Source organism: Myotis nattereri (genome assembly GCF_964212035.1).
Source record: "Myotis nattereri genome assembly, chromosome: 1".
Lineage (NCBI taxonomy): Eukaryota > Metazoa > Chordata > Mammalia > Chiroptera > Vespertilionidae > Myotis > Myotis nattereri.
The window spans coordinates 4,223,766-4,294,040 of NC_138075.1; the positions used below are offsets into that span (position 1 = coordinate 4,223,766).

The 70,275-nt window shown below is 55.7% G+C and overlaps 1 protein-coding gene across 2 annotated transcripts; it reads left to right on the top strand.

Moving 5' to 3' along the window:
* Positions 1 to 8,206: 8,206 nt before the first annotated feature.
* On the top strand, positions 8,207 to 43,148 carry TUNAR (transmembrane neural differentiation associated intracellular calcium regulator). Of its 2 annotated transcripts, none has more exons than XM_081102179.1 (2): positions 8,207 to 8,804; positions 40,840 to 43,148. In XM_081102179.1, the coding sequence occupies exons 1-2, from the start codon at positions 8,793 to 8,795 to the stop codon at positions 41,023 to 41,025; spliced, it is 198 nt and encodes a 65-aa protein (XP_080958305.1). In that variant the 5' UTR covers positions 8,207 to 8,792; the 3' UTR covers positions 41,026 to 43,148. The 2 variants fall into 2 exon arrangements, with proteins under 2 accessions (XP_080958305.1, XP_080958304.1); XM_081102178.1 differs by lacking the exon at positions 8,207 to 8,804 and adding an exon at positions 11,973 to 12,111.
* Positions 43,149 to 70,275: the final 27,127 nt, after the last annotated feature.

Below are 70,275 nucleotides of genomic sequence, written 5' to 3' on the forward strand. Positions count from 1 at the left end.
TGTTTGCCATTTAGTGGAAGAAACTATATGGCCCCATGAACTGCTCCCAGAAATTTATCTCCAGAAAAAGAAAAAAACAACACACACACACACACACACACACACACACACACACACACATCTCTAGTTGCCTTAAACTCCTCGGGTTGGTCCTGACTGTGTGTGCTTCTCAGTAACGCTGCACTGAAGCGAGTCCTGGGCTCAGACTGTGATTGGATCTGTGACACACAGGAATTCATTTCTCTTATGTCGGGGGGAGAAGGGCAAAACTGTGGCAGCTTCTCAAGGCAGCGTTTTTCCAAGTTGCTACAAAAAAGTTTGCATTTTCTCGATCGGTCATTCCATCATACTTAACCCCAGTGCGGAGTGTAACATTTGCCTATTAGTCACTGTCCTATGGTCATACCTAAAATAACAGGGTAAACATACATTCCTTCCTGCTTCGTAGGAAAAGCTTGGCTGATCCAGATTTTAACTCTGTGGGGCGGATTCTGCTGCCTTTGTGTTTCCTTCTTTTTGCCCCGTCTTCCCTGGAGGAGTCTGAACCCAAAGTCATCCTGAGAGCCCGTCGCTGCCTGCTGCTTTCCGTGCTCTCACGGGCGTCGCTCCCCCTTTCATAGCGTCTCCGGCCATTCCATCCACTCCCGCACTCTCTCTCACACGCAGGCAGGGTGCCATCCTCGTCTGCAGCGGCAACAACTGGCCCGGGAGGTGGAGAAAGCACAATCACATTTTCATTGTGACTGATGACACTTTGGTTTCCCTTTCCCGTTCTGCTCGAGCCAGCAGCAGGCTTGCCCTTTTGACATACTAACTGCTCCGAAGCGGACCGCGAAGACGGGCGGGGCTGGAGGCTAACGGAGAGGTACGCTCTGGACTCGTGTACTCAACGATCGCAGGAAATGTACTGGATGACAGTGATGCTTTAACAAGCTTGCTGATACTTAAACCTTCATGGTTTAGAAAAAACCTGATGAGAGATCGAAGGACATTTTTTTCTTTGTTCAAGAGTAGGTGCAGAGACTAGGTGTTTTGAGGGGGTAAACTCTGAAAATAACAGGAGTTTAACATACTTGCGGTGAGGAAGGCAGAGAGGTAAGTCTTTCGGGCATGGATTATTTTGTTATTCTGGAAAGAGAGAAATTATTTCTTGAAAGTTCTGCTTTTGTGCTCCTTGGTGTGACCGGATGCATTGCATTTGTTAGCCATCGCCGGGGCTGCTCAGCTGTAAATATTTCACTGTCACAATTAAATTAATGGCTTCTAACAATTTGAAATATTCATCAACTATGTTTGGATTTTTAAATATCAAAAATAGGCTTGGGCTTTTGGGACCGTTGCTCCTTTACCTGTAAAATGGGGGGAGGAGATGATATGGACTTGTAGCCTTTCTGTGAGTTTTACATTGAAATGTGGCAGTGCCCGGTACAGATTAGAGTTTGTTAGATGCTGGCAATGCTGACAATGATGGCAATGATGATGGTGACAATGATGACGATGGTGACGATGATGGTGATGATGATGGTGACAATGATGGTGATGATGACGGTGATGATGATGGTGACGATGATGCTGATGATGACGGTGATGGTGATGATGATGGTGACAATGATGGGGATGATGATGGTGATGATGATGGTGACGATGATGCTGATGATGACGGTGATGATCATCGTGACGATGATGGTGACAATGATGCTGATGATGGTGATGATGGTGATGATGGTGACGATGGTGATGATGATGGTGATGATGATGGTGACGATGGTGACGATGGTGATGATGATGGTGGCGATGATGGTGATGATGATGGTGACGATGGTGATGATGATGGTGATGATGGTGATGATGATGGTGATGATGATGGTGACGATGGTGATGATGATGCTGATGATGATGGTGACGATGATGGTGACAATGATGGTGACGATGATGATGATGATGACGGTGATGATGATGGTGATGACTGTGATGAAGAAACCACAGCTGAGATTTGTATATCCTGATTATTCCTATTGAAAGTTCTCTTAACGCAATGAAATGCCACCGGACGTTTTCCCAGCTGGGTTTCTGATGCAATCACCTCGCAATGCCCATCCATATGCTTTATGAGATGCTACCTTCTCATCATTGACCCCAGGCCCCTTCCTCTGTGTTCATTAATTCATTTAGAGGAATCCAGTGTGAGGAGGCCTGCGTCCTCGAACTGAACTTGACGTTAGCGGAGTCTCACACAGGCCAAATCTGCCTCTCGCCCATGTGCTGGACAAATCAAGTCTTAGTGAGGACCTTGACCGGAAAGACAAGGTGGGACTCTGTGCCTTTCTGTAGTCAAGAGCCTCATTCCCTCCGAGTGGCTGAGGTGACAGAGGGGCGGAGTGCCCCCCGCTGGCAGAGGACATGCATGTTACCGGCATGTGTGTGGGGGAGGCCCAGGTTATAGACACGGTCTCTGGCCATAGACTGCTTCCTTCCCATCGCTTCCTGTCACTGGAGAATACTCGTCAGCTTATAGAGCAATTAATGTTAGGAATAACTGCGACTAAGGAAGAGTGAAGGACTTCAACCAAATTTCATATATTGAGTAATGTTATTAAAGTGTCTATTTTATGAGAGCTCCCTAGCAGAGGTAAATAATATTAATATTATTTAATATTAATCCTTGGAAAAAGGTAATGTGTGCTCATATGTTCAGGGAGAGATTAATTTAGCAACACTTTCCAATTTTATCTTGGAGCTGAAACCAAACATGCTTGTACCAAGTCATTACCGATAAAATACCTAGGGCTCATTTTATTTGTAATTAGCCAGGCTATCACTGCATCACTGCCTGCATTGTTAATTGTTGTAAACACACACGCACACGGGTTAACTCTCGTTTAAGAATACAACACTGTGCATGCTATCACTAAGGGAGACCGTGAAAATGAAGCCAAGTTAGGGGTCATGTGTTTTGTGGCTGGGAAGACAGGCGAGGCCGGACACGAGGCTGCAGCTGAGACCAGACATCCAGGTCGCAGACACAGGTGGGAAGAGAAGCCGGAGGAGCACCTGTCTTGGGCGACCCCGAGAAGCTTGGAGCATTGCAGCCTTTGAAAGGGTGCTCCTCCTTTTGTTCCTGGCCAGGGGGGCGTCCCCCGCGTTCATGGCGGCCTTTCAAAATTCTTCTCCGTAAACACAGAGAGACACCAAGGCCTCCCCTGGTGGGCAGCGAGCATGGCTTGGGCTCAGCATGATGAAGTGTCTGCGAACGGATGAGGCAGGGCCCGGATCAGATCTGAACGCTTCTCAGGAAAAGAGCCTTTGGGCGTCCGTCTCTCCACGGGCGAGTCCTGCCCTGAACCTGGCAACCTGCCGCCAACTACCTTGATTATCTAACTGTCACCTGAGAGCGAAGGCCCCGCCAGAAACCCAGGAGATGTAAGAATGTGAACTGAGGCTGCTGCTGCTGTCTTTTTACTTTGATTGGGGAAGGGAGTAAACACTCAAAGCCAAGGTGGCTCAGGAAACTCCGCTGGGATTCTCGCCAGCGGGAATGGGGGTGGGTGGGAGCTGGAGGCCGCCGGGCCGGAACCAGCCCTGCTTCGCGCAGCCCCTGAGAACCGGTTGATAGACGCGGCCCGGCCCTTCCCGTGCTGTTCATCGGGACCGTCTCCTTCTGGGGCCGGAGACTGCTTCTGCGCACAGGCTGTGGAGACCCGGGAGCCTTTCCTTGTGCTCCCGTCCTGGTGTTTGCGACGAGGAAACGGAAGCTGTTTGTGAGCAGGCCAGCCGAGAAAAAGACCGTGACATGCCCACAGACTCTTGTTTCCTTTCAACAGATCGTCGGCTTTGCTGTGCGATCCCACTCGGTGAAAGCCAGTCTGTCAGCAGCGCAGCCACGTCACTTCTCTGGGGAGGTGCGCCTGGCTGAGTGTCTCCCTGCCGGGGACCCACCGGGCCCGTCACATTCTGGCCCGGTTCGCTGGGGCCCAGGTGACCACTCTCCCAGGGCTGTGCTCTGTCCAGCTCAAGGCCTCAGTGACATCCCCAGAAACCCCAATGGAAGCTTCATGAAGCGGAACAGCTCAGACCAGCGCTGTTGACATACAGGAACTTGTGAGCCTCTGGGCATATTGGTCACCCCAGAGGGGCCTCACAGCTACTCACCAATGAGCTTAACCCTTTGAGGGCCAACCAATATCCTAGGAACTATGCTAAAATTGCCAAGGCATTTTTGCTGATTTTACAGCAGTTTAGGGAAAAAATTATGAATCGCAAGTAAATGAAGTTACATATTCAAAAACTTAAGGAAACCTTTACTACATTTGTTTTCACCTTTGACATATATTGTTTGCTGATTGTATTATAAAATACTAGTAGAAAAAATGTGATCAAAACACATAATGTTAAAATAAAGTGCTCCCGGCACTTGTGGCGAAAGACAGCAGGAGTGCAATCGCGCTCCCCGGCACACTAGGGGTTAAATGCAAGTGGGTCTTTGGCGGGGGAGGGGGGAGGAGAGGCTTGGGGGTGAAAAGATTTCCAGCAGATGTTCACCCTTGAGATTGCCTGCATTTGTCTAGCTCTGTACATGGGAAGTCTCCCCAGCTTTTCCTCCCCAAATAGGAGGGTTGGTCACAGCTCTGTGCATTCCCCGACCCTCCTGCTCCTCCTCCTGCTCCCTCCACCTACCCAGCGCCCACTCAGGAGACCCGGCTCCAGCGGAGCCTCCTCTGTGGAGCCAGCTGCAGCCCTGCAGACAGAAGTCCTCACTTTTGCTTGTGCCTCCAAGAGCAGCGCTGGGTCCTCCCCGGGGCTGTGCCTTTCCACCGTGTGCTGCAATAAGCCCAAACCAAGCACTGCCTGACCATTTATTTGTCAGGCCACTGACCCCTGTTCCCCTAGACCAGTGGTTCTCAACCTTCTGGCCCTTTAAATACAGTTCCTCATGTGGTGACCCAACCATAAAATTATTTTTGTTGCTACTTCCTAACTGTAATGTTGCTACTGTTATGAATCGTAATGTAAATGTCTGATACGCAGGATGGTCTTAGGCGATCCCTGTGAAAGGGTCGTTCGACCGCCAAAGGGGTCTCGACCCACAGGTTGAGAACCACTGCCCTAGACTGTCAGATTAAACAGTGCCAACAGCCAACACAAAAATAGCCGTCCAGCGTGAATGGCCTGTCTTGAACCATAAATATATAGGTCCTACAATAGAGTTGCATCTTATTGGTTAATTCTTGGTACCAGAAATCCTTATATATAAGTATAAACACCTGATTTTTTAAAAAGTCATGTTGGAGCAAAAAGAGTAGGTAATTACTACTCTTGTTTTTTAGTAAAACAATAAAAATTATACCTATTTTTTGTCAGATTGGCAAAAATATATATATTTTCTGGTGTGCTGCAGAATTTTAGTAATTAGTTTGTGGGCCATGAGATAAAAAAGGTTGAAAGTCGCTGCCCTATAAGATAGAGCTCATCCATTCAAAATGAAACCGTGGTCTAGGATGACAATCACAGCCACCTGCTGTGGAGGGCTCCCTTTGCTCTGGAACTAGCCCGGGGACTGCACACACGCCTCACCATCATCCTAAGTGCCAGGGAGGCACCTGGGATTATTATGGTCTCCCTTTCCCTTTGTCCTGGCGGACAGGGGAGAGTGTTGGTGAAGAACGTGGGCTTTGGCACCAGGGAGACAGACCCGTCTGCAGCTCCCACATCTGTCGTTTGCCAGCTGTGTGACTGGGGGAAGGTGGGCACCACCGTGAGCTTGCCTCGAGGAGCGGGTAATGGCCCTGCCTCACAGGCTTGGGGAGGCCATGGTGAGCTCTTGAATAAAACCCTTAGTCCGGGCATAGTCAGCCAGGGTCACGCCTGCATTCCTGCCCCAGGAGCTTATCCAATTCCTCTCTGCGCCCAGGGAGCCCCCGCACTGCGCCTGACTTCTGTGGATGCTCCTTACAAATTTGGGGTGGTGTTCCTCCCTGCTCTGCAGGTGGACATCCTGGAAATGCGCGGCCCTGGCCATTCACGGGTTTCCTTAATCCTAAGCGGCTCGTGCACCCCCGCTCTGCTGACAATAGCGAGAGGAATGATGTGCGATGTACCCGCCGCCTTCTTGCCCCCCAGGCACACCCAGTAAAGGGTGAACACGCTGCCTCTGGATGTGGCACCAGCCAGCACGTTTCAGATCTTTGTGGGCTGTGAGTGAGGTGCTTATGCCGTCGAATCACATGGCCCCACGGGCCGTCCTGCTTCCTGGAATCGGGCCCAGATCCCGGTTGGGCATGGAATGCAGGAGTGGAGGTTCCGCCTGGCACCGGGACGCGAGCCTCCCGGAGGTCTCGGACCAGCTGCCTGGCCGCCAGGACCCACAGACACGGGGCGGGAAACTCAGAGGTTTCGCTCCCAATTTCGCGAGGAGATGTGGGGCCTCGAATCCCGCACCTGGGCTGGGGCGCAACATATCTTCCCCAGGACAGTGCTGTCTTTGGGCCTCGGCTGCTTAGGGACAGGCTTCTGTTTGAATGCGTTCGCAGGATTTTTCAGTAGGAGCTACTGGCATCTCAAAAATGTGATCAGAGTTGGAGAATGTGTCCTCTCACTAGGACACCAACCGCCACAGGCCCTGATGTCTCCCAAAGCCCCCGGGGAGGGCCCTGCCCTGTGGAGACCCACCAAGCACGCGTGTATCTGGGGAAGGCATGGGGCCCTTCTCCTGCGGGTCTGTCTCCCGCCTCCTTCTCCCCACAGTCCCACCAGAGGGGGAGCGAGAGGAGCGGGTGGGGAGGGTGCGGGCTTAGTCCCGAGGAAGAGGAGACAGGTGGTTCTGATTGCACAGCAGGAGTGGGGGGCCTCAGAGGAGCGGGGAAGGGAGACCCTCAGCCCCGCTGCCACAAAGCGCAGCAGTGGGGTGTGGGAGCCTGAGAACCAGGAGGCCTGGCTCTGGACCTGGTTCTTCTTGAGGCCCCGGTGGACCTGGGCAGGTACCTTGCTCATGGGTAAGAGCTGTACATGGGAAGTCTCCCCTGGCCTGCGAGGTTTGTGCTTGGGGAGGTCCCAGCCCATGAGGAGACCGCTTCCCGCCCTGCAGCAGGTACCTGCACACATCCTTGGAGCGTCTGGTGTGCCGGTACTTAGCTATGAGCTTTGGGGACAAAGAGTCCATTTTACCGAGGCTATTAGGTAACTTGGGAACATTCTATGCACTGCAGGCAACTGGAAGGGAGCGGATTGGAATTCTGGTCTAGGAGGCCCCAAATCCAGAAGCAGGATGGCTCCCGGAAGCAGGTTATAGGCCCCCTGGGTGGGCACCTGGACGCGGGGGTGGGTAGGAGCCGCCACGGGGCTGTGGCGGGGGGAGGTGATCACCACACCGCTGCCCTAGTCGCCAGGGAGGTAGGGAAGCTGGGAGCCGGAGCCCGGGCTGAGCGACCTGTGCTCCCTGATGAAGAGACACCCAGCGCGGGAGCAACGTGCCCGGAAGGAGGGAGGGAGAACCAGAGGCGGCGACCCTCCCTCACCTGCGTCCTCTGGTCCCCCTGTGCGCCACGTGGGTGGGAGCATCTCTCTCTCTCTCTCTCTCTCTCTCTCTCTCTCTCTCTCTCTCTCTCTCACACACACACACACACACACACACACACACACACACACACACAGCCACCTTCCCTGCGCCCCCGCCGAGGCCGGGCCCATCCCCTGCTCCCCTGCCTGTGGGCGCAGGCCCTCCGCGGGCCACGCCGCCGCCACCTGCTGCTGCACCCCCGTCAGGGGCAGAAGCATCTTCGTGCCTCCCACACCCGCCCCCGCCCAGCGCGGGACCCCATCCTCCCGGGCCAGGCTGAGGCCATGTCTTTGGGGGGGCGGGGGTGCTCCCCAGCGCGGCGGAGGGAGGAGCTCAGCGCAGTCGCCGCCCCTCCGCCCGCGAGCTCCCCTCCCCGCCCTCGGCTGCCGCAGCCCCATTCCTCGCGCATCAGCGTGGCTCCCGGCGCGGGTCGCTAGGTAACGGCTGGCTCCGCAGACCCGGCGCTGGGGAAGCCCGCGCAGCGTCAGCAGCTGCGGCGCCGCGGGGCGGGCGCGGGGGACGCGGACCCCTCCCCCCCGGACTGCAGACCTCGCGGCGCGCAGCCCCTGCCCGGGTGCCCCCCCCCCGCCCCCCGCCCCGGTGACCGCCGCCGCGCCGCCGGGAGCCCCTCCCTCGCAGGGACCGGACGCCGCCACCCCGCCCTCCTCCCCGCCGGTGCGCACGGCTCTGGCGGCCGGTGAGCTGCGCTCTGAGGCCAGGGCTGCGGCCGCGGGACCGGACACGCGCTAAAGTTTCTGGGCTCAGCGCCTCCTGGGCGCGCCCGGCGCGGTGGGTGGGGCGGCGCGGTCCCGCCGGGTGCCCGGCCTCCCCGGCCCCGCGGGTCGCTGCGCGGCGCGCTCTCACGGTCTCTCTCTCTCTCTCTCTCTCTCTCTCTCTCTCTCTCTCTCTCTCCCTCCGCGCTGCCTCCACGAGGTCCTCCCGCCGAGCCCCCGCGCGGGGCATGAGGAGCCCGGGGGCGCCGCCCGGAGACCACCCGGCTTCGCGCCCAGCTCGCCGTCCGCGCGCAGCGACATGAGCCGCGCGTTCCGGGTCCCGCGCCCCGCGGCCAGCCCCAGCCGGCGGCAGCCAGCGGGCCGGCGCTGCCCGGGAGAATGAGGCGGGAGCCGGCAGCCTCCTCGCGCGCCTCCTCGTCGCCCTCGCCTTCCCCCGGCTCCCGCGCCCCGGGCCAGCGCCGGGCTGTGGCTCCTGCGTGCCCCGCGCACCCCCCGCCCGCCTCCGGATGCGCTGCTCGGTAAGCCAGGCCCCGCGCCTCGGGAACAAAGCCCCTTCCCCCGCCAGAGGCCGCCCCGGAGCCCCCTGCCCGGCTCCCACCGGAGCCTGAAACCCCGGCGGGGCTTCCGATGGCCCCCCTCGGTTTCCTTCTCCAAACCCCGCCCGGCGCTGAGCGGCTGGGCTCCTAGACCCAGCGCTTCCTCCGCCATCGGAGCAGAGGCAGGCTGGCCGCGCAGGCGGAGACCTGTTTGGTCTGGATGAGGCTGCGTGCATGCCTCCCGGGTTCAGACTCCTGTGTGTGTGTGTGTGCACTGGGGTGGGTGCGAGACGCCTGGGATCTAGTGACCCCGTCATGGGGGTCCGGGCTGTGCTGGGCCCTGCGCCTCAAAACCACCCCAGGAAGTAGGCTCCCTTCTTCCATGGCTCAGGTTTGGAAACTGAGGCCCAGAGAGATTGGTTGAATGGCTTAATCAAGGTCACAAGGCCATGAAGTGGAGACCAGGCTCGGATCCGGGGTTCCCTTTCTACTGCTCCCCAACCTGGCCCCTCTGTCACAAACACGCCGCCCCACTTCTCCCCACCGCTTCCTCCCGGAGGCACCGCATGTGTGGAAACACTTGTGTGAGGAGCGTCTGCTGAGAGGAAGGGAATGGCTGGGAGCCCCGGTCTCCGTCCACCCCTCCCTCACATCTGCCGACCCCCCCTTCTGTGGACCGAGTGTGAGGCCGCGTCCCTTGCGATGGAGGATAGCATGCTCCCTGTGTCCTGTCTCCTGGGACCCTGCTTCTCCCCGGCCACCTATAGGGTGGGAGGGCAGTGTTCGCTTCCTCCCGTGGGCCCCTGGCCTGGTGCGTGCCCAGCACATGCTGCCTTAGACCTGTGTCCTGAACCCTCAGCGGGTGAGGGCTGACCGAGGCCCTCTGCCCCGGCCGTGTGAGCCGTGGAGATGGTGACTTGATGGCCACCGGCAGGAGTCCACCCTGTCGGGAATTTCATCTGTGTCCACATTTGACAACACTCCTGGTCAGCAGGACCTCCCATCGCCCAGAGGGAAAGGGCAGGGCTGTTCATGGAGATGGGAGGCCTCCTGCGTGCCCCCCTGCCGTCCCCCCCGCCCCCCCCCCCCCGCGTTCTGCAGCTTTGGAGGGGTTGCTGAGTGCCTTCAGGTGGATCCTGCTGGGGGAAGCCGCGCAGAACCCTTTGGTCCCGGGCTGAGCGGCCGGCCTCATCGGTTGAGTCACCACGTATCGGGCTGGGCTGTCTGCACACGTGTGCGGTGTCGGTGTTGCAGGGAAAGCCGCTTAGCCGCGCGGGGCCTCGATGTCTGGTTAGGACAAGGAGCAGAGTCGGACCCGATGACCCCTCAGATGCCTCCAACTGGGCGACTCTCAGGGTGGGCCACGCTGGGCTGCCGGCCCGCGCTGGGGTGGGCGCTGGGCGGACACGTCCGTGGACTAACGGCTCCGCACCGAGTGGGCTGCTGATTTCCCGGAGGAGGCTGCGGTGGGGAGGGAGCTGCGAGGTTCGGGTCCCACCCAGAGGAGGTGCCGCCGGGACGGTGCTCGGTGGGTGTTTATCGGGCTGAAGCGCGGGGGCTGTGGAAGGTCCCCGGGTGCCTCGCTGGGTTGTGGAGTAGGTTCGGCGTTTCATTTGGAAAGAGGACGCTGGTCTCTAAGGACTGAGGCCGTACAAAGCATCAGCAAGTTGTCCAGCCGGCCTGCCCCTCCCAGAAAGAACCCGTCACAGCCGAACAGGCCTTCTGGGCTTCAGCAGTTCGGGCAGGTGGAGAACGTGGGTCTCAGACTCTCTCCTCTGTCGTTCGCTGGTGATACGAGTGAGAGGTGAAGCCGGCCTCGGCAGGGGCCGAGGGACTGGGGCCAGGAGGGTGGGCACAGCGTGTTCAGTCTGTGCCTGTTGGTGACAATTAAATACATCAACCTGACCTATGGGCCCTTCGTGGGGCTGTGGTAGGTCTTTTAAAAACGTGGATTAAGGAAGCTTTTAACTGTTACCGAATCCCACATGAAAGGAACACGTCTCACCTTTTCCCCCAGAAACTAAGCTCTCAGTGGGTTTTGTGACTGGAATTCACAAAAGCAGAGGAAAGCTTTCCTTTTGGACAAGCGCGGAGGGTGTGGGCATGGCAGGGGAGGCATCCTGTGTGGCCGTGTTCCCCTCTCAGCCCCTCCTGACCCGCGGGTGAGGTTGTGAATAGAAATGATGGCAGAGACACAGTCTCCCTGTAGTTACTTTTGAAGGAGAATGTACTTATGAAAGGATGGTTTCTATGTCATGTACACTACGACTCACACCCCAAACCGGATTGCGCAGGAGAGCATCCCCCCTGCCCTGTAATTTCATTTATAATTAATCTGCGCTCTCCCATGTATTCTCCACTCGGCTCCGGCGTAAAGATGTGCAGGCGAGAACCCATCCTCCTTTTCAATACGGCTTTGCCTGCAGGGCTCACGCGCCGCGCTCTCCCGCCACACGGAGGCCTTGTGTGGAAGCCAGTTGTAGGCGCCTTCGATGGCTCGGGGGAGGACAGGCGGGGTCTGTATCGCAAACGAAGAGAAACAGCAAAGTGCCGCCAGTTAGCAGCTCCGTTCTAACTCGGAGTCCAGGTCGCACACTCCTTTGCCAGAGCTGGTGAGCCGGCCCGTGAGCGTCCAGGCTGGTGCTGCGCCCTGTGTCCTGTGTTAGCCATCTGCCTGGGACCGGTGGGGGGTGTCGGGGAAGATAGCAGCCTCCGGGGCCAGAAAGCCCGCATGTGTTTCTGACTGCTGTTCACGGGCTTTGCGACCGAGGACACGATTTTCCCCTTCCGTGGGTCTCAGTGTACACATATGCACTGTGCGTGTAGGTTTGTGTGCGTCTCTGTGTCTCCGTGCATGTGTGTAAGTTAGCCCCAGGCGATCCCCTCCAACCGAGAGCTGGACGAGGCCTCGGAGTGTGGGTGCAGCTGGTTATTAATAGCGCCAGGATGCTCCGTACTGTAAGGTTACGTAACCATTTCAATTAGACAGGCACACAAACAGGGAGGAGCAGGTCACGATTAGAGAGGCTACGCCTCGCCCTAAGTGGGGACTCTGGGGTGTGACAGTGAAACTTCTACCTTAGAGGCGGTCATCCCAGAGTCCCCATCAGGAAGTCCTCGCACGGGGAGTCGCAGCCCACGTCTGAGAGGGCCGGGATGAGCCGGGACCCGCGAGGGTCGGTGAGGCAGGAGCCGCCAGAGCTGTTATGTAATGTGGGTCAGTGGGCTGGCGGGCTCGCGGTCCAGGGGACCCGGAGTTTCCGCCTCTGTTTCAGGCTGTTCCTGGAAGGTAAGGAGGGGAAGCCTGTAATGACTGGTTGCGGTTTTTTGGGAAATGGAAAGCCCTTTCGTTAGAGCCTGTGCTAACTCCCGTTTGGCGCTGGTGTTTTGCTGGGTTCTCTGTGCAGCTGCTGGAGCCCGGAGGTCTGTGGTCTGGGGTGCAGCTTCATAGCAAAGCTGCGGCCGCTGTCAGGTGAGGCGGCAGAGAGGAAGAGTGGGAGAACGGAGCCTCGGCCCTTAAAATCTGCCCTCACCACCAGCCAAGCAGAGAGCACCAGCCCCTGCTCTCGGGGAGGAGCCCAGCTCCGAGGGCGGGAGTGGGCTGCCCAGACTCCTGTGATCTCCGAGTGGCAGGACCACGCACGATCTCGGATGCATTCTGCTGGGGTTCCAGGCACCCCGGCACCTTGTTTCCACTGCCGCTGGCAACCAGGGAGGGCCCTTCATCCCGAGTTTCCGGGTAATACCTTGGCACCCAGAGGAAACGGGCGATGCTTTTGGGTGACATATTGGGGGTGGTTTGGCTACCGAGAGACTTCCGAATCCCCCGGGATTTCCGTTAGGACATTGGATTGTGTGCGTGTGTATGTGTGTTTTTTGCTAATCCTCACCCCAGGATATTTTTTCCATTGATTTTTTTAGAGAGAGTGGGAGGGAGGGAGGGAGGGAGGAAGGGAGGGAGGGGGAGGCCGAGGGAGAGAGAAACATCGATGTGAGAGAGACACATCCATTGGTTGCCTCCCACATGCGCCCCAACCGGGGTCAGGGACCAAACCTGCAACCTTTCAGCCCCGAGGCCAGCCTTGCTCACGACCTGCGAGTGATGCCTTAAGCAGCATGACCCTCCCTCCACCTGGCTCGGGTTACTAAGCCCTCATGTGCCAGGAGCTTCGCGCTCTGTGATGGGTGATTATGAGGAAAAGCAGACAGAATGAGTTGGAAAACCCAATGCGAGTGAGCTGTCATCTCTGAAAATACCCCAGTGTCCCAGCAGCCAGCTCAGTGTTCTGATGTGGTGACTCGGAAATAACTCCGCGGGTCCCAGTGAAACCTAGAGCGTCTGCACCTCTGGCCCCCGATCTAGAGAGAACAGATGCGCAGTCGCTTCAGCCCTGGGCCCGATTTCTAGTACGTGTGCAACTGGATGGCAGACAACGTACAGGGGGCCACCAGAGGCCCGGGGTGGGGCTGGGCGGCAGGAAGGCAGTGAGACCCCCGCCTCTGACTTGCAAGGGCGACGAGCAGTTACCTGGACACGGTGAGGAGAAGTGACGGATGTCCGTTTCCCGCGTCGGGAATTGCGGGGTTTTTGATGCCTCCGTGCTGCCCTCCTGTGTGGCTTCTGACATGTGTAATGGCGGTGGACCCGGCGTTGGATGCTCACACCTTGCGAGCCCTCAGCAAGCGGGTCTCGGACTTGACGAAGCGAAGTGCTGCCGCGGGGGCGCACTGACGCCTCGGGTGGCGGGTGGGGGTCAGGTGGGTGGAGTGCTCCCAGGCCGCTCGGTTTCGAGATCATCGGCTGCAACTGTGAAGTGCGCCTCGTGTGCCATCCGATGCGGCAGGCAGAGCGTCCCGATGCCTCGCTTTCCGTGACCCGGGTTTTCAGTCTAAATGCTCGTCTGGTCTGCGGTCCTGACCACGCGCCTCCCATTCGGCCACAGATAAACCATTCGCGTCCATATTGGCCTTGAACGTGACCCCCCCCCCCAGAGATTTTTAATGCCTTTTGATACAGAAAATGGGTGATATTGACAAGCACCTCTTTTTTTATCCTCACCAGAGGACATTTTTCCATTGCTTTTAGATAGAGTGGAAGGGAGGTGGTGGGAGAGAGAAACGTCAGTGTGAGAGAGACACTGATTGGTTGCCTCCCGCCTGCGCCAGGCCAGGGGTCAAGCCTGCAATGGAGGTGTGTGCCCTGGACTAGGAACTGAACCCCAAACCTTTTGGTTTGTGGGCCGACGCTCTAACCACCGAGCAAACCGGCCAGGCTGACGATCACCTTTTAATGAGCAACGGCAAGTCTTTTTAGAGAAAGTGAAAGCGCCTTAGGAGCCCAGTGCTCTGTGACGAACGGATGCACCAGTGCCCGCCGGCCGCTGAGAGAGCGGTGTGTGGACTTCTGGAAAAGCAAGCCCAGCTGTGTGAGGTTCGGGCCCAAGGTGGGCATGGGAGCCCGCACCGTGTTCTCCGTGCAGAACGTAGGAGCAGAAAGATGCACCTGGTTTCTAAGGGGGAACGTGGAGACTTTCCTCAGTCGGTTCAACCGACAAGATCGCCGTTGCCTCGGGGAAACCTGTGGTTGCCGATGCCGCGTCCACGCGAGGGCTGGCTGCCTCCGACCTCCGGGACACCCCAGCAGCCGGGGAGCGGCTGTCTCCCTGTGCAGGCGCTGCCTCCACCCTCGGCTGTGCCTCCCCCGGTCCCGCCTCATCGCTGGGATCCACTCCCACCGGCCTCCCATCACAGGGGTTGGTTGTCAACAGATTGACAAGGATGTGCGGGCTGCCAGCTCTGCTCTAGGCGCCGGGCACTGGGCCCCGTGTGGACAGAAGGCGGCTGCGGCTCCTGGTCCCGCAGACTTGGCTGCTGCGGTGGAGCAGGGAGAGCCAGGCGCCCAGCTCATCACCGGGCCTTCTCCCTCCTCTCACCTGGGTGCCAGGGGACAAGCTGCGCCCCCTCCTCCCCCCCACCCGCCCTGACGGGCTCCCTGGCTGTCAGGTGCAGGAATGGGGTCCCTGCAGCATTTGACAAGGGTGACCTAGTGTGAGTCCGTGAGAGTGCGGCGAGCTTACTGACACAGGCTCCCGGCTCCTGGTGCAGACCCGTAGACTTGGAACCTCGGGCGGGGACAAGCACCTGTGCTTCTCTCACCCTCCGGGTCATTCTCATCCCTGAAACCCGAGAACCACGGTCCCCACAGGAGGCTGCGGATGCCCTTCCTTCCCCAAAACACTGAGAAGGCGGCCCCTCCAGGCGGGCACTGCACCCCCACTCCCAGCCAGGCCACCCGCATCTCCCCACCCACTCTCGCTCCCCTCTGCCCCCTCTGCCGTGTGCTTTCCGGTGGGAGTGAGAAGGGGCCCTTCCAAAAGGCCACCCTCTGCTCAGAGCTCCCCGAGTTCCCTGAACCCCAAGAGCAGGGGCAGGGCCCCTCGGAAGCCCCGGGGCCTGCACCATCCGGCCTGGCTCTGACCACCTTTTCGCTACCTGCCCCTTGCGTCCCCCTGCGAGCCACACTGGCCTCGTGCTGGTCCTAATCCCACACGGCTGCCAGGCGTCCATCCGTGAGCTCCGTGGGACCCAGGAACTGACCAGGCAGGTGCTGGGGGCGGGGGGGTGGGGCGGCGAGGAGCTGCGTTCTGTCCCACGCCGCCTGGACCACCCTCGCAGACAGGCGGCCGATGCTCTCTAGCTGAACCTCCCCCCACCCCTCCCCCACTCCTTTCGCTGCGCAGTTCCTTCGGCCAGTGATCCAGGGGCCCTGTCCTCCCTCCCTCCCTCCTCTCTCTTCCTCCACAGACGTCTGCAGAGCGCCAGCCACGCCCAGGCACCGTCCCGAGCCCCTCAGGACACGGGAGACGTGCCCCTCTGGGGAGTCGGTGGCCTCGTCTCTGGCTCCAGCTCTTGCTCCCATGCAGGTGGAGCCGTGGCGCCTGGACAGTGTCCTCTGGCCTCTCCCGGCCCCATGAGGGAGAGGGGCTCTGGCCAGTTCCTCCTGCGGCCTGGGCCAGGCAGAGGGCACTTAAGACTCTCGGCCTCCTGGTGAGTAGGAGGGAGAGAGGGACCATCTGGTAGGCTTCACCGCTGAGGCCAGCCGAGGGCATATCGGTGCAGCTCTATGACAAGGAGGTGGTAGATGGGATACGAGGTCAGGACATGGCGCAGTTCACAGCCAGCCCGCCCCGCAGTGCATCGGCCTGAGAGAGGCCGTGAGGACTTCTCACCCTCTGGGTCCCGCCCGTGGGGGATGCCCCTCCCCGAACCTTAGGGAGGACGGTCTTCTCTCTGAGCATCAGCCTTGCTGCAGGTGCTGCAGTGGACGGCGACCCAGCCTCTACCCAGAGGCCAGGCCGGGTGGTGTGGGTGACGGCGGTAAACAAGATGTTCCCGGTGGCGGGGGCAGCGTGTTATGTAACTACCTGTCGCTAATTAGGGTGGAAGCTAAGAAGGCAGAGGAGGGAAAGATGGGCGTGGAAGGGGGAGGTTGGAGGCCTCTGACCTGAGCCTTGAGAGATGAGGAAGGAGTTTGTCAAGCAGAGATGCAGTGTCTGGACCGCTGGGGCCGGGGGAGCAGGTGGTGCCTGGCTGCGGCATCCAGCTGGGGAAGCGCAGGTGCGTCCGTCCTGCCCCCACGGGAGGGGTCGTGAGTGCCAGGTAAGGGGTCTTACAGGGGATGGGGAGCCATGGGAGGTGTTGGAGTGAGTGTGGGTTCTAGAAAGACGGTCCTGTCCGTGGTCCCCTGCAGCCTCTGTACGGCAGGGGAGATGTGTAAAAGGTCGAAGACGGTGCGCTGTGAGGGATGAGCTTGCCTGTCTGGGTGTGACTCCCGTCCTGTTTCGCCGGTCGCGCTGGCTCCGCTGGTCTGTGCCCACTGAGTGTTCCTCCGGGCGCTGCTGCCCAGACCCCCGCTTCACCGACCCGCCGGCCCGGGCGGGGAGCGAGGCAGCGCGGCTCTGGCACCTGTTGCCGGGCCGCCGTGGACTCCGGCCAGTAGGAAATGGAGCGGGCAGTGCCCCAGCTTGATGCGCCGAGCGGGGCTCCGGCACCTCTTCAAGCGCATGCGGGCTGCTCCTGGCCTCAGAGCGGTGCTCCCAGACCTACATCCACAGCGGAGAATCCGGGGCACGCGCCCGCCGGCTGGCTTCCCTGCGCGGCCCCCAGCGCCGGCTTAATGGGCGGGAAAGGGGGTCAGTGTCTGTCGGGAACCAGAGCGTGTGGCCATTTGCTTGGAAATCAACAAGCTGGGGGCGGGGGGTGACTCCTGCAGAGCTGGGGGGCACGTGGGACATGGGGAAGAGTGCTCCCGGGGTCACTAGTGGTTAGGCCACCTCCGTCCTTGACCTCCACCCTCCCATTGCTCAGGAAGAGAGAGAGAGAGAGAGAGAGAGAGAGAGAGAGAGAGAGAGACCGACCTGTTCCACAGGCCAGTGGGCAAATGGAGCCACTTCTGGGGCATTTGTCCTGGCGATGAGCCTTCCCAGGCCAGGCTGACGGCCAAGTCGTGCCCAGAGCAAGGCAGCCGGGGCGGTGTGAAGAGCGGTGCCTGCAGGAGAGTTCCCGCCCCAGAATGTGGGCCAGAGGAAGGCATGCAGCTCCCCTCTCTCGCCTGCCCCTTTTCTAGGTCAACACACGGAGGAGGCCCAGAGAGGTGAAGCCACTGGCCAAGGTCACCCGGGGGCTGGGAACTGGGCATCACATCCTCCGGAGGCGTTCTGGTCCCTGAAGCTGGCCGCGGCCGTGCTGGCAGGCATCCCCGTGGAGATGGACAGGGCGTACGCACCGCCTTGCCACCAGCCACCCACGGGGCTGTGGCTTTCTCTTTGCCCCGCTGCCTTTCCTCTCGGAAACCAGCCCAGAGCCAGGGTCCTGGGACACGGGAGCTGAGGGGGCTGGGCTTGACCCCCTGGGATGCGCTCTCTGGCCCTTTGCCGTTGGTTTGGTTGCTGAAGCTCTCGTGGCTGCTTAATGCCAGGAGGGAGCAGTGTAGGCGCAAACGTGTTCTCAGGACCTAGACATGGAGAGGGGTGAGGCTGAGGGCCCTGCTTGGAGGCCTGGGTAGCATAAAGCCCCATAAATTGTCCCCGGAAAGCCTGCCACCCTGGCTTCCAGAGCTCCCTGTAGTGCCCGGAGCTCCGTGTAGTGCCTGGAATTTAGCCCAAACTGCCCTTCGGCGTCCCCATCGGTGCCTCTCCTGTGAACTGCCGGGTCCCTGGATCTCAGCACCATGGACAGAGCTCGCTTAGCCCAAGGGCGCCCAGGCTCTCAGGCCCATGAAGGTGCAGGGTGCAAGGTAACCTGGCCCAGCCTCTGGAGCAGTGGTTCTCAACTTGTGGGTCGCGACCCCTCTGGGGTTCGAACGACCCTTTCACAGGGATCGCCTAAGACCATCGGAAAGCACATATATAATTACCTATTGTTTTTGTGATTAATCACTGTGCTTGAATTATGTTCAATTTGTAACAATGAAAATACATCCTGCATATCAGGTATTTACATTATGATTCATAACAGTAGCAAAATTACAGTTATGAAGTAGCAACGAAAATGATTTTATGGTTGGGGGTCACAACATGAGGAACTGTATTAAAGGGTCGCGGCATTAGGAAGGGTGAGAACCGCTGCTCTGGAGGGACCTGGCTCTCCTGGCTGTATGTTTGCCTCTGTAAGTGGGTTCTCTTTAATGCGTGAGAAGCTGCCAGCAGCCCTGCTGGCTCACTTCAAAGCAGTAAAACAGTCAAGGCTCTATCAGGCAGGTATACACCTACCGGTCCCGTTCATAAAATGCACCGTTACAGCCCTGCGCCGCGTGTGGGGATTGGACGAACATCCCCAGGTTATGACATCCCAACCTGGGGGGCCTGTGTGTTTGATAAGCCATCCAGAGAGGCTCCTGCGTTATTGCAGGTCGGAGCAGACGTGATCTCCCTGCCGGCAAATGTCACAGCTCCCCCCACCCCCCCCCGTCCCACCCCCTGTTTACTCGTGTCTGCGGGGAAGAGGAGAGCAGACGATGAAAACGACCCTTGGTAGGTGGGATGCTAACGGCTTGGAAAACGTGTGGGTGCCGGTGGGGATTGCTGGGAAGACATGGTGAGCGCCTGACCCCGGTCCCTCTGGCTTCCCTGGGAGGGACCCAGCGCCCCCCAGGTGGAGAGGCCGTTTACTCCATGGGATTTTGGTGGCTGTCACAGCCGCGTCCGGGGGGCTGCGTGTTTTATTCGAAGCTGTTCTCGGGGTCAAACCGTGGCGCATCTGATTCACTGTGTGATTCTTGGACAGTTTGCTCTCGTGTTTCCAAGCCCTGCTTTGGCCATAAGAACAGTTGATGGCAACCACAGCTTTTATCGCCTTGGTGCTTACTCTGGGCGGAAGTCCTTGCCATCGACTTTTTCATTTAATCTGAGCAACAGCTTGATAAAAAAGTCACTGTTATTCCCATTTTACAGATGAGGAAACTAAGGCACAGAGACTATTGATTGTGCATATGAAACACCTCCACATGGTGGCTTTCTACCTAGTCATCCTTCATTTTGCTCTCGATTCCGGGGGCCGCTGGGCTCAGCGAGGTGGTTCTAGGTGAGGCCTCCCACGAGGTCGCAGTCAGAAGTGGCCGGGGCTGGAAGCATCTGGAAGGCTTCCTCACTCACACCCCTGGCACCCGGCTGGGAACGTGCACACAGCCCGGGAGCACGGGGAGGCGGGCCCAGCGGGGGCTCCCGGGATCTCCGTGCGGTCCCTCCGGCAGGGGGCCAGGCCTGCCGGCCTTCCCACGCTGTGGCTCCGTGTCTGTGTCCTAAGGAAAGGGGAGCAGGGAGCAGGGAGCAGGTGTCGGTGTCTCCTTTTGTGGCCGAGCCTCAGAAAACAGGAAGGCCCGCTCCCGGCATGTCTGTTCCGCGGAAGCAAGTCACTGAGGCCGCCGCCTGGGAGCCCGCGTTGGCGAGAGGAGCGTGAACAACGTGCGGCATGTTTTCCGCCACCGCAGAGCGTAGGGCATCGCACGACGGGGACGAGGGGGGCGTTAGCAGGAGCAGAGGGGGTGTGACTCAGACGGTCAGGTCCTGAGCACCTTGGCTGCAGGAACCCGAGCTCTGTCAACTCCTGCACCCCTCCCCCTCACCGTGCACCCCTCCCCCTCACCGTGCAGGGCTCCCCCTCACCTGGCAGAGGTCCCCCCAAGAAGCAAGCACAGCTGTGTGAGCCCAGGGTCTGTGTGTTTCGTTCAAGGGGACTTTGATGCAGCCGCAGGATAGCTGCCCCTCTGCACCCCGCTTCCTCCCCTGGCCTCCCTTCCCTTCACTGGGGCCGGGGCCTCACTTTCTGGGGCCTTGGGCACTTGGCCTCCAGGGACCACTTCCTCCATGAAAACGCATCAAAAGTCTCTTCTAAGTAAAAGTTCATATTTTTTCTTTCTGATTTTAAAAGAAATGGAAACATTTTCATGGGCCCTGGGCACTGTGCCTGCTGCCAGCTAATGGAGACATGGGGCCTGCCTTCCTCTCCCCTCCCCTCCCCTTCCCTCCCTCCCTCCCCCCTCCTCCCCGTCTTCCCTCCCTCTCCCCTCTCCCTGCCCACACTGCTTCACTCTGCATCCTTCGCAGGCCACCCTCCTCTCCTGCACAGAACCCGGTCTTGTCTCTGTCCCCTGGGCCAGTCCAGGAACTGGAACAGCCTGTCCCCGTGTCCTGGGCCTCCTCTCTCCCCTGGGCCTGCAGGGAAGGGCCGAGCTTGGCTGAGGGACCTGAGCCCAGACTGGCCCATCTGGTTTCCACTCACACAGAGCCCTGGAAGGTCCTCTGCTCATTTCCCGGAGCCTTCAGAGGCGGCGGCTCAGGGGCCGGCTTCTCTCTCCTCCCGGCTGCTGCTGGAGGAGGCCGTGCGTGCGCCCTGATTGGCATGTGGGGCGGCAAGAATCCCACACACACCCTCTGACCGGCTTATGCGCAAACTCTCATCCACCTAGAAACTTATCATTCCGCAATCGCTCTGTGCCAACAGGATGTCCTCGTGGGACTCAGGGGCAGAAAGACAGGAAACGCGCACAGGAACGAGCAGTGTCTGACCCCAAATCAGCATCCCGTGGAGACCAGAGCAGAGCCAGGGGCTTCCTGAGGGAGGGTGAGAGTCAAATTTTAACCTGCCCTCCGTCACCATCACCATAGGATACGTACTAAGAAAAATAGGAAGCCCTTACGACCAGGATTTTCAAAAATAAATTATCTTTAAGTTCCATTTAATTAAGTTTAATTAATTGACATGTATATACAATCATGTGTATTATTCTTGGACTTTTCATTTTGCCAAAGACAACTAGGGCTTTGGTCGGTGCCCCGACCTGGTATGTGGGCCCACACTGGGGACGCAGGGTGTGTGGGCACCAGTGGCTCAGTGGCCACAGGCTGGCTGCAGGGAGAGCTGCCCTGCCTGGCACAGTCCAGTCCCCAATCTCCTAGGGGCCCCATCACAGCCCTACCTTGTGAAGAGGACAGGAGGCGCAGGGAGGCACTGGGCCCTGTCCAAGGTGGCACAGAGAGCCAGGGGAAGGGTGGGGTTCATTCCAGGTTGTTGAGCCCTAAAAAAGGGTTCTTTCTGGTGAGGGACGTGGGCGTTCCATCTCTGGCAGAGGCAAGCCCGTGATAGGGGCGCGCTGACTGCGGAATGAACAATTGTCCCGTCTGTGAGGGAGGGGCATTGGCTCAGCCAGGCCTGGAAGCACAGGGCGGCGGGCATCGGCCAGAGGCCGAGACGGAGTCTGGGAGCAGGGGGAGCCAGGCAAGGTTGGGGTGCAGGGAAGCAGCGGGGCCCAGCCTGTGACTTAGAAAGACAGCCCTCCTGCCAACATGAAGGGTGGACCAACATTTGCAAATTAGACATCTGTGCGGGCAGACACTTTTCAGCAGAGCGAATGTCTGGCCTGTGCAGATGCGCCCACACTGGCTGGTTTCTGAGCACGCATCTCGGTCAGGGAGTCGCCGCACCAAGGCCCCACCGCCCGGGGCGGCCGCGAGCGTGACCGCGACTTGGAATGCTGATTCCGGTCTCGGAGAAGATCCCAGGCTTTTAGAACGACTCTCACCCTCATCCCCTTCAGAAAGTCCTTCAGCTGCCCAGCCAGGGGGGCCGCCCTCTGGGGAGGGGGGCGGGGCTTCACGGCCCAAATGACAGGTGAGGAAGAGGCTCAGGCTGCCTGGGGAGCCCCGCCCGGGTCATGTAGGTGGATGGGAATGTGAGTCCCTCTGCTGCCAAATTCTCACCCCAAGGAGTTCGTGCCAAGTTCCCAGCCCCATTTGGCACAACCCACACAGGTGAGGGGGATGCTGGTCTTGGCTGTCGTCGTGTGTCCTTGCTTGGTGCCATGAGGCCACAGCAAAGACGTACTCTGGAGGCCAGGAGGCCAAAATCAAGTCGGCAGGGCCCTGCTCCCTCGGGAGGTTCTGGGGTGGGATCCTGTCTCGCCCCTTCCAGTTTCTGAGGGTGGCTGGCTGTGGAGAGCGACTACAGTGTTTGGACAGGTTCAAGCCTCGAACTAATGAGCTACACTTGTAAGCTTGACCTTATGGTCCGAACCTGTGGTCCCACATGGCTGTGGCTGAGTGGTACGGGCTGCAGGGGTGCAGCAAGGAAACAAAGCTTGATCAGGTGCATGCAATTGTGTGGATTCGAAACCCGAGGGAACGTTGTAGACATCGTGACCAGCCCTTACTTTGCCTCCTGGACTCGGGCTGTAAAATAAAGACTCGGCTTGTGGGCTGTGGCGCTGTCTCTCCATCAGAGAAGCAGCATCCCGTCCAGTCCCAGCTTCCTTCTCTTGTCTGTCTTTTTTTTTTTTTTTTTTATTTTATTGATTTTTTACAGAGAGGAAGGGAGAGAGATAGAGAGTTAGAAACATCGATGAGAGAGAAACATTGATCAGCTGCCTCCTGCACATCTCCCACTGGGGATGTGCCCGCAACCAAGGTACATGCCCTTGACCGGAATCGAACCCGGGACCTTTCAGTCCGCAGGCCGACGCTCTATCCACTGAGCCAAACCGGTTTCGGCTTGTCTGTCTTTTCTAATCCTTCACTGCCCGCCCCCCCTCCCGCAGGCTCACCCATGGCCGTGCTGGCGCGGCACAGCTGGCAACCCTCGGCGCTCCTCGGCTTGTGGCTGCATCCCCCCGTCTCTGCCTGTCGTTACGTGGCTTCTCCCTGCGTGCCTCCTGTGTCTCTGTCCCCAACCCCCTGCTCTGTTCTCTTATAAGGACACCAGTCCTTGGATTTGGGGCCACCCTAATCCAGTATGGCCTCGTCTTAACTCGATGACATCTGTACAGACTCAGAGAAAGCTGCAGGTACCAGTGGTGAGGACTAGAACATATCTTTTAGGGGAACACAGTTCACCCCATTACACAAGAGATTCGGGGCAGGGGCGGCTCCGTCATGGCCAGTCCCTCAGTCAGAGGCTTATGGGTCCTCAGCGCTGTCGGCCATGGAGTCTCACCTGTCCCTGCCCCTGCCCCCAGTGGCCCCTGTGTCCTCCACTCCTCTGCCAGGATGTCAGCTGCTGCAGCTCGGAGCTGTGGGGACAGGCTGTGCTGCTCGCCGTGGCATCAGTTTGGGCTTCTGCCAATGCCCAGGTGCAGCGAGTGGGTGGCGGCTTGGGCACATCACGTGTTCTGGGGAGCAGGCTGCCGCTGGCGGCCGTGACATCCTTTCTTGGGGCTCCAGGCAGCACCTGGGGCCTCGCTCGGTCGGGGCATCGCTCTGACTCCAGGGCCACCCTGGGCAGCTGTGTTGAGGGAGGTGGCACAGAGCTCAGACACGCGAGCTGATCTTGTTCTCGTCCCGTCCAGATCGCGGACATGTCCGGGGCAGGGGCCTCTGGCCACCTCTGTCTTGCCTCCAGCCAGCACTGTCTCAGGTGCATGGAGACGCGGCCGCCTTGTGGCTGGTGCGTGGCGACCCCGGGATGCCCTGGGCGAGTCTCCTCCCTTTCTAAGCATCCTGCCGGGCTGCTGCGGGAGGATGAGGTCATGTGGCTGAATTAATCCGTGCACTCGAGAAATGCCAGCCCTGTTGTAATCTGGGAGGTGGCTCCGGAGGAGGCGGCGGACTCGGTTCCAGAACAGACCATAGTGGAAGACGGCGCCTCACTCTCGGGCCGCCGGGTTGGAGGTGATGCGGCCCCAGTGGGAGCAGCTCATCGGAAAGGGCGGTGGGTGTGGGCCAGGAAGGCGCCGCCTGGGAAAACGTGTGACAGCCGGAAGATGCGTTCTGCGCCAGCTCTGCCAGGTCTGCGGACTGTGGCCCATGCGGTGGGACCAGAGAGGGGAGCGGGGGCCCTCTAGAGCAGTGGTTCTCAACCTTCTGGCCCTTTAATTACAGCTCCTCATGTTGTGGTGACCCCCCAACCATAAAATTATTTTCATTGCTACTTCATAGCTGTCATGTTGCTACTGTTATGAATCACCATGTAAATATCTGATATGCAGGATGGTCTCAGGCGACGCCTGTGAAAGGGTCGTTCGACCACCAAAGGGGTCGCGACCCACAGGTTGAGAACCGCTGCTCTAGAGAGTTCTGTTATGGCCTTCTGCCAAGGGCTAGAGGAGACCCAGGAGGCCCAGGGACAGAAGAAGGGGCAGGAGGCAACGAGGGCTTGGACAGGGGCAGTCTGTCCTGTTCTAGCACAGAAGGCATCCTGGGAAGCATGGGAGTCAGGGTCTTAGGAGACAGACCTGGGGCAAACTGGGTGGCTGTGGGGGCTGGCACATCAGAAAATATTAGTTCTGTGGCCCTTTAAGAAAAGATTGCTGCAAAGAAGAATGGGAAGGGGCCCGGGGCCAGCAGGGAAGGGGCCATCCTGGGCTGACTCCTTACAGCTCCGAGGGTTCCACCTGTCCTCAGCCCTGTGTGTGGCCCTGGTTCCCGAAGCTGCTGCATGCTCCCCGAGGAGAGGGGCTGACCGACCCCAGGCTCCTCCAGCAGCCGGCAGAGTGCCAGGCGCACAGTAGGTGCACAGTTAAGAAAGCAGGGCGCGACTTGCAGCTGTGCCCGGGCTGTGCTGTGTGCCGGAGCTCTCACCCGGCTGAGATGAGAACGCTCCCGGGCGGGAGCGGACAGGGAACGCCGACGCCGGCCCTCGCCTTGCATTCTGATGCAGCTGGTCTGAGGGGGCCCGGGCACCTGTACTTTGAAAAGCTCCCCACTGGCACTGCATCCAGGGCTGGCCTGGGGCTCCCCTCCTGGGCCCGGGCCACGCCTGGCTGGGCTAGGGGCCCGAGGGGCAGCCTGCGGACGTGATGCGTGAGGTGGTCTAGCACAGCGCCTGGCACACAGACGGGCTCGGGCTCTCAGTTCCAAGTAGGAGGCAGTTTTGCCACAATGGGTGTTCGGCCTTCTGAGCTCAGGGCAAGGGCGGGTTAGGAACGGGAAGGGCGGCGGCAGGTGCAGAGCCCGAGCGGGTCAGTGGTGGTGATTGCTGGTGAAAGGGCCAGTGGGAGGTTGAGGATTTGAGGGGAAGGCTCACCTCCTTGCACTAAATCTCCTTTTGGTGAAACAAATGCCATTTTGTCGCACGTCCTCTCCTTGGGGACGAGGCAGTGCGGTTCTTGCTAATGAGCTCACGTTGAACACACCCTACCTCGCGTCTGTCCGACAAATGAGACAGAGTGGCCCCGCAGGAGCCCAGTGTGCGTGGGCCCCAGGCAGCGGGAAGCAGGGAGGGAGAGTGTCCCCGGCCCCTGAAGGTCCAGGAGGCGGCACATGCACAGGGACAGGGTGTGCGCCTGAGGGCCACTGGCCGCGGTCATGCTCATCAAAATGTTCTGTTTGTGTGTGTGCAAACCAGCAGTTTAAAATATATATATATATTTTTATTTTATTTCAGAGAGGGAGATAGATAGAAACATCAATGGTGAGAGAGAATCACTGATCCGCCACCTCCTGCACGCGCCCCACTGGGGATCGAGCCCACAACCTGGGCATGTGCCCTGACCGAAAATCGAACCGTGACCTCCTGGTTCATAGGTCGACGTTCAACCATGCTGGGTGGGCTAAATCAGCGATTTTTTTTAACCTTTTGCATCTCATGTACATGCCAACTAATGACTAAAATCCTGCAGCACACCAAAAAATGTATTTTTGCTGCTCTGACAAACATACAGGTGTAATTCTCACTCAGGCACACTGGACGGCTGCTGTGGTATCGGCTGTCGTTGGTTTTTGTTTGACGACCTACGGGAGTATGGGTCAGGCCGCCGCTGGACGGTCAGGTGCTGCACGTTCTAACAGTCCTCGTGGCGCACGGCTGGGAATCGCTGGTGAAACTGTCCCCAGACACCCAGGTGGCCCCCGTGGAATGGAGCTGACACCCTGCAGGGCTGAGCCGTGTGGGGGTCTCCGGCTGGGTCTCTGCATTTGTGATGAACCCCCGAGGCCCACCTGAAGCAGCGGGGCCCTGCCCAGTGTGAGCTGCCTGTCCTCGCCCCGCCCTGGAGCTCAGGCGTCTGAGAGCAGCCTGCCGCCCCGGGCGCCTCAGGTGGGGCGGGCAACCTGTGCTGCGAAGGTCTGGCTGCAGGGAGGGTGTGGATGGCGGCAGCAGCGCCCGGCCTGAAGCAGCCTCGTTCGGAGGGTTCCCGTGGCGTGGCGTGCTGTGTGGAGTCCCCGTTCCGGGGGCCGTCACGCGGATACCCCTGCCGAGCCCCTCTCTGCGGCCGTGGGGGGCTGTGGGGGTGGTCAGGGGGCCCTGGCCTCGCTGTGGTTGGCGCAGACGCAGCGTCTCTGGACCTGAGAGCTGCAGCCAGGTGAGTGCAGGGTGCATACAGCACCACTCTCTGCCCACCCTGGGCCCTGCCTGCCACACTCCGCTCCTCTCTGTGTGCCCAGCCCCTCGCACGGGGTTGGCACAGTGGGCACACCGTGGCAGACGCCAGCCGATGGGTGGGGGACTCTGGCAGGTGTCTGCCAACACTCTCTCGGGTGGGAGCTGCTAACTGTCACCCTGAATCCGGGCGCTACTTCTCCCCAGCCCACGGCCAGGCTGCGTGGGTGGCCCAGTTGCTTCCCCGTGAGTGCGGCACGGGGCCGAGGTCTTGCCGAAGGATGTGAGCTGAGTGGTGTGTGCCAGGGCTCCGTGCAGCACCGGGTGAACACGGCCTGGCATCTCTGCAGAGCGGGGAGAACGGAGTCCGCAGGCAGGGCCTGGGCGCTTCCATGGGCGCCTGTCTCCAGACCCTTCCGCTCACACGCAGTTCTCAGCTGAGGCTGTGGATTAACGGGATGCAGCCCCCGAGACCGTCTGGTATCTTGTCCACCCCAAGTCCATGTAAAGGGGGGGCAGTGAGCCCGCAGAGGGGCGGGGGCCTGCCTGACGCCGCACCGCTGCCCAGGGACCAGGCCGTGTGTGGCGGCAGCGAGCCTTCCTCCCACAGCCGGGCAGCGGCCGACCCTTGTTTTTTCTCCATTTCTCTCAGTTTCCTCCTGGGTGTCCCATTTCCTACGCTGGGTCTGCTGCCCCAGGAGGGGTGCGCTGGGTTCCTCTGAGCTCTGTGGCTGCTGGGTGTGCAGCCCCATCCTGGGTGGCTGCTTCTCCCTGGCCAAGGGTGAGGCCCGCAGAATCCATTGCCGGGCTCCTCGCAGCCCTCCCCCCCAACAGGGGCCCCTCCCTCTCAGGAAAGAGGCCTTCCAAGGGGGAGGTCACATGGTGGGGGTGGGGGTGGGGGTGAGGGCAGGTGCTGTGTGCACACCTGGTGCCTGGGGACAGCGCCCCCTGCAGGGACTCCGGGCCCTGCGGCTCCCACCTGTGTAGGGAAGAATTCCAGCGGCTTCCACTCAGATGGGGTGTGCCATCAGGACAAGGTGGTGTGAACGCCAACCACAGGTACGTCAGTCACTCGCCCTCGCCCTCGCCCTCGCCCTCTCCTCCCCTCCTGAGAACTCCCCCTCTGACCGTTCTGACCCGTGGAGGGAACAGTAATGGGTGGGAGGAAGCCGGTGCCTCCCTGGCCGTGGGGAGCACCGCGGATCACGCTGGCCGGGACAGAGGCCTCTGGGAGCTTGCTTCGACTCCTGTGTTTCTGTTGCTTCTGTGAATGTGGACAGGATCTCTCTGTGAGCATGAAACGCCACATCCCAGGGGCGCGGGGCCAACGGAGACGTCTCTGACCTCAGCGCGGCACGGTTTCTGCTCGCGGCCGGCCTTCAATGTCCCCAGGAGCCTGTGAGCGGCACCCGGGCTGGGCCAGGGCAGGGCCCAGAGGCACAGACGTCCGGGGCCACGGGGCTGCGGCAGGGCGGGCAGGAGCCCCGGCCGCAGAGGGTCCCTCCCGGGTTTGGTTCTTTTCCGAGGAAGGCACCGTGCTGTGGGGCGGCTACAGGGTTTGGACAGGTTCAAGCCTCGGACTAATGAGAGGGCACAGTCCGCTCATGGCCACGTGCAAGTCCCAGCTTGGAGGGCAGAGCCCTCCCAGCATAATTATAGGGGAACACAGTTCACCCCATTACCTCTAGTTGTAAGCTTGAACCTATGGTCGGAACCTGTGGGCCCCCGTGGCTGAGTGATGTGGGCTGCGGGAGGTGCAGCAAGTAAACAAAGCTTGATCAGGTGCATGTAATTGAGTAGATTCGAAACCCGAGAGAATGTTGTAACCACGCCCTTACTGTGCCTCGTGGAATCTGCTAGAAAATAGAGACACGGCTTGCAGGCCGTGGCGCTATCTCTCCATCAGAGAGGACAGCGTCCCACCCAGCCCCAGCTTTCTTCTCTTGTCTGTCTTTTCTCCATCCTTCACCGCCCCCTCTCAGGCTCACCGAACCTGGCTGAGCCGGCTCAGCACGTATGGTGCCCAACGTGGGGCTGAGTATGCCATGGCCATGCCAGCTCGCCACACCGTACCCACCCCGTGCCAGAGCTGCGCTGGGGAGTGGCTGAGGCAGCCTGCGCAGATGGCGGGCACAGTGCCCGGTACACAGCGCTAACCCACGTGGGCCACGGTGGCTGAGGGTTCCAGGCAGCCAGCAGTTGGGCGGGTGAGTGGTGTTGGCATACTGAGTACGGTTGGCGTTCAGAGATAGTAAGAGAAACGGGGACCTCTATGCCCTTTAAAGGGGAGACCCCACCTGGCCCGAGTTCCCGTTGTACGGACAGGCAAACAGGCTTGTGGAGGGATCTTCTGGCCATTACATGCGGTGAGATGAGCCTAAGGATGTTTGTTTTTAAAGTGCTTTTTGATTCCTTCTTTTGGGGCCTTCGCTACCCGTGTTTTAAGATCATATTTTTCTTTGCTTTTTATCCTCAGAGACCATTGATTGATTCTGTCCTTAATGTTTTAACATGATGTTTGAGACGGGCAGGCGGCGACCCAAGAAATAGCTCTGGGAGGCATGCGCTTAGCAGAGAAGTAAGCCCGTCTGTGTCTGGCTTTGCATGAGAACTTTTCAGCCGTGGGCACTGACCAGAGCAGTCACTGGTGGGAGGTGGGGGTCCCTGCAGCCCTGGGTGCTCCCACCGGGATCTGGCAGCCACGCGGTGAAGTCGGCGAAGGGATCGCATGTTCCCTGAGTGAGAGGTCAGGTGGGAGAGCCTCCAGGCTCCGTCCCCGCTGAGGCGGGCAGGGCGTGGCTCCGGCATTGGGCCCTCCTCCCGCAGCGTTGGCCCAGCGTAGGTGTGGGTGGTCTCGGAGATGTCAGGGGAGCCCGCGTGCTGGGATTGCGTCTGTGGATGTCAATCGAGCAAATGTAACATGGAGGCCTTCATCCGATGGACTTGGACTCCTGACAACCGGAGGATGCGTGCCCCTGGCTCCTCACTGATCGCCCCCAGTGAGCCCCGACTTCCTCTTTGGAAAATGGGCACCCATTCCAAAGGGACTTGCCGTGTCTGCAGCACCCACGGCGTTGCTCTTGGCACGGGGGCTGCGGCGAGGACAAGATCCCATCACGTAGCTTCTCATCAAGGTGGGGAGGAAGAATGAAAAAACAATGTGCTTTCAAGTAATAATCGGTACTTTGAGGAAAATAAAGGGGGGCACGTGGACAAGAGGGGACCTGCTGGACGGGGGGTCCTGGAAGACTTCTGTGGGGAGCCGGCACGGCCATGGCATACTCATGCCAGTTCAGCCTGGTTCAGTGACCCTGAGTGGGGGCAATGAAAGGCTTAGAAAAGACAGACCAGAGAATGAAAGCTGGGTCTCGGTGGGACGCTGCCCGTCTGATGGACAGCGCCAGCGCCCACAAGCCATGTCTTTATTTTATAGCAGATGCCACGAGGCAAAGTCAGGGCGTGATCAAGAAGTTTATAACATTCTCGTTGGTTTCAGTCCCATCCAACTACATGCACCTGAGCTCTATCACTCAGGCACGTGGGGCCACGTGTTCGGACCACAGGTTCGAGCTCACAGCTATAGCCGTTGGCTATCATTGTGCTGGGAAGGCTCTGCCCTCCAGCTGGGACTTGCACGTGGCCATGAGAGGACTGTGCCCTCTCCTCAGAGCAAGGTTTGAACCTGCCCAAACACTGTCGCCGCGCCCCACAGACGTCTCTGATGATACAGGAGCTGAGCAGAGCCTGAACACTGTGCGAGAGCAGATCGGCACAAAAACCTGGGCAAAGTGTGTCCCGTGAGAGGGGACAGGAAGTGCAAAGGCTCTGAGGTGGTATTTTCAAAAAACGCGCCAGCATCGTTGGTACAGGAGTGACTGAGAGGGAACTGGGGCCGCTCAGCGGGGGCTGCACCTCTCTGCTTCTTAGGGGTGACACCTTACAGCAACATCCATTTTAAAATGTCCCCACTCGTTTTGGACAAGTGTGAGATCAAAATTGTCACGCTGGCTTTTCGCTGCGTTGTCAGTAGCAGATTCTCCAGAAGAGCCATCCTCAGACAGATGCTGCTTCCAGCCCGGCCACGGGCGCCCGGGACAGACCCGCACGCGGCGATGAGGTTTTTGCGTCTCGGTAGATGGTCACCACCCCCCCCCCAGCTGTCTGGTCCGGTGCAGAAGGCATGTTCAAATGCAAGTGCTCCCACGTGACATATCGGCGGGTACCGCCTCCAGAGGAGAATATTATGAAGCACGGGCTGTGCATCCACAGCTTGCGGGCCCAGCTGTTGGCTCCCCAAGACCCGGGCACTAAGCAATCTCAGCGGCAGGCACTTTCATTCATTCACTCACCCAGTGCCCCACGCCAGACACAGGGCCTGGGGGACATGCCCAAGAATCAGACCAGGCCTGTCCCTCCTCAGGAGCTCACGGCTTTGTGGGGAAAGGCCCAGGTGATGGGTGGTGACGGGACAGGGCAGGAGATGCTCGGAGGTGGTCTGCAGCAGGCCTCTGACATCCAGACACCGGGGCACCTGGAGGTGCTGCCAACCAGGCAGAGGCTGGAAGGAGGAGCAGTAGGCGTCCAAGCCAGGAAGAGAGAGTGAGCAAATGCAGTGTGGTTAGGGAGCATGGAGGCGGGGTGCACATAGGATATAGTGGGGGGTGGCATGGGCGTGAGCAGGCAATGGCCAGGAGACCAGCAATGTCAGCGAGCAGAATCGGCTACGGGGTTTAATCCTGACCCAATTTGTGATGAGTCCTTGGTTCTAGTCACTGCTCTATCCCTGGTACCTGTGGGTGTTCTTGTGGGTGCCTGGTACGTGTGGGTGTGCGGTAATTATCTTGAGTCTCAATTCCTGGTCTCTGAAATGGAAATAGCACTTACTTCTGTCTGTGCTGCTGCTGGTGTGTCCCAGTGTTCTAGAACAGAGCCTGTCGCACAGTAGGTGCTCAATGAATGTGTTCTAGAACAGAGCCTGTCGCACAGTAGGTGCTCAGTGAATGTGTTCTAGAACAGAGCCTGTCGCACAGTAGGTGCTCAGTGAATGTGCTCTAGAACAGAGCCTGTCGCACAGTAGGTGCTCAGTGAATGTGTTCTAGAATAGAGCCTGTCGCACAGTAGGTGCTCAGTGAATGTGACCCGAGGGGCTGGCTGGCTGGCGATGCAGTGCTGGGCCACACCCTGCACTTGCTCATGAGCTGCTGGATGGTCCCCAGCAGGTGTAGCTGGGAAAGTAGCTCCTGGTCACATGGCAACAGGCATGTGCGGAGCCATATCCAGCACATGGCAGCGGTTGATGAGAGATAGCTGTTTGTTATTAATAACTAGAGACCTGGTGCACAAAATTCATGCACGGGTAGGGTCCCTAGGCCTGGTCGGCGATCAGGGCCAATCTGTGGGGCGACTGGCAGAGCAATCGGTGGGGGGTGGCCGGCTGGCACCAGCTTTGTCCGGCCTGGCACCACCTGCTTGCTGGCCCAGCCCCCCACTGGCACATGCCTTTGGGGGCCTGCGGCCTGGGGGCAGCTCCTGTGTTGTGCATCTGCCCCCTGGTGATCAGTGTGCATCATAATGATGGGTCATTCCACCGGTCATTCCGCCATTCAGTCTATTTGCATATTAGGCTTTTATTATGTAAGATAGTAACTGTGAGCCTCTGTCTAGCAGGCTGTTCACTGGTGGTCTCTCATAGAGGCTCTGGGAGGAAATTCCAGGCCCAGTGCTGCCCTGGCAGCCATCTCCCTTGAGTCACCATCTAGTGATGGCCAGGCCATACTGTGGCCACCAGGTGGGGCATGGGCACACGTGGAGGAGTGTGTCCCCTGGGGACCTCTTGCCAAGCCCCTGCCGAGGAGCCCCTGGGTGCCAGGTGCCTGTCCGGGGGGGAGAGGCCCCGGCAGGCTTCCTGAGGCCTTGCTGTGGGACGCTGGCAGAGCTGGGGGACACCCTGTCCAGGCACTCACCTTGGAGAGAAGGTGACCAGCGTTTACTCGCTGTGGTCTGATTTGAGGAGTGAAGTGGGTTTTTAAAAGGCTGACGAAGAATCTCACGCATATAAGAGAGTATAAATAGTGAGTGTGCACAGTGGGGAAATAAATATGAAACAAACACCTGCATCGCCGTTGCCTCTTCTGAATAAATGTGAATAAATTCCAGAATCCCTTGCCTGGTTTCCATGAGCCCCTGCTCTGGTCTCCTCTACCGCCTGCAGCCTCAGCGCTTCCCACACTCAGCGCTGCTTCCTGGCCCAGACTGCCTTCTGCACACGCACTGTCTCTGCACCTGTCACCCAGTCAGGGTGCCCTTCCTCTGTCACCATCGGCCGCACGAGTCCTGCTAGCCTAAAGGTCTCAGCTTAAATCACCCCCTCCCCCTCCTCCAGGGACAGGTCCCTGCGTGGCCTCCCAGGAGGTCCGGACGCCCACAGTGCCCTGGGCTCACCTCACCAGAGTGCCCTGTTTGCCTTTTCCCTTTGCTGGGCCCCGAGGTCCGTGAGGACAGGCCTGGTCTGCTCAGTGCGCAGTGGGGCTCGGCTCAGGGTGCCCGGGGTGTTCACTGGAACCCGGGCCTCCCCCGGTTCCCCGGGGACGCTGTTTCAGGCGACCACTGAGGTCTCTTCTCCAGGGAGCAGGTGGTGCTACCTTGATGCGCCAGCATCATCCACGCAGGTGGCTCCTGGCGTTTCTGAATTTCCAGGCAGGAGCTCATCCTTGCACATAAGATGGGAATGAACCTTCCTCGCCAGAGCCCTGGAATTACACTTGAGCCTGAGCCGCTCCAGAGTCAGCGAGTGGTGGAGAGCATTGGGGGGAGTCGCCCCGCCCCCTGGCCTTGACCACGTGGTCCCTTCAGCACACGCAGGAGCCCAGGTTCTGTTCCAGAACTGACATTACTTTGAAAAACAAGTTTCTCCTAAAAGTAAATGACACCGAAGCCATCGTCTGTGGCCTGGACCCCCCTGCTGTGCACAGAGAGGCTCGGAGCCTCCGTCATTGTCATTCGCACGTGGCACGACCTGGCCCCTTCCAGCCCCTGCCTCAGCCTCACCCTCGGAGGGGCCGCCACGGTGATGCCGCCATGGCCCATCTCCGTGCACACCTGGCATCGGAGGCTTTGTTCTCATCGCTCAGTGTGTGTGAGGGGGAAGGGAGGCGGGGGGGGGGGGAGGGGGCGTTCTCCTTGATTTTAGGGAAACACACCCTGGAGCAGCGGTTCTCAACCTGTGGGTCGCGACCCCTTTGGGAGTCGAACCACCCTTTCACAGGGGTCACCTAAGACCATCGGAAAACACATATATCATTACATATTGTTTTTGTGATGAATCACTATGCTTTAATTATGTTCCATTTGTAACAATGAAACTGGGGGTCACCACAGCATGAGGAGCTGTATGAAAGGGCCACGGCGTTAGGAAGGTTGAGAACCGCTGCCCTGGAGGCCTCATCTCACTCCCCACACGTGATAACCGTGATAAACGTGATAAACGTAAAATAACAACCACCTACATTACAGGAAACCTCCGAGGCTCCCCTAGGCATTTTCTCCTGAGCAAGCGAGGCTTTAAAAGGTCTTATCTGCAACCCTCACGGACCTGGGTGTGAATAGCCTGCGTTTTCCTCTCTCATCACAGTGGGGGCATCTTCCTTTAGGTCACTTTGTCACCGTCACCCATAATGGCTGTGCAGCGTTTAGGTGGGCGCAGGCCCGTGAATTTCCCATCCCTGTGTGTTAGCAACCCCCGCTGGCTTGTTGAAGGAAGGTCTCTGGCTCTCAGTAAGCGGCTCTGAGAAATTAGGGTGGGGGAGTAACAAAGAGGGCCCTCAGCAAGCGAGCAGGGGGCAGAGGGCCCCAGGACCGGGCGTGGGTCCCTCAGACCAGACGTCTCTCCGCAGGGCCTCGGCCCAGCAGACCGACACGTCCGCCCGGGACTCCGCGGCACCTTATAGAAAAGACAGAGGTGGGGGCCGGAGGAGAAGGCGGCAACGGGATGATGGCGCCGGAAGGGTGCCGATTGGCCCGTGGTGGTGACCTGGAAAGCTGGTCAGAATCGGGGAGTGGGTCACCTAGACAACAGTGTGGAGGGGCGCACATTCAGGTTGTGGATTATCTGAAGCTGGGAGTGAGCAGAAGTCAGCCGGCCGATTCGACCCAAATACACATTGCTGTTCTCGGAACGCTCCATCCCCCAGCAGGCAGGGAGCAGGGGGCTTGGCCGCAGCATGAAGCTGCAGCGCAGGGGGTGGCCGCCACGCCGGGTGGTTCTCGGCAGCGTTAATGGGGGTGCTGCATGGGGGGGCGGGCAGCCTGCCCACGGGGGCTGGGGAAGGCTTTCTCAGAGCCACGTTTTCCTTATGCTTACTCTGATTTTAGAGGGGTCCTTTCAGGAGTGGGGCCATGGTTAGGAGGGGCTCTATGGACAAGTAAGGAAGAGGGGGTGCTTAGCTGGGCTCATGGGGCCTTGGGAATGAGCCTCAGTCGTCATCATCGTCATCATCATCATCATATCACAGTAACTGTCAGCCGTTCCGGTAGACAATTTACAACCGTTACTTTTAATCCTACACGTTAACTATTACTCCCCCTTCACAGATGGGGAAACTGAGTCTCAGAGAGATAAGGCTGCTTGCCCAAGTCGCACAGTTGGCCAACCACGGAGCCCAGATTGGGTCCCAGATGGAGTAGAGGCTGGCGTTGCCATTTCTTCCCACGAATGTCAAGGCTCCGCCGACTGAGGGGTTGAATTTTTAAAAGCACAGAAGCCAGGCTGGCTCCAGGCGTCTGACGGGCTTAGCCCAGGACCCAGACCCGTCCCTTAGCACCTTGATTGACAGTGTCCGTTGCACAGGGTAATCTTCGGAGGAAGTCGCCACACTGATCCCCAAAGGAGGGCATGGGCGCTGGGTCACCAAAAGCTCTTGCCCAGCAAAGGAAACCACACGTTGTAAAGATGATTAATTCCTTCCCTGCATCATTACTGGATAGATAGCAGAAGCCTGTTTAGAAAACGGAACGTCTAAATAACAAGCCCCCATGTACCCACCCTCCAGCCTAAGAAATACCATCAGTGCTCTTGGGGTCCCCTGGGCCCCCCCCCCCATCTCATCCACTCTCCCGCCCACTCAGTAGTACTCACTCCCCTGGCTTCTGGGTTTCTTATTCACTTGCTTTTCTGTGTAACTTCATCACGTTTCTATCTCTGAAGAATGTGAGCTGTTTGTGTTTCCGAAGTCCATGTAGATGGAAACGCCCTCGCCCCATTCTGCCTGCTTTGCCACTTGACATCCAGTTAGCGATGTATCGTGCCGTCTGTAGACGTCCGCCTTCCCGCCGCCGTCTGCAGTCCCAGTGTCTGTGTACAGGCCGTGGGTCCCGGCCGCGTGGAGGGCAGGAGTGCCGTTTCCCGCCTGCCGCTGAGGTGATCCTGCGGCCCGGGAACACTCCTGGCTGTGCGCCTCGGTTCACAGGGGCAGGTGTACTTCGGGATTGTCCCTAGAAGTGGGTGGCGGGTCACCGGGGTCTGAGCACGCTCCCCTTTACGAGGTGATGTCACCCTGTTCGCCAAAGCGACAGGAACGACGCTGTAGGCCTCAGCGCGAATCTGAGTCCCTGTTGCTTCACCGCCTCTGCCAGTGTTCGGGCTTGTGGGAGTTTTTAGCTTCTGCCAATCCTGCACACGTTGTGTTTTTCTGCGATTACTGAGGCTTACCTTCTCTGTGCTTGTTTGCTCTTTTGAGAAGTTCATGGGCAGAGGTTTTGCCCAGTTTTGTACTGGAAGTTTATTTTCTTATTGACTTGATACAACATAATTGTATGATACATAGAGTGTGAGAGTGTGTGTGTGTGTGTGTGTGTGTTCCAGTTTCTGGCCTAACTCTTCATTTACTTTTAAAATATTTTTTATAAAAGAAGTATAAATTTAATGTTATTAACATTATTAATATTTTCCCTGTAGTTGAGTGAGCTATTATGTCTAATTAAGATAGCCTCTGCCCCAATCTTATAAAGATACTAGAGGCCTGGTGCATGAAATTCGTGCACTGGGGGGGGGGGGCTCTCAGCCGGGATTACGAGAGGGTGCAGGCCAGGCCGAGGGACCACACCAGTGCACTATTGGGACTGGGGAGGGACCATGGGAGGGCTCCAGGGCATGTCTGGCCTGTCTCGCTCAGTCCCAATCATCCAGACCCCAGCAGCAAGTTAACCTTCTGGTTGGAGCGTCTGCCCCCTGGTTCCCTGGTGGTCAGGGCACATCATAGCAACTGGTTGACTGGTCAGCTGCCCCCTGGTGGTCAGTGCATGTCATAGCAAGCGGTTGAGCAGCCTTAGCATATCATTAACACATTACGCTTTTATTGGTTGAATGGACAACCGGACACTTAGCATATTAGGCTTTTATTCCATAGGATTTACTTTTTGTGTCTTCTAACAGTTCTTAAGTTCTCCCTTTCACAGCTGTCTCCAGTCCATCTGGAATTGATGGAACACTGGTCGGATTTCACTTATGTTTCCCTGTGGACCCAGTTATTCCAGCACCGTTTATCCAAACACCCATTTCCCCCCATTGACCATCAGGGGCCATGCACGTGTAGCTCTGTGTCTGTTCTTTTGGCATCATTGTCTGAGGTTTGACTACTAAAGCTGCATAATAATTCTTAACGTCTTGTAAGGCAAGTCCCCTACCTTGTTCTTCTTCAGTAAATATCTCGGCTATGATTTATCCCTTTGCACTTTGACATACATTTTACTTTTACCTTTAATTTTTATTAAGGTTAAAGGGGTGACATGGGTTAATGACATTACCAAGCTTCAGGTGTTTGGTTTTATAACCTGCATATTGCTCACCACCCAAAGTCCATTCCCCTCTGTCACCATAAATTTGACTCCCGGATGTACACGTTAGAGTCAGCCTGTGGAAACCGTGACTGGAACTGTAGCACTCAGCAGACCACTTCAGGAAGAACTGGTGGTTTTTAGGGTGTCGAATCTTGCACTCCATGAAGATGGTATATCTCCCTCTTTACGTAGGCCTACTCTTATGTCTGTTAGTCAAGTTTTCTAATAGTCTTCATAAAGCTTTTACACACTTTTGTTAGCTGTATTGCACTTTATGTTTCAGAAGCGATTGCAAAGGCTATCTTGTGAAGTAAATATCTTTATTGAGATACAACCTACAGACCACATGATTCACTTATTTTAAAGTGTTCAACGGTATTATATATTCACAGAGTTGTGCAACCATCACCAAAACCTAACTTTAGGCCACTTGATCACCCCCAGAGAAACCCCGTGGCCATCAGCAGTCACTCCCCACCCCCTGGCAGGAAGGGAGGAGGGAGTGGGTGAGCGGGGAGTGAAGGCGCGCACCTGTGCCGCAGGCTTTACGTCTGGCATTGCCCGCCCCGCCTCTGCTTTTCTGACTTACCTTGGGTCTGTTCTCCCCTCCTGTTCCTATTACTGTTTTTCATGCCAGCATCCCAGCCTCTTTCCTCCTCCTCCTGCTCTTCATCCTCCACACCCTGGCCAGACCCTGTTCCCAAAGACAACCATGTGCCCCCCGCTCTCCTAGGCACCGCTAGGTGTGGGAGCCCCTCGCAGTTCAGCGGCCCACAGGGTTTCTGTGGAGAAGCTCCAGTGGCCTCAGGCCCCTTAGAAACACGCTCTGGAAGGCAGCTCGTCTGTGGTCTGTGCGTAGGCGAAGTCCTCCTCTGGGCCCGCAGTTCGAGCAGAGTCCCCACAGCACACAGGACTGACCTGCTCGTTCTTGTTCTCCCCCCCCCCCCCGCAGTTCCTCCCCAGTGGGCGCTGCCTCGAGTTAACCCAGGGAAGAGGCTAATTAAGCCTGGAAGCTGGCAGCCTCCAGGCGGGCGGGCGCTCTGTTTTGCCTGAGTGCCCGCAATGACGGTCTTCTGCTTTAAGGGCAGCACTCATTGCATCTCTTCACACCAACCTGGGAGATCTATTCCTGGCCCTGCCGCCCCGGGCGATGCCACATCACTCCTCACCCCACCTTCCCTGAGTGCCTGGTCCGTGCGGGGGATCCTGCTGGGAGGTACCAAAAGCTTGTCCCCCCTGGAAAGAGGACAAGAAACAAGACACCGTTAAAGAGATAAGTGGCCCTGGCCAGTTTGGTTGAGGATAGAGCGTCTGCCGACCCAAGGGTCCCGGGTTCGATTCCAGTCAAGGGCACATGCCTTTGTTGCAGGATCCTCCCTGGCCTGGGCTCTGGCCAGGGCTCCTGCAGGAGGCACCCAATCCATGTGTTTCTCTCATATCAGTGTTTCTCTCTGTCTCTCCCTCTCCCATCCACTCTCTCTAAAAATCAATGGAAACATATTTTCGGGTGAGGATTTTAAAAAAAGAGGGGGGGGGGCGGGGGTGCCTGGAGGGAGACTCTGTGCAGAGCAGAGAAGGGAGTGGCTTGCTTTTGTACTTTCTCCTCCTGGTGCCTTCGTGCAAACCCTGGGCCATGGCGTCACCCAAGGGAAAGGGAGCAGATCTAAGGCTCACAAACAAGGAAGCAGATGCAGCCACTTGGAAAAGCCATGTACAGAACCCACTAACGCCCAACATGTGACGGCATGTGGCCCCCACACCCCGGCCGTCCCTCTCCCGGGGCATGTAGCCAATGGGACATTGCACCCATATACATTTTACTTCAAAAGGAAAACATTGCAAGCAGATGTAGAGTTCCAGCTCATGTGCATGCTCTGTATGTAAGGGGAAGCAATAACATTTGCAGTTTCCCTTGAAATACACCCAAAACAGAAGATGGACAGGCAGATGCATGGGCAGGACCCGATAAAGCAAGTATAGTGGACGTGTTCATTGTGGAAGTTAGGTGGTGAGTGTGTGGGTGCTCCCTGTACAATCATTTCAACTTTGCTGTAAAAATAAGTCCTATAGAAAGTGGGAGGAAAGGCATGTGGACAAGAATGGTCATAGCAGAATAATGGCCTCAAACCAGAAGCAACGCAACGCCCCACAGCAGTAAGATAGCCCCTCCTCTCCCTGCAGAGCACCGTCCCATCGTGTGGACGTGGCCACTGTCCGGACCACCGTGTGTCCGTCTGTCTCACGCTTGGTGCACGTGTGGGTGGCTTCCAGTCCTCCGCTATCACAGAGCTCCTAGGGCAGCGGTTCTCAACCTGTGGGTCACGACCCCTTTGGCGGTCGAACGACCCTTTCACAGGGGTCGCTTAAGACCCTCCTGCATATCGGATATTTACATGACGATTCATAACAGTAGCAACATGACAGTGATGAAGTAGCAACGAAAATAATGTTATGGTTGGGTCACAACATGAGGAACTGTATTGAAAGGGTCAGAAGGTTGAGAACACTGTCCTCGGAGCACCCCTGTCCCTGTCTCCAGGGGCGCAGGTGCAGGATTCCTCTAGACCGGTGGTCGGGAAACTCATTAGTCAGCAGAGCCGAATATCAACAGTACAACGATTGAAATTTCTTTTGAGAGCCAAATTTTTTAAACTTAAACTAAATAGGTAGGTACATTGTTATTAACTTAATTAGGGTACTCCTAAGGCTTAGGAAGAGCCACACTCAAGGGGCCAAAGAGCCGCATGTGGCTCGCGAGCCACAGTTTGCCGACCACGGCGCTAGGGTATACACACCTAGGAGAACAGGTGCCCAGCCCTGTTGTAGAATATGCCCTTCACCTTTCCAGGTAACGCCAAGGAACTTTCCAGAATGATTGTGCCAATTTATGCTCCTCTACCCTGACCTATCTGGTCTCAGTAAGTTGCCTTCTGCAGGCCCCGTCCACCCCTGCCCACGCGGCAGCCAGCGCTCAGAGGGGGCACAACAGTGATGCCCCTCACACACGTGGTGCACGTGCAGGTGTGACCCAGTGTGTGGTGTGTGCCATGTGTTAGTGTGACTGTCATGTGACTCCATTTCGGCTTCAAGGAAAAGGGATGAGCCAGCTCTCAATAGCGTGGGAGGTGCCCAGGCCAGACTCCAGGGCTAATCTCTCTCTGCCCGTGCCCGGACGTTCATCCTTGACATGGCTAAGCCACACTCCGCTCTTTCTCCGCGGCCAAGAGCAGCGAGTCCCAAGATTGGACCCATAGGTGATTGTTCCTCCCACCCGTGACTGAGACCCTGGCCATGAAACCACCACCCCCAGCAGATGGGCCCGGCTGTGGGGAGGGTGTCCATCAACCATAATCTCTCTGCTGCCTCTTTCCAATTGCAGGTTAGCCTGGGGAGGAAGATAAAGACACTGGCAACCAAGATGGTCATCACGAGCGGCAATGATGAAGACAGAGACGGCCAAGAGAAAGAGAGCAAGGAGGAGAGCGTCCTGGCCATGCTGGGGATCGTCGGGACCATCCTGAACCTGATCGTGATCATCTTCGTGTACATATACACCACGCTGTGAGCGGGCCTCGGGGCGGCCAGGACACGGCGGCCCCGGTGTGGACCGACCGGCGAGCGGACATAGCACAAGTAAGCAGGCTTGGCCGACCCACGCCACTCGGTCAAATGCACCTTCGAACTTCATAGAAGGTCGCCAAACTGACCCGGTCCTGCTGCAAGGAGTGGCCACTAAAGCACAATGAATCCAAAACAACTCCTTCACACAGCAAGGAACTCCGTGTCTTTGGCAGGGGGCCCGGAGGGACGGAAGACCAGCCTTTGACCCCGTGGGTGAGCGGATGGGCGCCGGAATTCATCGCCCCAGATCGCTGACCGGCACCACGTCCTCAGAAAGAGGAACAGGGCGTGGACTGCAGCTCATGGTGGGTCTCCCGGGGCCCGCGTTTCATCTTCGCTCCAGGAGCTGCTGAGAACGGAGAGCCACAGGGGCCGTTGGCAGGCATCCCATTCGTCACAAGTGTCCCTTGGATACAGGGGAGATAACTTACTTTCCTCCTTGTCGTTGGCCTGACGCGTGTGTCTGTTCATATCGAGGTTTATAAATATCTATTTTTAATAAATGTGCTCTGTTTTTAGCATGAACCAAACATTTGGAGAGGCGCCCCCGGATTCGCCGCGCTTCCTTCGGTTTTGTCCGCTTCGCCCCCTAGAGCGCGGACGTCCTGTTGTGTAGTCATCCTCGTCCTGTTCCTCTGACCTTGAGTCTTTTACCTTCTCTCTCTCTCTCTCTCTCTCTCTTTGGTCTGGAGGACATTTTCCCGTAATACCGGCCATGCCTCGGCTGGTGCATGTCTAAGAGCGTCCGTGGAGCGGCTCTGTTTGCTTGGATATAACTGACCGTGGGCATGCGGACGTGGGCGCTCCGTGTCCTTCCCGGGATTCATGCATGAGCAGAGGCTGAGGCACAGGCCCGCCAGCGCCCCGCGGAGGACTCCGCTGAGGAAGCGCAGCTGGTTCGCAGGGCGGCTCGCTGGCGGCGGCTGGGCCCACTCTCGGGCCTTCTGGATGAGATGGTGGTTTTAACGGCCATGTGCGTGAGAGGTGGATGGAGCAGGCGTGGCGGGGGGGGGGGGAGCTCAGCGGTAGGTGGGTGGCCCCTTCCTTAGCGAGCCGCCTGGGGTCCTTTTCAGAGTAGGTGGGGGATAAACGGCCCTGACTCCCCTGTGAGACTCGCTTCAGGCTGTGAGGACACCCCGGGGCAGGGGCTTTCCATGGGCACTAGGAGGGACGTAGCGGCCACCGCCGGGCACCCTGGTTGCCACCCACACCAAGCTGCTTCCTCCCTGGCAGGGCGGCTGAGTAAAGCGAAGGGGCCCGGTTCTCCCCGAGGCAGCCTGGCCCGGCCGCAGCCGCGTGGCCTGGCAGGAGGGTCAGCCAGCGCCAGCCTTGCCGGTGGCGAAAGCAGCAGCCGCCTGCCCCGTCGGTTTAAGGGATGCCCAGAGGTCTCTGCTGCCAGATGTGTCCCTACCGTGTGTGCCGTCTGGAATGCCACTCTTAGTCATTTCCTGGGCTCTTCTAAGGGCCCAGACTCCTTTATAAAGCAAAGGCCCCCGTGCCCCCAGCCCTGCTGGCGACTCATCAGGCGTCCCCGCGGAAGGAAGGAAGCTGAGGCCCAGGCAGCGCACGCCACCCGCCCACCAGCACTTCATAGTCCTTAAGTCGCTGGGATCCCGCAGTGACCCTGAGAGGGGGGCCTCCCTCCCACTGGAGCAGGGAGGCCCAGAGGCCAGGAAGCGTCCCTGAGAGCACGTGCTCCCAGCAGTGGGTCCGGACGCTGACCTCGGTTGGTCTGATGCCTTAGCCGAGGGGCCCGGAGGCTGCTGGGGAGAGAGGGGGAGGGTTGGTCACAGGACAGGGCCCTGGGGTCAGGATGGCTTTGCTGAGGGCCAGCTCTGCACACCCCTCTCTCTCCCCTCCCCACGAGAATAAACAGCCCCGGGAACTCCGTGGGCACGGGCAGAAGAGCACCCCGGTGAGGACGCGGGAAGAGGGGCTGCTGGTTGGCGATGGGATGGGGTGCCGGGGCGGGCGCGCTGTGCCGGTCTGTGGTTCTGGAAAGACTGTATGGAAATGCTGAACAGTGACAGTGAACAATAAAGGTGCCATGGGAAAAGCCTCACGCCCTTTTCCTTCCGCCTCGTGGTGTTCTCACACTCCGCCTCGTTCCTTCGCGTGGCCATACCCTTCTTCCTTGATTAAAGAAACCCCTCATGCGACTGGAGACTCTCATTAGACGGGAGGGGCCCTGTGACTTTGCCAGGATGCTCATTTGAAAATACTGAGGGGAAGACTGCGTGTGCAGTGGTCTGAACGGCTCCCCGGTGGTTCTGATTGTCCGCGTCCACGGGCTGGTAATAAAGCTGCCAGTTCGGGCTGCCCACCGAAGGCCGCCTCTGTCCGCAGCTCGAGCTCGCCTCTTATTTCCCTTCTCGCGAGCGGAGCCCACGAGCACGCCCTGGGCAGCTCGGCCTCCAGAGGCACCTGGAGGGCCCTCGTTCAAAACGCAAGCTCCCTGGAAGGCGGGTGCCTCCATCTCCCCGTCCCCCTCCCCCGCCCCACAGAGGGAGAAAGGAGAGGCTACGCAACCTGACCAGTCATGTGACTGAGTAGCGGCAGAGCCAGAATCCAAACTCTGCTCTCTTCCCCACCTCTGGTCTGTTAGGGTAAGTGATGCTAGCTGCGGTAACAGACAAAACCCAAGTTCTTGTCTGGACGACAATGCCACACACAGTTCTGCACTCGAGGCTGATTTTAGGTCAAACAGCCTAAGGAGGGAGAGAGGAAACACTCATCCTCATGGAAGATGTGCCCAGCAAGTGCACGTATTTGCTCTGAAAACGTTCAGTTGCTCAGGGGTCTAGGGGTGATCTCTTCCTGCTATAGACAAGGAGACTGAGGCACATCGAGGGTACGTCATTTGCCAAGTGAGCGACGAAGCTGGAACTTGAAGCAGGATTGTCTGACACCAAAGGCTTTGGATGTTGGCGTCATGTTGCTAAGGAATCCCACCAGCTGTTCCCCAGGACGGAAAAGAGGTGTCAACTGACCCCATGAGACTAGAATCACACACGCCTCCCAGGCAAGAACCTGGGGTCCCAGAGCACAAATCTCTCCCATTACTGCTTGCCTTCGTTGGGCCCTCAGAATTCCAGCTGGCACCCCCCACTGCACCCACAGAATGGACACAGCAGTGTTCAGTGGAAGCTTCCAGACCTCCAGTGAGCCCTTCCTTTGAACGGCAGGATCCATGGACTCGGTTATTCATTCATTCAGCACGTGTGGAGTGCCTCCTGTGTCCCAGGCCAGGTGGGAGGTCAGAGGCTCCCGAGAGGGTTGTGACGGGGTCTCCGGCTGTGAGGACAGGCAGGCAGGAGACACAGCGCTGTCACACACACTCATCTCTTTCTGCCACTGTCTAATGACACTGGGCTGGCCCAGAACCCGGTGTTTTTTATCTCAAAATTTCCTCAAAGCAAGGACTTTTCAATTCTTGGCTCCATGATTCTTTTGTGGTCTGAGTGAACTCCCTTCAACTGTTTGGATGCCATCGACGTTCATACATGTAGCATCATCCTGACAGCCATCCTCAGCTTCTACAATGTTTATGACACGTGGCATGGGCCCTCGTATGCCCTCTGAAATATTTAACTTCCAAAGGTGAGCCAGACCTGTGAAGAGCGGGCTGCAGCCCCGGGGCACTCTTAAAACCAGCCCTTTCGTAAAAAATCAAATATGAATAGGAGCGGCGAAGAATTCGCTGATGAGGCCGAGTGCCCGAGAAGCTCAGTGGCCCCCCTGAGAGGAGCTCTCGGTGCACCAGGCGCTCTGTAGACCCTGCTCTTCCACCAAGGCCACAGCAGGAGGTGCTGGCTCCCAGCACGGGCCCTGGAGCCAGGCTGTCGGGAGCTGCCCGCCAGCTCCATCACTCACTAGCTGTGCTGAATGGCTCTGGCTGTCTCTCCAGGTCACTCTCTATCCTTCCCCACTCGGCTGTGGGCCACAGCCACAGGCACCCTGACCTCTCATTTCCAGCTGGGCTCAGCTAACGGGGAGCCCCGGGAGAGATGGAAGGAGTGGACAAGCGGCAGGCTGAGGAGTTTACCCAGACCCCAGACCCCTCCCTGATGGACCACGATGGGCTCACCTGAAGGCCACATCTCTCAGATGCCCAGCTGTCCCTCTGGGCTTGGGTACCTACTCCCTCCTCTGCCCTAGTGGTGGCCACAGCCCCCTCAGCTACTCGCCCCAGGGCACTTAATGCATCATCACCAGTTGCTTTCCCTGACCTCTGCCCTTACATTCGTATTCAGTTTCATCTTATAAAATGGCCATTGTGAAGGTCAACAATGACCAAACATCAGCAATCTCACGTGTTTGAACCTAACAAACTATGACTGTATTTGCCAGTTTGTGTATGTTACCTCCTACCACAACCGTGACTGATACAGAAGATGGATGGATGACCTTGCCCTGGCTCCTTCCCTTCCTGTGCCTCCCTCTCCTTCCCTAGAAGATGAAGATGATGCTAGTGATGGTTCCCACTTCAGAGGATTGTTCTAGGGATGTAATAAGCTCATGTGGACAAGGTGCTAAAAAGGTACCTGACAAGTACCATGGGCTCCGTAGACATGGGGGAAAGGGCTACCGTTCACGTGATACAGAAGAGTCTGGAGAATGGACTCAGGACTTGAGGGCCAAGTTTCTGAGCAGGAAGATCAGAGCCTCTGCAGTCCTCCAGGAGAAGAATGGAAATGATGTATGTGCATGTCCTTCTCTGTTGCTTAGAAAGTCCATTCATACGTTCCATGTTAGCTGTTCAATTCAGTAGCCAGTGAGTGCCTGCTCTGTGGCTGCCAGGCACCATGGGAATACAACAGAGGGCCTGTCAGGGACCCTCATCCTCCCCACCCCCATCTCTTGGGCGGGATGCAGGCAAGGATGCTGAACATCGCGTTGTGGAGTACTAAGAACTGCAGAGATGAGGGAAGTCAAGGGCGACATGGAGTCCCAGGGAGCCCTGGCCTCAGACACTACCCTTCCCTACACTTCCTTTGATGCGGGGTATCATCGCGTCTAGGAAGCCTGCCTTTCATGCCCCTAGACCCCCGAGGTAGGAGTGGTGACCTCTGAGGACACCCGCAGCCCCACCTCCATACTGTCCTGGACCACATGTGTCTGGGCTCTCAGCATCTTCCCTCGGCTAACAGGGGAGCCCTTGGGACAGACAGGCCCTCCCCGAGAGTGCCGGCCCAGGATGCTCGCAGTGTGTGGGAGCTAAAATAACAGAACGTACCTGAATCAGAAACAAAACGGCCTTAAAATCCAAAGCTACTTGCCAGCCCAGCCCAGGGCCGGGGGAACCTCTACCAGCCACACACAAACAAGGTTCACAAGATCCACCCGACTCCCTCCAGAACAGGCAGCTGAGAATCTTTCCTCTAAACAGAAATTAATTCTGCCAGCAACAAATCACCAATGAGCACTCCAGGGAGCCCGTTAGCAAACCACCGATGGGGGTTCCTGCCCGTGAGAGTCCCACTGAATTCCTCCCTCTGCACAGCCATTGGCCCAGCCTGCGGGGTGGCCAGCAATGACGGGAGAGGAAATATTTCAGAGCCCAGAGCCAGGCTTCTCCACAGCCCACGGAAGCCGCTTCTCTTTCCCTTAAACTGGTGATTACAATACGCGGTCAACTCCAGTGGGGTCGGCTTCCTCCCCGCCCCCCCTCATCCCCACCCTCACTCCCACCACCCCCCTCCTGCAATGAGCCATGTCAACACGGAGGGATTTTTCTCGCTTTAGCAAAGCCTCTGCATAAACCGTGAACCTGGGGCAGAGTGCTTTCCCCCCACAGGGACCTGGGAGGTTCTCGACTTGGAATCAGAGTCAAATCCCTGCTCTCCCGGCAACCAGCCGTGTGGCCTTAGGCAAATACTGTTCCACTCTCCGGGCTTCAAGTTCAAGAAAAGGAGGAGAGGCTTTGGTGACTGAAAGAAGAAGGAAGTAGCCAGCTCCAGGACTGGCACGCTGAAGGCCCCCCAAAGTCATCCCCCACTTCCTCTCCGCAGTCTGCTCCCAGGCTCTGGATGGCCGTAGATAAAAGAAGGCCTGGTCTTCCCAGCCCAGACACGACTCCTGATGGTACACACCATCCGGGTCACCCCATTCCCCTTTTGTGACTGGTTCAGGAAAGAGCATTGGCCAACGAGACATGAGGGAAACAGCCTGGGGTGGGGTGGAGGGGCTCTGGGGAAGATAACCTCACCTCCAAAAGGGACACCTCAGGGGTGACATCAGCAAGATGGTTTAAGGGGGTCCCCCACCTGTGTGCCTCCTCAGCCACAGTCATTTGACAGCCATCCATGACAGAAGTGCCCCTGCAGGAGCTTGGGGTCCAGCAGGAGACTGTGATATCCTGGTGGGCCCAGGACCAAGGCCAGGGTAGCAGAATTGCTGACCATGGTCCTGACTACAGACCTAGAAACAACCTCATCCCCTTGTGGACTCAACCACAGCTCCAGTGGGCCCTGGTTCTGCAATTAACATCCTCCCACAATGGATCCTACCGGAGTCACGCCCACCTGTGCCCCGTGTAACGGGTCTGCTGACCTCAGTTCCCACTGTGGCCCCTAAAGTGGCCATGACCTGGCTCCATGCCCTCTAATGCACCAGTCCCATCCACTCAGTGACCAGGCAGGAGACACACCCACCAACCAGGACCCCACTGCGGATCCTGGAGCAGCCCTGTGACCTGGCTCCAGCCTCACCACCGCAATCCTGGAGACAACCTATCAGCTGGGGGGTCTGACAGGACAGGGCTTTACCTGCCAAACTTAGTCTATAAAGACTGGAAGAGATCGTTGATCCTCAAATGCATGAACACCGACACAAGCCTACATGGATGGTGAAGAATCAGGCAAACATAACACAGCAAAGGGAACTAACAGAGCTGCGGTGGCCAACCCCAAAGAAATGGAGATCTACAAACAGCCTGACAAAGAATTCAAAATAACCATCTTAAAGAAGCCCAATGAGATGCAAGAGACCATAAATAGACAATGAAATGAAATCAAGAAAACAATGCATGAGCAAAAGGAGAAGTTTAACAAAGAAATAGAAACCACACACACGTACACACACACACACACACACACACACACACACACACACGGAGAGGTGGGGAGAGAGAGAGACAGAAAGGAGGGGAGGGGAGGGGAGGGGAGGGAAAGGAGAGGAGAGGAGAGATCCCGGTGCTGAAGCACACAATGACAGAGCTACATTCAACAGAGAGCTTCAACAGCAGATTAAACAGGCAGAAGAAAGAATCAGAGAACTCAAAGACAAGCCATCTGAAACCAGCCACTAGAGTAATGGTTATGACTTCGTTAAAGTGACATTTGTTAAGTGGAGCCCAGGGTGCCAGAAGGGGAGCCACAGTTCAACAAGAGACCACAAGGGGAACTGAGGTAAAGAAGCACATTACTCACAGATCCTGGGGATATGCATGGTACCCCTCACAGGGTGCACAGAAAGGTCAAGGCCAAGGCAGGGTTCAGCCAGAGAGAGAGCAATAGGACCTGGGCACAGCCTTCATTAGGGTCTGTGGGTGGAGTTTTTTGTTTGTTTTTTCTCGGTGGCAGTGGTGTGTGTGTGTGGGAGGAGGGGAGGGTCCTATGCTACGTTCAGATCAGTCAATTCAAACAAAAAGAGCAGGTTTGGGTCAACTCCATAGGGGTGCTACCTAAGGGGCACGCAGGGGGAAGGTGCTGGGGAGCAGGGTGGACTGCTGACCACAGGGCTGTTGGGAAGTCACGTCATTTGCATGTGACTCTGCAGGCTGTTTTCTAGGACGAGTGCTCATGCGAGGGGCCAGTGTCAGTTTAAAGGCCCACAAGCCGCTTGGCCGAACAAAGTGGATGCTGAGACAGCTGAACTCTCGACAGTGAGAGAGAGAGAAGAAAGCATATGGAACCTGTGGGACACCATCAAATGAGCCAATGAATACGCATTCCGGGAATCCAAGAGGAGATGGAAGGAAGGGACAGAGAGCTTATTTAATGAGATCATGGCCCTAGCTGGTTTGGCTCAGGGGATAGAGCGTCAGCCTGAGGACCAAAGGGTCCCGGGTTCAGTTCTGGTCAAGGGCATGTACTTCAGTTGCAGGATCCTCCCCGGCCCAGGCCCTGGTCAGGAGGCAACCAATCACTATGTTTCCCTCACATTGCTATTTCTCTGTCTTTCTCTCTCTCTTCTACTCTCCCTAAAAATCAATGGAAAAATATCCTCCGGCGAGGATTTAAAAAAAAAAAGGTTTAAAAAAAATTATTGCTGTAAACTTCTCAAATCTTGGGAGGGATATGAACATTTAAATACCTTCAGCTCAAAGGACCCCAAGCAAGGTCAACCCATCAGGTTGTCAAAAGGCCAAATGGACACCGCAGAGGGAGTGTGTGAATGTAGAGGTGTTCCTGTTACTGGGTGTTGGTGTCTTCCTGCGATGTCTGGGGGAGCTCAGCCATCTTGTGACCATGAGGGCTACGCTCGAGAACAAGGCCAGCGGAGATGATGGAGTAGATGCTGGAGGAGAAGGAGGGAAAGGACCTGGAGATGTCGTGAGCCTCTGACTCCAGCAATGCTGACTCCTCCCGAGTTCTGGCTCCACTCTAACGTCTGGTTATGTGAAATGACTCGTGACCTTTGTTGTGTGCGCCACTCTTGATGGGGTCATCTATCATAGGCAGCTGAAATTTCTTAATGAGAACACCCACCAAGAATGGGAGAGCAGGCTCGTGCCATAATTTATCATGGGAATCTCATCCCTCTCTCTACCCACAAGCCAGCAGCCAGCAAATCGCTTATGTACACCTCCTAGGCCTGCATAGCTAGCTGTCTCGGGGTTAACAATGTCATATAAATATATTTTTTAAAAGATACCAGGACATTTTTCTTCTCAAGTTATTTTAAATCCAAAACACAAAATACAACCATGATGATGAGGATATTTGAGCTGGTTAGGACCCTGAGTTGCAGACGAGAGGGCCCACTCTGTCCAGTTTAAGTGGGAGTGGAGCTCATAGGCCATTAGGAGCTCCTAGGAGCGCCCAGAGAGCCAGAGCCTGGGGTCTGGAGGCCACGTGTCCAGCAACAGAATCCACATCCGCCCCTGTGCTGAGGCCGCACGGCCACTGGGCCAGGCCTCACAGATGCTGCGAGCAGGACGCAGCTGCTGTGTCCTTGGGCTCTGCTGGCTCTGAGATCCGGCTGTTCCCTCTGCTCCTGCCCTTCGCCGTCCTCACCAGGAAAGGATTCGTGTGGGGTCTGTTTCCTAGGACTCTTCCTTCTGAATCAAAACCTTGCAGGGATGCCTCTGGTGGTCCCAGTCCAGGCAACATTCTCAGCTTCAAGAATAGGTGGGGCCCTGGCCAGTTTGGCTCAGTGGACAGAGCATCAGCCTGCGGCCCAAAGGGTCCCAGTTCGATTCCAGTCAAGGGCACGTACCTTGGTTGCAGGCTCCTCCCCTGCCTGGGCCCTGATCAGGGCACATGCAGGAGGCTACCAATTGGTGTGTTTCTCTCACATCAATATTTCTCTCTGTCTTTCCCTCTCTCTCCCACTTTCTCTAAAAATCAATGGAAAAAATATCCTTGGGTAAGGATGAAAAATAAATAAATAAATAAATAAAAGCAAGTGCTAGTCATCATTATTTAAAAAAATAATAATAGCTAGGAAATTGACGTCTGGCTTCTACTTGGGGAATAGACTCAAAATATGGCAATTAGTACTGCAAATACAGGAAAAGTGCTCTGACATGTTGGCTTATAGGACCAAGAACCCCTATCCCATCTACTCAGAACTTTGATTTAACTGGAATACTCCCTCTGGATGAGCTGACAGTCGGGGCTGGGGGGGCTTATATGCCAACTTCAGGGATAGTAAGTGGTTGGGTCCCCTGACTGGACATCTGAAGACCCCAGTTGATATCCTGCCTTCTTCACTACACAGCTGGGACCAAGTAACTTCTGGACCATTAACGGTGACCCAGGGAGCTCCCCTGAGACTCACAGGAGTCAGCCTTCTGCCTCGGGACCCCAGGCCCTCCTGCTTCCTGACCCGGCTCAGAGTCGGGGAACTGGGGTTCAGTCTGGGCTTGGCCACCAATTGTCTGGATGACCTTGAGAATGTCACAGAACCTTTTTGGGTCTCAGTGTCCACATCCTTTTAGAAAATAGGTGTTTATTGATTTTAGAGAGAGAGGAATGGAGAGCGAGAGAGAGATAAAAACATTGATGAGAGAGAACCATAGATCAACTGCCTTCTGCACGCCCACTCCTGGGGATCAAGCCCAAAACCTGGGCATGTGCCCTGACCGGAATCGAACCAGGGACATCTTGGTTCATGGGCTGACACTCAACCACTGAGCCACACCAGCCGAGCTCCACACCCTTTACAAAAAATATTGTCACATCATAACTCTCCAGAGCATCTCTGTTCTGTCGCAGTAAGTCCCTGTTCAGTGGTGTCCTCAGGACGCCTCATGCTCGGCACTAGTGAATGTGCACTAAATACATCCCAAGTTCAGAGTGACCGAGACCTGTTTGCAAACAGAGTACCATGGCAACAACACCTTCTTCTTTTGCTGTTTTGTTGTTGTTAATCCTCACCTGGGGATATTTTTCCATTGATTTTTAGAGAGAATGGAAGGGATGGGGAGAGACAGAGAGAGAGAAACATCAATTGGTTGCCTCCCACATGCACCCTGACCAGGGGCAGGAATTGAGCCTACAGCAGAGGTAAGTGCCCTTGGCCAGAATCAAACCTGGGACCCTTCAGTTCATGGGCCAACACTCTATCCACTGAGACAAACCAGCAACAGCAACAACACCTTCTAATGCAACAATCTCTCCCCCAGAGACGTGCCATGGACCAGTGGAAGGCAGCTGCCCAGCGGATTCATCTCCTGTCTTCCCAGGGTGCCAGGGATGCCAGCTCTGTCAGTCCTGGCCCCTGCCAGTCCGTGTACAACACCACGCTCTGCTCACCTCCACCAGATCCACACTGGCTCCAGTGAAAGGCGTGACCTTTATCTCTCACCCTGGGAAACCCACGCCCAGTCTCTGAGGGAGAGATCACGAAGACTCACTCCTCCATTCCCACTTTCGGGACGAGGGCGCAGCCTTCCCAGGCCCCGCCAGGCCCAGCCCATGGTGGAGCAGAGGAGTTTGCACCGACATGTGTGTTTGATGGTGGACGAGCTTTTGGCACTCTTTCCCAGCCTCAGTTTCCTGTTCCTGTAAAATGAGCATTTAAAAGAGTTAGCCACAAAGAATTAGCAAGTGAATATGTACAGAAACTCCTAGCCAGTGCCAGCACTTAGTAGGTCCTCAGGGAGGGGAACTTCCCTTTTTTTTAAGCCACTGTATTTTTAAATACAGTACATTCTCTTTTTTAAAAAATATGATTTCAGAGAGGAAGGGAGAGAGAGATAGAAACATCAATGATGAGAGAGAACCATTGATCGGCTGCCTCCTGCACGACCCACAGTGGGGATTGAGCCCGTAACCCAGGCATGTTTCCTTGACCTGAATCAAGCCCGGGACCCTTTCATCCTCAGGCCGATGCTCTATCCACTGAGCCACACTTGTTACCTGACTCCCCTCTCTCTGCCGGAGGCTCCCAAGGGCCCCACTCCTCCTCGATAGCCCTCCCTCCTGACCTGACCCTGGAACCTGGAGGCTCCTTCTAGCGCCAACATTCCAGGAATCCTGCCACCGAGCTGCTGGATCGTCACTGCAGTTGTGGAAATGTACTGCGCCCTCAAATCATGAAACAGGTTCACGCGGTAGCTGGATGATTTTTTTACAGTTTTAAAGGGGAGTTTTGCCCTCACCCTGGGCCTCCCCTTTGTTTAGTCTCTCTTCCCCACTACCTCCTCCCTATCCCTCTCCCTGCAGTAAGAAACTGGTCCTTTAAAACAAGAAGGAAAAAAGCCGCTCTCGGCCTCCTCTGGCTGCCTTCCCCACCAGCTGCTGTTGCCATGGGAACCCACAGGCATCGGCCTGCCTCTTTCAGCGCAGCCTCCTCCCCTGGGCGCTGTGTGTCTTTCCCCCGCCCTAGGACGCCCCAGAAAGACACATCTAGGGTTCCCCCGTTTGTCCATAAGTTCCGCAGCCAGCCCTCCACCCCTCCTGCTTTCTCTCTCTCTTACTCTCAAGGGGTAGAAAGAGGACCGTCCCAAACAGCCGACCCCAAAGGGGGTGACAGCCTGGATTCCTTCGCCCCACAGATGTCTATGGCTGGCCTGCTGCACGTGGGCGCTGAGCCCAAGAGGAATCTGCAGGCGCCACACGGATGAAGACAACCCCTCATTTTACAGATGGGGAAACCAAGGCCCAGAAGTGGGAGGAGACTGCTCAGGTCCTGCAGAGGCATGGAGCCTGTCTCGGAAACTGGTGCCCAGGTGCCAGGTGAGCCCTGTGCTTCTGCTGCCACTCGCCTTTGCCAACCGCCCGCTGCACGCAGCCCAAGCTTTCCCTCTGCAGAGGCAGCGGGACTCGGGGCCATGGGAGCGGGCGGGGCTGGCCCAGGTGCCCCGTGCCAGGCTGCAGCGGGGAGGTGGGCCCAGGCCTCCTCAGGTGCACCCCTGTGGCAGGGCTGAGACAGGCCCATCCTTCGATGCCAGCAGACTCCCAGGCATACTTGGACCTCCCTCTCCCCACCCCTGCGGCTCCTCACACGCAAGGCGGCCGCTGCTGCAGGGGGCCTGCTCCACTTACCTGCCAGCCATCTGTGGCTGACGTCACCGAACCGCAGCTACTCCCCCGGCGCCTCTGCTTATTAAACACACAGGCCTCCTCCTCTCCTGCACCGTTAAGGGGTTTGCTCTGCAGCACAGACTCAGCCACGCGGGAAGGCAGGGCGGGGGAGGCCGCCCACGCGGGAAAGCTAATGTGGAAGGAAACACCAGCCCGGGCCCAGGAGGGGGCAGGTTTGAGAGGCAGGAAGACACTCAGAGGCTCTGGTCACTTCCTGAAGAATCCTTAACAACGAGCCCTCTTTGCCCTTTCAGGGAGGGAATGAGACCGGTCCCAGGTGAAGACCTACATGGACCAGGCGCGGGTGCCCGGAATCCATCGTCATCGTCACGGCGGCTGCGTGCTGAGCACTTCCTCTGGGCCCTGGTCTTGGCCCAGCTTCTAATTCCAGCTTTTATATATTCATGCCCGGCCGCCTCGGCCTCTTCTTCCCTCCCTCACGGCCCTGCCCCTCAGGGACCATCGCTTCCCACTCTTCCCGCTGATTCTCCTCATACCCACGTGCACCCCGAGAGGCCATAGGGTTAAGCTGCTGCCTTGGGGGCGTCACCTCGTTGCTTCCACGGTGGATCTGGGCCTCTGCCACCGCCTCTCGCACCCACACGCACGCTTCCTGCCTTCACCTACCGACGGGTGATTTTGTCATTCTATTTCCACCAGCAGCCGGACGATGTGACTGTTTTGTTTTCCTTGGTGCGGTGGCCGCGAAGACGCACCCCTCAGATCTCCTGCTGCAGAAACGGAACTGACAGCCCCAGCGGCAGCCCCTCCAGGTCCAGCTCCTCGCTCGAGCGCGCCAAGACCAAGTTCCTGCAGCCCAGGCCTGAGCGCAGGTCCTTCCTGCAGAGCTGGCGCTCCCCGATGGCAACTCTGGCGGGCGGACAGCCCTCCCCACGGTCCTGGATGCCTGCGCCCAGATGCTAGCTGCCCCCCTTCTCTCCTCCACCCGGGCCCACCCTGCATGTGGCTGAGGCTCCCCGATTCTCTGACCCTCCCCTCTGTCACGCACAGTCTGCCCCCGCCGCCACCCCATCAATCTCTTAAGCACCTGGTTCCATCTTGGTGTCCTTCTTATTCAACTTGAACTGTCAATCATCGGTCCTCCCCACACCCTTCGTTTGTTGTTGTTTTTTATGTGCTTGTCACTCATTCCACCCTGGACTCTCTGGGAATGTAAATCTTCTCCCGTGGATCGGAACACACCAGGTGATCTATCGCCTTAAAGAGCCCTCCCGCCACCCCCGCCAGCCTTCTGCCCTGCCCCATCTGCACTGACCTCTCTCCACCTGCCACCCAGCTGACCTCTCGGACCTTCACCAGCATGTGGAGATTTCGCTCGCCGCTTCCTTCCGCTGCACCCACACTCCTGGCTGGCAGGCCTCACCCCCCCTCCCCACACCCCCCCTTACCCTCACCGCCCGCTCACCCTCTCTTTTGGACAACATCCTCCAGCCCTCCGCTTTCTCTCTTTCCTTTTCTCGCGGCTGCTGGCATTTGGAGTTGCGATGGGACCGCATCAACTCGTCCTGGAATTTGCTGATTTAACTCCCATCTTCCAATCTCCGACTTCACTCTAGTTTCCAGGAGGCCTTTCCTCTTCATCCTGCTACCCCTGTGGGCTGTTTCTTCCTGCTGTCACATCTTCCCGTTTCCCACCGTCTTCTGGGGGTCCCAGAGAGGTCCTGGTTGCAGCCTTTCCCTCGTCTTAAAGCGTTCTTCCTTACAACAGAAGGTGGCGAGGGCGCTCATTGCCACGACCGGCAAGGCGCATTGCTCGGGAGTCCCCTCCTCGCTGCCTGGCCTTCCTGTCTTCCGCGTGGCCTCTTAGTTGGTCTGTTTAATAGCTCGCCGCTGCAGTGGGTCCTCCCTCACCACTTGGCTGATCGGTAGCAGTTACAAGTCCTCGTTCAGAGCTGGTGCAAGTCAGTGGCGGGGAGCTTGTTGGCAGTGTGCTCGCGTGGGGCAGTTTCCTAGGGAAATCCCAGCTCTTTTTAAAAAAAGTATATTTTTTATTGATTTCAGAAAGGAAGGGAGAGGGATGGAAACATCAGTGATGAGAGAGAATCTTTGATCAGCTGCCTCCTGTACGCCCCCCACTGGGAATGGAGCCTGCAACCCGGGCCTGTGCCCTGACCGGGAATCTAACCCTGACCTCCTGGTTCCTAAGTCCACCCTCAACGACTGAGCCACGCTGGCCGGGCGAAGTCCCAGATCTTACTGTCTTTAGCTCCTATCTCCTGAGCGGACTACATGTCCCAGGAAGACCGCTCCTTTCTTTCTGGGCTTTTAGCAGGGCCTCGCCCGGAGGCCTTCCGGAAGAGACCAGATTGACAGCCCTTTCTCCAGATGAAAAAACCATCTTCCGTTAGGATCATGGGAGGATCAGTACTAATCATTTTCAATTTCTTCTTTGGTTTGAAAGCAAGCCGATCATGGTTAAAGAGGAGAATGCATTTCTATTTCAATGGTGTTATGCAAATTCAGTAAAATATTTTAGTCTGAACTAAAACCCGCCCTTGCCAAGCAAGCGTCTGGACTCCCGCTGTTCTCCGACCTCCTGACTGGAAGGTGAAGCAGTAATCAGACCCCAAGGGCCACACAGACCACGGAGGCGACGTGCCAAGGCCCGTGTCTCTGCCTTGACAAGCATGATGCTCTCGGGGCTGATTCCGACTCCTCTTCAAGAGACGCGCCCGAGACGCCTCGTCGGGGGGCTGGAGATCGGAAATGTGAGCAATTCACCCTCCCACGACCAGCACCGCTGAGTCTGCAGACACAGGGCGTCCTTCTAATCAACTTCTGCGGAGAATGAGAGTAAAAGGCGGACAATAGAAACGTGCCGGACTCAGGCTTACATCTGTATTATCCCAATTCAACAGTAATCAGTTTACTTAGAAGCAAATAAAAAAGATACTTCATTTAAAAAACAATCCTTGTTCTAATGTGTCAGGCAGCAAACTAAATTTTTAAGAATATATTTGTGTTAATTTGGGAGGAAGAGGGAGGGAGAGATAGAAACATTGATGAGAAAGAGAAACATTGATCGGCTGCCACCTGCATGCCCCCTATTGGGGATCAAGTCCACAACCCAGGCATGTGTCCTGACCAGGAATCAAACCAGTGACCTCGGTTTATGGGTCGACCCTCAGTCACTGAGCCACACCAGCCGGGCAGCAAACCAGCGTTCAATAAGGCTTATCATGTCTGTGATGTTCTGTACAGACGTGTGCACTTGGCGCTGCCCAAGGCAGACCCTTCTGCTGCTTTCCCTCAGGGTTTGGGGGGCCTCTGACTGCAAGGCTCGCTGGGTCTCCCTTCCAGCAGGAGCTTTGCCATCCCAAGTCCAGGACACCTCTCTCTCTCTCTCTCTCTCTCTCTCTCTCTCTCTCTCTCTCTCTCTTTCTCTCTCTCTTCAATATATTTGTATTGATTTCAGAGAGGAAGGGAGAGGGAGAATCATTGATCGGCTGCCTCCTGCACCCCCCACACTGGGGATTGAGCCTGCAACCTGGACATGTGCCCTGACTGAGACTTGAACCCTGACCTCCTGGTTCATAGGTGGATGCTCAACCACTGAGCCACGCTGGCCGGGCCAGGCCGCCTCTCTTCACTCTCCCAGGGAACAAGGCTCCCATCTCCTGCGGGAGGGGGAGGGGCACGCCCAGTGATGTGAGCGGCAGAAGCAAGCGGAAAGTCTGCTTCTGAGCGTTTCACCAACCCTCCTGTTCCCAGCCCCAGTCACCCCGACTTCCCTGCGCACGGCCCACACTCCCAGAGCGCCCGGCTCTGCCGCGCTCGCCCTGCCTCACAGGCCCCCTTGCTCCGGACTCAGAGCCTCCAATCTGCTTAGTCATTCACGTCTCCACCATTGGCTCTCCCGCTTCCAGTTCCAGATGCCAAGCTCGCTGCTCTCTCGTCTCCTTCTGTCTTTGGTCTAGAGGGCCTAACACTTCTTCAAAATCCCTTCACTGCTGTGCTGATGGGATTTCGGACGGGAGCAGAGCTGCCATCCTTAACAAGCCTTGGATATGCATTATTTAACAGAAACTACTGTGGGAGATGAGGCTCGCGTTCACACGGCAGTAAGCGGTGAGGGTGGGATTCGAAGCCAATCCAGTGAATGAGACACCCCTCGGCCCCCGGGAGCTGACAGTCTCGGGAGACAGGCAGGTAAGCAACCAACGGGGTGGAGGTAACAGGGGCCTGTGAGGGTTCAGGGAGGGCCCCTAAGGCAGCCAAGGGGGTCATCGAAGGCCCCCCACGAGGTCACCTGTGAACTGAATGGTGAAGGAGGAGTCAGACTTTGGCTCTTATACTAGTACCTGGTCTGTGCCAAGGACCAAGGCATCAAATTTAGGTTTAATTATTGATCATCCATCCAAACTAACAGCTAGCAGCCCCCACCGTGTGCATGCCCGGTGGTCCCCAGCACGCCACGGCCCCTTGGGCTCTCTCGGCTCTCCTAGGCCACCAGCCAGGAGCCACCAGCTCTGGGCCCAGCCGTCGCCTCTCTCTGCTTCCAAACACTGAACCTCCCGGACGCCTCTGATTCTCCGAAGCCTGCAGGGGAACAGAAGCACCACAGCCAGGGTCCTGCAAAAGCCCTCCCCCCTCCCCCGCCAGGAAGGTCACTCAGGGTCACATGGTGATGCTTTGATGAATGAACGAGAGTGTGTGGGATTCGTGGTCGATGACAGCCGAGCCCAGGACGCATCACCCTGGGGGAGCTCAGGACTGACTTGGAGCTCTGCCCACAGACAGGGGGTCTGAAATTCCCCGCGACCTTGAGCAAGACCTCAGCCCCCTCCCGGGCGGAGCGCTGCCTTTGTGACTGACAGGCCGGCAGGAATCCATTAGCTCAGCATCTGCTCCAGGTGCTGAGGGCCTGCAGAGTGGCGCGACATCAGTGGAGGGGTTTTGAAACAGGGACTGACTTGTTCTCGGTCCCCTAATTGTTCACTAAATGATTCACTATAATGACAGGCAACCTCTTCATATTCCCCCAGGCAATACTCGAGTAACGTGGAAGCAAAACTGAAATTCCTAAAGCGCAGGCAGCGTGGAAACTCCAGGAGGCATTGCGTGTGCGGCCTGCCCGTCCGGGCTCCCGGCCTGTAGGCTGCCCTGGACGGTGGCCGCCGGGGAGCTCAGAAGCAGAGATATCAACATGTGGCCTGAGCCTGCGCGAGTGTCAGCGCCACCAGGAGTCCTAAACCTGGTGCTACCCGCCCCGCCCCCCCCCCCCCCCCCCCCCGCCGTCCCCGGTCCCTGGCAGCAGCGGCGGAGGAAGCTGAGACACAGTCCACGGAGCCACCAGGGACCTCCCTGAAGCAGGGAGATTGGAGAACCAATCCTGGCGAGGGAGCCGCTCAGCCACTCACCCATCCCGCCCCTGCTGGCCACGGCGGTCAGCGGATTGGGATGGAGAGTGGCGCAGAGCTGGCGGCATGGCTCAGTGGTCACTTCCTCGTGCGGCCGCATTACATACAAATATGAAACTCCATTATCTTAGCAAAGCAACCAGGCCCGTGTCCAGGGCTCTGCTGGTCATGATGGTTGTGTGAACAGTGCTTGTAGTCAATGCCTCTGCCCCTTCCCATGGCCCTCACTCCTCCTCGGACAGGCCGGCTCGCCTCGCCCGCATCATCACAGGATTCCCCACTTTAAAAGCCCGTGTCCATGGGAGCCGCTTGGCTTGCAGCCTCCGGCGGCTGGGCACGTGCAGGGGCTCTGGTCTCCAGGAACTAACCCAGCTGCGTGGATAGGGCAGCGCCTGCCCTCAAGGTGCTAGCTGGCCAGTGCTTGTCTTTAACAACTGAGGAGGGCAGAGGAGAAGGAGGGATGCTGGCACCCGCTGCCACCCATTCGTTTCGATCAGGGGCATTGTTTGTGGGACTCACGCAAGCCTCAGAGGTACAGGAAAGGCGGGCGGTTTAGTGCAGGGACAGAGCGGGACAGCTGGGAGCCAAGGGAGAGTCCAGCTCAGGGCAGCCTGCAGGATCCTTCTATACATTATTTCTGTTCTCTCTCTCTCTCTCTCTCTCTCTCTCTCTCTCTCTCTCTTTCTCTCTCTCCTTCCTCCTCCCCCTTCCTTTCTTATCTGTCTTCCTCTCTCTATTTCTGTCTGTATCTATCGGTTTCTCTCTATCTCTGTCTCCACTCTTTTCTCTCGCTGTGTGTCTCTCTGTCTCTGTTTCTCTCTGTCTCTCGGTCTCATCTGAGTCTCTCTCTGTCTCTCTCAACAAGCCCGCATGACCACCAGGCCCCCAAGCGACACTGTTCTTCGGTTCCAGGGTCCGTCACGTGTTATAAACCTGCCCACCGACCGCTGCCTTCCACCAGGACCACAGGCAGGGCAGTTGCCCTCAGAGGCAGGCTCCCAAGTGGGCACCTCGCCCTCCACCCATCGCTCCCTGACCTCAGGCGAGTCCTGCCTCGGTAGTGAGCTCCCTGTCACTGGGCCTATTCAAGCTTAAAAACAGCAACTGACCGGGCTTGGCTGATACGAATCGAGCATTTAACACATGCCAAGCACAGTATACGCTCTTTACATGGACCAGACAGCTGATGTCCAGCAGCGAAAGAAACGCCAATCAAAATGAGGTGTTGCTTCCCGTTCATCAAATTGGGACATGAGGGATCCGGGCGATGTGAGAGCAGGTGTGGGCGAGAGCAGCGTGGAGCACGCCCGCCCTGCTGACCCGTGTGGGAAGGGGAGGAGCCTTTCTGGGGAGCAGCAGCCTGGGGTGCTCACCTGGGCGTGTGTACACTCATGACCAGCAGTTCCGCCTTCACCCTCGGACCCCGAGAAACGCCGCAGCTACTCCGGGCGGGCGGAGATGGCCGTTGCACCGTTTCCCGCGGCGGAGACTGCGAGTAGCCAGGCTCCCATCCGGGGGGACGGAAATACACTGTAACGTCAGGGCGGTCAGTTTGATTCCCAAACCGGCATGTGGAGTGGGAACCGTGAAGAAAACAGGATCTAATTTATTATCCATTTTCTAAATGACACATAGAGTCTCAAAACACGCCCATGTCATTTTCCTGCGACATCCGAGTAAGTAAACATGTGGAAGGACGCCTGATACACGAGAATGGATGTGTATAAAGGAGAGGACAGTGGGCTGGGAAGAGAGGGTGTGGGGGGAAGAAAAATTGAGATGGAATGATCTGCAGTAAAATAAACCAGGACTCACCCTGGAACCTGAGAATCGCCTGGGCAGGTGGGGACACGGCAGGGCCTGCGGGGCAGACGAGGAGCAGGAGCGGGGCAAACCTGGCCCTCGGGCCGCCCTCCGTCCTCCGGGGCAGGACGTGTCTCCCAATCGGCTGGCAGTGCCTGGGTGCCGCCCCAGCTTAGCTCTGTACTTCTGCCCGCCCTGGGGGCGTTTAACAGACACTCAAAGACCGACCTGGCATTTAGGAACGGCGAGGAATGGCGAGGATCCAGCCCCGACCTGGTGGGACCTGAGGCCCAGAGGGGGATGGGGGTTGCAGTGGGGTGAATGGTGACCCCTCCTTCAAAGGATTGTCCACCTGGAACCGGTGAATGGGACCTTCCGGGGCCCATTGCTGCTCTGGGCACCGCTGGTTAAGACGGCCTCGGGCAGAGAGAAGCCAGGGGGCAGCCGGGTCCCTTTCAGCATGTGGCCATGAGGACCCGGCGCAGACGAAGTCCAACCCTCAGCCTGGTGGACAAGGCCCTCCTGACCCGAGGCTCCAGCCAGCACCCACAGCGCCCCTGGGGCCCAGTTAAAAGGGCAAGTGCCGCCCGAGCCAGTTTGGCTCAGTGGATAGAGCATGGCCTGTGGACCAAAGGGGCTCGGGTCTGATTCTGGCCAAGGGCACGTACCTCGGTTGCAGGCTCCTCCCTGGCCCAGGCCCTGGTGCAGGAAGCAACCAATCAATGCGTTTCTCTCACGTCAGTATTTCTCGCTGTCTTTCCCTCTCTCTTCCACTCTCTGTACAATCAATGGAAAAAATATCCTCAGGTGAGGATTTAAGAAGGGGGGGCGGGGGGGCCAGGAAGGCGTAGGCTTGCCTCCAGCGGGGTTGGCCCCCGGGGAGACGCTCTGTCCGCCCCCATGAGCGGCCGTGCTGGGGGCTTCATTTCTCTGCGGGAGGCTGCATTCCCAGGACCGCGGGCGCCAGGTGAAGGCTCATATGAATTTTTTATTTTAACAGATGTTGGCAGGTTGTTTTCCTGGAGGGAGCACGAGAGGGCCTTTTCCACACATGCCCTCTGGCAACAATTACCACGCTTGTACGTTTTGGCAGGAATCGGAGGAGAAAGGGATGCATCGTCCAGACTTTAATTTGCATGTTCTTGACTGAGGTGCCTTTCCAGGGCGTCTCTGCCATCTGGGCTTGTCCTTGTGCGCGCTGCGTCTCCCGCGGGCGCCTTTTCCGTGGCGGCTGCTCTCGTCCAATGTACACTGTGTATGTATTGCATATACGTGGGCGGTAGCCTGTGCCACAAGTATTTTTTCCCAAATCTACCATTTGTGTGTTTGCTTTTTTCATGAATTTCATTTCATTTTCATGCAATTCTTTGAATTTTCATTGCTGGCCTGTATGTTTAAAAGTTTTACACACCCAAGTATGTCCACCTTTTCTCTTATAACATCTAGGTATCTGGTCTTGGTTCAGAAAGATATTCCTCCCATACCCTAGATCAAGCCTATAGTTAATCTTGCAAATTTTTAATTTTATCTTTTTTTTTTAAGTCTATAATTTGTCTAAATTTTTATATGATCTAAAAACAGAGATTTGTTTTGTTTTCTTTTTTTTAAATTTATTGCTTAAAGTATTACAAAGGGTATTACATATGTGTCCATTTTATCCCCCCGCCCTAGACAGTCCCCTAGCCTCCCCTATCCCCCAATGTCTTATGTCCACTGATTATGCTTATATGCATGCATACAAGTCCTTTAGTTGATCTCTTACCCCCCTACCTCCTGCCCCCCAACCCTCCCCAGCCTTCCCGCTGCAGTTTGACAATCTGTTTGAGGCAGCTCTGCCTCTGTATCTATTATTGTTCAAAAGTTTATAATGGTCTCTATTATCCATGAATGAGTGAGATCATGTGGTATTTTTCCTTCATTGACTGGCTTATTTCACTTAGCATAATGCTCTCCAGTTCCATCCATGATGTTGCAAATGGTAAGAGTTCTTTCCTTTTTAGAGCAGCATAGTATTCCATCGTGTAGATGTACCACAGTATTCTAATCCATTCATCTACTGATGGGCACTTAGGCTATTTCCAGATCTTAGCTATGGTGAATTGTGCTGCTATGAACATAGGGGTGCATATATCCTTTCTGATTGGTGTTTCTGGTTTCTTGGGATATATTCCTAGAAGTGGGATCACAGGGTCAAATGGGAGTTCCATTTTCAGTTTTTTAAGGAAACTCCATACTGTCTTCCATAGTGGCTGCACCAGTCTGCATTCCCACCAGCAGTGCACAAGTGTTCCTTTTTCTCCACATCCTCTCCAGCACTTGTCGTTTGTTGATTTGTTGATGATAGCCATTCTGACAGGTGTGAGATGGTACCTCATTGTTGTTTTGATTTGCATCTCTCGGATCATTAGTGACTTTGAGCATGTTTTCATATGTCTCTTGGCTTTCTGAATGTCCTCTTTTGAAAGGTGTCTATTTAGGTCCTTTGCCCATTTTTTGATTGGATTGTTTATCTTCCTTTTGTTGAGTTGTATGAGTTCCCTATAAATTTTGGAGATTAGGCCCTTATCAGATATGACATTGGCAAATATGTTTTCCCACACAGTGGGTTTTCTCGTTGTTTTGTTAATGGTTTCTTTTGCTGTGCAGAAGCTTTTTATTTTGATGTAGTCCCATTTGTTCATTTTCTCTTTAGTTTCAAGTGCCCTAGGAGCTGTATCAGTGAAGAAATTGCTTCGGCATATGTCTGAGATTTTGTTGCCTTTGAATTCTTCTAGAATTTTTATGGTTCCCTGTCGTACATTTAAGTCCTTTATCCATTTTGAGTTTATTTTTGTGTATGGTGTAAGTTGGTGGTCTAGTTTCATTTTCTTGCATATATCTGTCCAATTTTCCCAACACCATTTATTGAAGAGACTATCTTGGCTCCATTGTATGTTCTTGCCTCCTTTGTCAAATATTAATTGAGCATATTGGTTCGGGCCGATTTCTGGGCTCTCTATTCTATTCCATTGATCTATATGCCTATTCTTGTGCCAGTACCAGGCAGTTTTGAGAACAGTGGCTTTGTAATACAACTTGATATCTGGCATTGAGATCCCACCTACTTTGGTCTTTTTCAGGATTGCTGTAGCTATTCGGGATCTTTTTTTATTCCAGATGAATTTTTGGAGAGTTCGTTCTAGATCTCTGAAGTATGCCGTTGGTATTTTAATGGGAAGTGCGTTGAATTTATAGATTGCTTTGGGTAGTATGGACATTTTAATGATGTTGATTCTACCAATCCATGAACACGGTATGTTCTTCCATCTGTTTATGTCTTCCTCTATCTCTTTTTTCAACGTCCTGTAGTTTTCTGAGTAGAGGTCTTTTACCTCTTTAGTTAAGTTTATTCCTAGGTAGCTTAATTTTTTTGGTGCGATGGTAAACGGGATTGTTTTTATAATCTCTCTTTCTGTAAGTTCACTATTGGTGTATAGAAATGCCTCAGATTTCTTGGGGTTAATTTTGAATCCTGCTACATTGCCAAATTCATGTATTAAGTCTAGTAGCTTTTTTGATGGAGTCTCTAGGGTTTTGTATGTATAATATCATGTCGTCTGCAAATAAGGACAGTTTTACTTCCTCTTTTCCAATGTGGATGCCTTTTATTTCTTCTTCTTGCCGAATTGCAATGGCTAACACTTCCAGTACTATGTTGAACAGGAGTGGTGAGAGGGGGCATCCCTGTCTTGTTCCTGTTCTTAGGGGAAATGGTGTTAGTTTTTGTCCATTGAGTATGATGTTGGCTGTGGGCCTGTCATATATGGCTTTTATTATGTTGAGGTATGATCCTTCTACTCCCACCTTGCTGAGAGCTTTTATCAAAAATGGGTGTTGAATTTTGTCAAATGCTTTTTCTGCATCAATTGATATGACCATGTGGTTTTTTTCTTTCAATTTGTTTATGTGATGTATCACGTTTATTGATTTGCGGATATTGTACCATCCTTGCATCCCTGGGATAAAACCTACTTGGTCATGGTGTATGATCTTTCTGATGTACTGCTGGATCCGATTTGCTAAGATTTTGTTGAGGATTTTGGCATCTATGTTCATGAGGGATATTGGCCTGTAATTCTCTTTCATTGTGTTGTCTTTCCCTGGTTTTGGTATTAGGGTGATGCTGGCTTCATAGAATGAGCTTGGAAGTGTTCCTTCCTCTTGAATTTTTTGTAGTAGTCTGAGGAGGATAGGTTTTAGTTCTTCCTTGAATGTTTGGTAAAACTCCCCTGTGAAGCCGTCTGGTCCTGGGCTTTTGTTTGCTGGAAGCTTTTTGATGACTGCTTCAATTTCTTCCATAGTTATTGGCCTGTTGAGATTTTTAGATTCTTCCTGATTGAGTTTTGGAATGTTGTATTTTTCTAGGAATTTGTCCATTTCCTCTAGGTTGTCTAGTTTGTTGGAGTAGAGCTGTCCATAGTATTTTTTAACAATCATTTGTATTTCTGTGGGGTCTGTTGTTATTTCGCCTCTATCGTTTCTGATTTTGTTTATTTGGGTCCTCTCTCTTTGCTTCTTGGTGAGTCTGGCTAGAGGTTTGTCAATCTTGTTTATCCTTTCAAAGAACCAGCTCTTGGTTTCATTGATTTTCTGTATTGTTTTTTTGGTCTCTATGTCATTTATTTCTGCTCTAATCTTTATTATCTCCTTCCTTCTGCTCACTCTGGGGTTTTCTTGTTGCTCTCTTTCTAATTCTTTGAGTTGTAGAGTTAGCTGATTTACTACCATTTTTTCTTGTTTTTTGAGATAGGCCTGTAGAGCTATAAACTTCCCTCTCAGGACTGCTTTCATTGTGTCCCATAGGTTTTGGATTGTTGTGTTTTCATTGTCATTAGTTTCCAGGATGTTTCGAATTTCTTCTTTGATTTCATTGGTAACCCAATCAATATTTAATAGCATGCTATTCAGCTTCCAGGTGTTTGAGTATTTTGGGTTGTTTTTATTGTAGTTTATTTCTAATATTATGCCATCATGGTCTGCGAAGACGCTTTTTATCATTTCAATCTTCTTTAATTTGTGGATACTTTGCTTGTGACCCAATATATGGTCTATTTTTGAATATGTCTTATGAGCATTTGAGTAGAATGTATATTCCCTGGCTTTGGGGTGAAGTGTTCTGAAGATGTCTATTAAGTCCATCTGATCTAGTGAGTCATTTAGGATTGCTGTATCTTTGCTGATTGTTTGTCTAGAGGGCTTATCCAGTGCTGTCAGTGGTGTATTAAAGTCCCCTACTATGATTGTATTGTTGTCGATCTCTCCTTTGATATCTTCCAGGAGTTTTTTTATGAATTTGGGTGCTCCTGCATTGGGTGCATATATGTTTACCAGAGTTATATCTTCTTGTTGTATTGATCCCTTTAGTATTATGAAGTGGCCTTCCTTATCTCTTGTTATGGCCTTCACTTTGAGGTCTATTTTGTCCGATATAAGTATTGCTACCCCAGCTTTCTTTTCCTTTCCATTTGCCTGAAAGATATTTTTCCATCCTTTCACTTTCAGTCTCTTTGAGTCCCTTCTAATGAGGTGGGTTTCTTGTAGACAGCAGATGTATGGGTCATGTTTTTTTATCCATTCAGCCACTCGATGTCTTTTGTTTGGAGCATTTAGTCCGTTTACATTTAAAAGTTATTATTGAAAGGTACTTGTTTGTAGCCATTTCTGTTTTTCTGTGGCTGTTTTCTTTCTGAGCTTTTTATTTCTTATTTTTATACCAGTCCCTTTAGCATTCCTTGCATTGCTGGCTTGGTGGTGATAAACTCCCTTAGCCTTTTTTTTGTCTGTGAAGCTTCTTATTTCCCCTTCAAGTTTGAATGATAGCCTTGCTGGATAGAGTATTCTTGGATTCAGTCCTTTGCTTTGCATCACTTTGTAAATTTCTGTCCATTCTTTTCTGACCTGATGTGTTTCTATTAAGAAATCATTTGACAATCTAATGGGAGATCCCTTGTATGTAACTTTCCGTCTCTCTCTTGCAGCCTGTAAGATTCTCTCTTTGTCCTGAACGTTTGCCATGGTAATTATGATGTGTCTTGGTGTGGGTCTTTTCGGGTTCACCTTGTTTGGGACTCTCTGGGCTTGTGTGACTTTTTTCTTCCCCACCTCAGGGAAGTTTTCTGATATTATTTCTTCTAATAGGTTTTCTAATCCTTGTTCATCCTTCTGTTGTTCTGGTACCCCTATTATTCGTATGTTGTTTCGTTTCATGTTGTCCCAAAGCTCCCTTAGGCTCTCCTCCTGTCTTTTAATATTTTTCTCCAATTGCAGTTCAGTTTGGGTGTGTTTTGCTTCCTTGTCTTCTAATTCACTAATTCGGTCCTCCGCTTCTCCTAGTCTACTGTTGATACTTTCAATGGGGTTTTTCATTGTAGCTATATCACTCTTCATTTCTTCTTGGGTCTTACTTAAGTTGTTGATTTTTTTCATCTGTTTCTTCTAGCTTCTTGCAGAGGTTGTTGATTTTTTCCTCCATCCGGTTTATGCACTCTAGGACCCTTATTCTGAATTCTTTTTCTGTCATGTTGCATGCCTCTGTATTACTTAGCTGCTTTTCTGGAGAGTCCTCCTTCTCTTTCCTTTGGGGGTTTCTTTGTCTACCCATGTTTGATCTCACTGACATATCTAGACGTTGAGTCATTCAGTGGTTGCTCCCTTGGTGGCAGTGACTCCTTGGTCTGTGGTTGCTCTTCGGGCGGTTGCGGTAGCAGCTGCTCTTCAGTTGGCAGCAGCTCCTCTGGTGGGTGCTGTTCACAGCTGTGGTGGCTCTTCTGGCTGGTGGGGCGAGGTTTCACGTACAGCTGCTGTTCCTCAGCAGAGGGTGTTGGTGCTCAGGAGGTTGCTGTTGCTTGGATCTGCTGCGTTGATTTAAAGGCACAAAATACAACACAACAAGGCACCACGTACCAGGCACTTTCCAGGGGAGTTCTGCTCTTCCCGGCTGCAAACCGTCTCACCAGCTGAGTAATTTCGCCAATTCGGGGTGGATGTTACTAGTTTCAGCTGCTCACTCCATTTGCTCCGGGACACAACCTGGGACACGTCTGCCTATACCGCCGCCATCTTGCTCCTCTGTTTTGTTTTCTTATACATGGACAGCCCATTGTCCCAGAGCCACTTGCTGAGTGACCCATTTCCCCATCATGCGGGACCACCATGGTGTTATACATTAAAGTCTCGTATTACCCCAGCAGGCGTGGCTCAGTGGTTGAACGTTGACCTATGAACCAGGATTCCCAGTTAGGGCACATGTCCCGGTTTCAGTTCAATCCCCAGTGTGGGGCGTACAGGGGGCAGCTGATCAATGATTCTCTCTCATCGTTTATGTTTCTATCTCTCTCTCCCTCTCCCTTCCTCCCTGAAATCAATAAAAATATACATTCAAACCTGTGCCTCTGGTCTATTTACCTAGTCCTGACGCAATACCAAACGGATTTGGTTACAACGGCTTTGGAAGGTGTTCTGATACCAGGCAAGGTGAGCCATTCATTCTTCATCCACAACTTTGATGTGTCTGGCAGGTGGTCTCTCCCGGGGCTCACACCTGTTTGGTGTGTTTGTGGGGACAGTCATCAGGCATTTCGTTTTCCACATACGTTTATATATGATATTATTCAATAGCAACCCCCAGAAATAACACAGACTTTGGAATTCTTGTTGGAACGTTGCTCCATGCACACGTCTGTCAGGTGGCCTCCCCTCTTCATGGTGACATACCTGTTTCTCCCTCACTGTGTTCTTTTGTTCGGATCATGTCTTCACATCCCTCGGTGAGATTTTCTGATGTTTTTCACAGGGATCCTGTCCTTCCTGACGCTACTGACTTCTTTTTATTTTTAATATATTTTATTGACTTTTTAAAAAATATATATTTTATTGATTTTTTACAGAAAGGAAGGGAGAGAGACAGAGAGTCAGAAACATCGATGAGAGAGAAACATCGATCAGCCGCCTCCTGCACACCTCCTACTGGGGATGTGCCCGCAACCAAGGTACTTGCCCTTGACCAGAATTGAACCTGGGACCCTTCAGTCTGCAGGCCAACGCTCTATCCACTGAGCCAAACCGGTTAGGGCAGTGACTCTACTTACTTCTAATATTTTAGAGTTTTTATCACTCCTGTAAGTGAAATATTTCGTCCTGTTTCCATTTTTAGATACTTATTTGTGGAAGAGACAAAGAGTATCGAGTCCTGTATTTTTAGCTTGTAACCATTCACCATCGCCATTCTCGCTAAGCATCAGTTGCTGCCTTAAGCATCGCTCTTTGGACACAGCATACGGTTGGACTTTATTTGTCTGACGCGCTATGAAAGTCTCTGCCTTTGAGTGGCAAAACCCAGCCATTCGCGTTCAGTGTGACTGCTTAGAGGCTGTCTCCCACTCCTTAGATTTAGTGCATGTTTCGAGAGCCTAAGCTTGGACAGAGACTGTGGTGTCTCTCCCATCCTCCCCCTCTCCAGTGGGACTGCTAATTGAGGTCGCATTATCCCAATTCCATCGTTATATGTTGGGGGTGGAGTTGGCAGCTGGCTTGATTTTTCAGCTCACAGATCCCTTCCCGATGGGAAAATGGTTGAATATCACCTGGAAACCCTGGGTTTGAAACTGGATGTAACAACTGGAAGAGACTTTGGAAGAAGGTTTACTGAGCTGGACCAAAGAGATGATTGAGCCCAGAAAGCATTCTTGGTAGAGATGGTGCTCACAAGTACTCCATGTGCTTCCCTACACTGCCCAGCCTCCCTTGCAGCTAGGGTGGGGCAATGGCCTGTGAATGAGCTGATGTGTCTCTCTGTCTTGCAGAGGCAGCATGCACCACATAGCTACGAGGCAGAGGAGTGCATTGAACTTTACACAGCAAAGAAATAAACCCCTATTGCATTAAGTCAGGGAGAAACTGGGTTGATGTGTCTCTACCGCAGAGCCCAGCCTGGCTGCCATTGTTCCATTCTCAGTCGCTTCCCTCTGATTACTGACTCTCAATGGCTAGTACAGTAGTGCCTGGCACATGGTGGGCAATGTTGGTGAGTAGGGAAACTGGAGCAGCCAGAGTTGACTTTAACAGGGAAGGAACAAAGTAGCAGGTGCAAAGCTAAACTAGAGGTAGAAAGAGCATAAGCTTTGAAATCCAACAAACTCAGGTTCAAATCCCAGCTCTGCTCTTTGACATGGACCTTGGGCCAGTCACTAAACCTGCGACAAACAGCAAGACCAGCTT

Coding starts and splice junctions, on each gene's coding strand:
- TUNAR (XM_081102178.1), top strand. CDS start 12,034: ATGTGGGTCAGTGGGCTGGCGGGCTCGCGGTCCAGGGGACCCGGAGTT. Junction 12,112..40,839: donor TTTCAGGCTGTTCCTGGAAG/GTAAGGAGGGGA, acceptor TTCCAATTGCAG/GTTAGCCTGGGGAGGAAGAT.